At 36.0% G+C, this 72089-nt stretch overlaps 3 protein-coding genes across 4 annotated transcripts; all 3 read left to right on the forward strand.

The window, feature by feature from the left end:
- The first annotated feature begins 786 nt into the window (after positions 1 to 786).
- Positions 787 to 32437, forward strand: LOC118346042 (transcription factor IIIB 60 kDa subunit-like). Of its 2 annotated transcripts, XM_035687054.1 has the most exons (22): positions 787 to 882; positions 988 to 1111; positions 1392 to 1455; positions 4025 to 4122; positions 4244 to 4325; positions 5634 to 5709; positions 6532 to 6617; positions 6700 to 6776; positions 8637 to 8699; positions 8881 to 8993; positions 15005 to 15084; positions 15166 to 15252; positions 17723 to 17803; positions 18668 to 18817; positions 18898 to 19053; positions 19340 to 19403; positions 19514 to 19635; positions 20317 to 20397; positions 20517 to 20642; positions 30894 to 30974; positions 31297 to 31350; positions 31895 to 32437. In XM_035687054.1, exons 4-22 carry the CDS (start codon positions 4061 to 4063, stop codon positions 32138 to 32140), a joined length of 1887 nt encoding a protein of 628 aa, XP_035542947.1. In that variant the 5' UTR covers positions 787 to 882; positions 988 to 1111; positions 1392 to 1455; positions 4025 to 4060; the 3' UTR covers positions 32141 to 32437. The 2 variants fall into 2 exon arrangements, with proteins under 2 accessions (XP_035542947.1, XP_035542948.1); XM_035687055.1 differs by lacking the exon at positions 988 to 1111.
- A 4140-nt stretch (positions 32438 to 36577) lies between these two features.
- Positions 36578 to 38756, forward strand: LOC109018581 (probable protein phosphatase 2C 72). Its single transcript, XM_035687056.1, has 5 exons — positions 36578 to 36751; positions 36943 to 37275; positions 37382 to 37496; positions 37681 to 37904; positions 38042 to 38756. The coding sequence occupies exons 1-5, from the start codon at positions 36578 to 36580 to the stop codon at positions 38210 to 38212; spliced, it is 1017 nt and encodes a 338-aa protein (XP_035542949.1). The 3' UTR covers positions 38213 to 38756.
- Positions 38757 to 44195: 5439 nt separating this feature from the next.
- Positions 44196 to 47846, forward strand: LOC108991369 (sugar transport protein 10-like). The gene is made up of 4 exons (XM_018965596.2): positions 44196 to 44545; positions 45331 to 45656; positions 46199 to 46828; positions 47217 to 47846. The coding sequence occupies exons 1-4, from the start codon at positions 44407 to 44409 to the stop codon at positions 47664 to 47666; spliced, it is 1545 nt and encodes a 514-aa protein (XP_018821141.1). The 5' UTR covers positions 44196 to 44406; the 3' UTR covers positions 47667 to 47846.
- The last annotated feature ends 24243 nt before the right edge of the window (positions 47847 to 72089 follow it).

Below are 72089 nucleotides of genomic sequence, written 5' to 3' on the forward strand. Positions count from 1 at the left end.
AGAAGGTGGGAGCTCAGATTTAGCCCTTAGCAACTATCCCTCTAATGGATGCTCATGGTGAGATACAATCGGAGCCAGAGTCTATTGTTGATTGGCATATGAAATGTCATGGGGACAAGGCGGTGACAGAAGTTTTGGTGAAATGGACAAGTGCCACTGGCGAAGAAAACACATGGGAGATCCTGTGAAAACTTCAGCAATGATTTTAGCACCTTGCCCTATGGGCAAGGTGCTGTAAATGAAGGGAGATTTGTTGAGAACCCTAAGTTGAAATTGGGAGAGAGAAGGCAAAACTGAAGTAAGAAGTAATTTGGGAAGACAGTTTACGAAGTGAAGTGGAAGAATAGGCTCAGATCTCAAAACGACGCCATTGTAGGGTTCAATGGAGTGCAACGTTTGGGCCAGGGAGATCGAAGCATTTCATTAAGTCTGCTAGTATTGTCGTTTTTAAATAATAAATTAAGCAATGCCCTTTTTTGTTATGGGTCTATCATTTTTAGAAGGTCAGACGCAACGTGTTGTTGACATCAAGCGGTGCGTTTTTTAATTATTGTTATTTTAGCATTAGGTGATGTTAGCAAGGAGTTGTGCTACCCATAAGCCTCACATCCTGTATACTCATTTTAAAAATATGTCATTTTATATTTTTATTCTATTTTATTCACAAATATGTCCAAAATTATTGTTATTATGTGGGTAAAAAATAAAATGATATATTTTTAAGTGGATGTATAGAATATGAGGTTTATGTCTAGAATTTTTTTAAAAAGTCTAGAGTCTGTTACGCAAGGGGAACGTGGGGGGCGCACTGCGTATACGAGGAAGAACGGAACAAGGAATCTCACCTTGAGTTGTACTGAATTTCTGGGTTTGCATTCGGAGGTTAGGAACTTAGGGTTGCCTTGAACAATCCTTTATCCGTATTGAATGAGTATGAGCAGTTTTCCATTCCAGTAATATTCTGTGCTCTCTTGTATTCCTTCGTAGAAAGTTTCTTTACACACTATCCCTCCGATTTCCCTCCTCTCCCTTGTCGCCCTCTGCCTTCTTGTTGCTCTCTGCTCCACCGCGCCACGCTGCTCCTTGTCGTTCCGGCCACCATTCGCCGCAGGTAAGCGCCTCTCTCTTCTCCCGTCGGTCTCTCTCTCTCTCTCTCTCTCACGTTCTCTTCCTTTTACCCCTCTCTGTCTCCGCCGCCCCTCTGTCTCTCTCTCCGTTCTCTCCTCATGAGCGCAGACCCCTGTCCCGACGCCTCCGTGCCTCACTCTCTGTTCCTCTCATTTTCACTCTCTCTGTTCCTCTCGTTTTCACTCTCTCTCTCTGTCCGGTCTTTCCTCCGTGTGTCCCTCATCATTTCAACTTGGATCTAACTTCTCTTTTGGTTGTCACAGAGCACCTCGATCATCCCTTAACAGCGGCATCTTGCTCTCCAATCCAATCAACCACCGCACGGAGGTAAGTGACTCTCGGACTAACCTTGAAAATGATTGTTGATGGAATTGTGAAATTGTGCTCTGTGTGACCGTGTGCCGTGTGAAGTGATGGAATATTGTGCAGTTTGTGATGTGGCCGTGTGCTGTGTGAAGTGATGTAATTATTGTGTAGTTTGTGATGTGGCCGTGTGTTGTGTGAAGTGATGGGACATATGTGTAGTTGTGACGTGGTTGTGTGAAGTGTCGGGATGAACAATGTAGTTTTGTGACATGCCCTGTAAAGTGTTTATTTTGTTGTTCGAGTGCTGTGGTGTTTTGTATATATTAAATTCCATTGTTGTTATTCATAAGAGGGGAATTTTCCCTCAATCACACTATCGTTTAGTTGCACTGCGGAGTTGGAATTTCCCACTATTGCACGGGCTTACAGCTTGTGAATGTGTGCTGTAAATCCCCTCCCTTGCACTGAATTACAGCATGTGAATGCTTGCTGGAAAATTTCCCCACGTGCCCTGTCTTCATCATGTAATTATTTGTTGAATGTTTATCATTGGCCTGTTTCATATCTATAATTGTTTGTTGAATTTCTTAATATTGAATTGGGACTTATGCGTGGAAATTGATCTCTGTAAAATTGTTGGATTTTTGTATTCAAGGGCTTTTTGTGGGTGTGTGCGTTTCGCGACCCTAAGCCGAGCTAGGGCATTATCCCGGTGGAGGTCGTTTGGTTACTCGGGAGTGCATAAAACTGAGTGACATCCCTTGGGTTGTCGTTGGGCGACAACAGGCTCGGGCAAGACAGTAACGCTCACAAAACCCAGCCTTCAACCGCTCCTCAACAATGATAGTGAGAGAGAGAGAGAGAGGCCTAATTGTGTATGTGGCTGCAATGTTGGAGAAGCTGGCTGCAATGTTAGAAAAATACTTATATAGTGGTGTAGTAATTGACTGGCTTATGTGTAGAAAAACTCAAATTGACAAGAAGCAAAAAGGGAATGAATCTTGACTTAAGACAACATCTTATTTTTTTAATAAGAAACACCTCTTGACCAATGACTATTGCTTCCATCCCCTTCGTCCCTTCTCTTCCCCTCGTTTCCCTTCTTTGTCTCTAACATCTCTCGTGCTGGTGGCCCAAACCGCCATTCGCCGGTGTATCTGCCGCCGTTTCTATTTTCTAGAGCCTCCGATGAACTCACTTTTTTGAGTTCTTATGTAAGCACCGGTTATCTCCGACTTTTGTTGGGTGTATGATTCGGTTCTGTTGGATCGTGTATGTTTGCTTCTTATTTGTCCTCTTTATTTGAACTTCGGTTTTTTTTTCATCTTTGAATCGGCGTTTATGTCCTAACTACAAGCCTTCTCAGTTTTTCTGTTTTTTTCTTAAAATAAAAAATTCTAAATAAATCTGTTTGTTTGAACTTTGGTTTCATTTTGTCATCAATTACACGAATTGAGTACATATCAATCTTCATCCTCATACCCTTTACTTGCCTTCCAATTGCCTACTCATTCTCTCTTGGCTTCTTATATAGCGATTAAATTATGCTCATTCACACGTGTGATTTGCTCGCTAAGCTCCACATATTGCTTCTTTTGAAGTTTGGCCTAGGATGGTATGTAGCTGCTTCATCTCACACTACTCCAGCTCCTCAAGAAGCGGAGGTTATACAAGTATGTTTGGGACAATTTAAAAAAATCATGTATTTTGGTGTCTCTTATCTTGTTCATCATTATCATCTCAGTCTCTCTCGTCCCAGAATCCGGCCTTTGGTACATTATCTCTTCCATTTTTTCGCCTTCTTCTTTCCTTCTCGATTTTTTGTCATTCTCATTTTTTCCTATTGAGTTCTACATTATCACAACATCAATTCCCTCAATCCCAACCATCGTTTTGGAGGAAATTTATTTCTAATTGCCCTATCCACTTGCTTGTCGGCTCTCTTTGTACCTCTTCTCCTCACATTATCAACTTGTCTATTCTGGTTTGTTTCTTCGTAATTTCAAATTTTACATGCTGATGATAATTTATTCAACTTTTTGTGTACTTTATTTCTCTGTGGGTTTTTGCTTCAGATTTATTGAGAGAATGAATTCTTTTGTTTTGAAATTCTAGGCGGTTAGAGCCCCTGGGTTATACCTACTACAGTGGTTGTGCTTTTGGCCAGTTGGACAAATCTAAGCGGTATTCCACAAATTACAACTATGTGGAAGATGATACTATTTGTATTTTGTGGTGCATATGGCAAGAGCGACGTTTGAGAACAAGGAGCCCTCATTAGGGGAGCTTAGATTATTTTTTGTTAGAACTTTGTTTTTCCCTTGATTTCAAAGCTGTTGACTTCAATGCCCTCGATTTTCATGATTTTTTTTGTTTCCATTTCTTCCTCCTAGATAGGTGTTACTTCTTATATACCATCTTGTGTACTTGGGCTACACCTATTCTTATTAATACGGTCATTTTCTTATTAAACAAAAGTTTTGAGATTCTACAGTGAAAATCTGTCATTGCTTTTGGTGCTTCTATTTATTCTTATCACACTTTTTTTTTTTGTGTGTTTTTTGACGTCTGAACTCTTATATTCAATCAGATTGGCTACAGTTGGTACTTAGTACTTGCATGAATTATGGTTTTTATTACTAGCTGTGCTAGGCACAAGCCTACTGTACATTACGACAATGGCTGTGTGTAAGTAATTTATCTCACTATTCTCCACTTATTCATTGCTTTAATTTTAATGTGTTTTCATTGCATTATGACAATGGTTGTGTGTGTTACTGCTACATGCGTCTTTTTTTCCCTTCCCCAGATGTTGTGAGGTCTGTGGAAAAGTTCTCCATCAAGATGTGTTCACCGAAGAACCTACTTTTGTCAAGGGTGCAGGAGGAGAGGTATGTCATTGTTTTCTTGTTAATGTTCTTATTCAAACTCAATGAGTTGATGAGATGAGGTGTCACATTTCAAGGAGTTAGCAATATAGATACGTAGTTTGTATTGAGTCTGATATTGTTTCTATATTTTTGTGCACTTGCTTTTGGGCAGGTTTTGTTTGTTAGGACAATTTAGAGTTGCATAGGTACTTTTTGATGAGTAGCTGCCACAGTTTAGTTTTATATTATTTCAGTACTACCATCGCATGTTAGAAATATCACCTATTGGCATATATTTGGACCAACTAATAGAGTTGCTGGTGCTTTAAAATCATGAGTAATTCGTTGCATAAATTTAAGATTTGGAAATGGTAAGGAGGATGGTCCCTGAATAAGGCCCTTCTGCGCCAGATTCTCTAATGTAGCATTTTTTTTTTTTAATAAAATGTTGAGAGCTTTGAATTTTCACTGATTGGGATAGTCATATTTTGTTTGAGTTGAGCCCTTCATAATCAAAATGATTTTGTAGTTTCTTCATGGACCTGATCTCATTTGAGCATGGATTTCGGAAATTTTGGGCTGTTTTTGTTAGAAAACAGTTGATGTTCATTTTCCATTGTTTCGTATATTTGCATTTAACATTTTTAATTATATTTCTATTGTTTCAATTTTGTCTGACCTCCTTCCCAATGAACTATTTAAGTTCTCATATTGATTTTATATGCTGAAAATGTGCATAAATTACAATACCATCAAATTATAGAGGAATTGCTTTCCCTATCGAAAAAGAAGAGGAATTGCTTTCAGTAATTTATTATCTATTCATTTTTATATATATATATAAAGGAAAATGATAGTATGACTCCCAAATATGCCCACCAAATGTGCCTACTCATATATTTTATTATTATTATTATTATTATTTTTTTCTTAGTGGTTAAGGAAATGACTATTAGTGAATTTATATATATATATATATATATATATATATTACTTAATGGTTAAGGTTGTTTAAAAAATACTTAAAGAAAAACAAAAATACTCATTTGCACTAGTGTGCATATTTGGGGTGCACATTTGGTGTGCACCCTAGCATTGTCCATATTTAATACTAGACATGAGTAACTCGAGGAATCGTAATGTATATTCTGCTTGGCTTTTGATTTTTATACCATATTTTAGTGAAATATAGATCACTTGTGTGTTGGAGTTTATAAATTAGAGTTGCATTATTTTTTAAACGCTTATGATCAATTGAAAGTATGTTGTACTTCCATTTTGGTTTTTATTCCATATTTATTTTTTTGTCCTGGATATCTTTATCTGCAGAGTCGAGTGGCAGGTTCCTATGTAAGATCCATTCAAAGTGGTTATTCAGAATCATTTAGGAGGACCATAGATAAAGGTATCTTATTATGACTTGTAAATGTTTACTTCTACATATTTCTTGTTTTAGTTTATCATATTGTGAGCTTCAGTTTCAATTTCAGAGTGTCAACATTGTTGTAAAAGAAATATTGTTGTGTGCATAAACTTTTTTTTGATAAGTCGTCGTGTGCATAAACTTATAGTGCGTTTTGTACAATATCCTAGATAAAATTCAAAGCTTGAGGCAACTGAGCTTGGACTGGTAAGCCATATATGACACTAGTATCAAGCTATTTTCTGGAAGTAAAATATAGTTCATAACCTTTGCACTTTTGGTTTATGATTTTTTTAGTGTAAAAAATACACTTTTCACTCTCAAACTCTGGGAATTTGGTTCTTGAAGTTTTATTTAAGCAATGTTTAGATTATACTTGCAATAGCCCATGTTTAGTATAAGAGGGTGGTAAATAGACATTGCTTGGGAAAGATAGGTTCTTGCCCTAATGATTTCAAGGAGCTCCGATCATAATCTTGATTAGTCTTTTTGAAGAATAGGCCCATATGTGGTTTGGTTTTTCCTTGGATTGTTACAATTCAGACGCATGTCAATATTCTTTTGGTATACATTAACAGTTTAGTGGATATAATGATTTCTATAGAGAGAGCCTTTGAGGAAACATTGTGTGGGTTTACCATGCATGATATTCCTAGGGATTTTTGTAATATGATGACGCATGTGTTATATGCATATAAATCTCATTTATTTTGATATTTCTGTTACTGTCCAGGAAGGCCTATATTTTCTGGCTCACGAGATTGTTAATCTCTAATCAAACATATTTTTTTTATTATATGGCAGGGAGAGATGAGATAGATCGTATGGTTACAGCCTTTAATATAAGTGGTGGTGACTCTATAATTAATCCCGCCTGTTCATTTTATCAGGTATGTAATTTTTTCGGTTGCCATGGTGTCCTCAATGGAATATTATTTGTCAAACATTTAATTTGGGTGTAAGTTTTTGCAGATAGCAGTTGAACGGAATTTTACTAGGGGGCGTAGAACAGAGCAAGTTGCTGCTGCCTGCCTTTATATTGCATGTCGGTAAGCGACTCTATATGTAATTCCTTAAATTGTGAAATTATGGTTAGGCCATGCAAAACTAGGTTCTAAATTATTGTCTTTATATATTTAAAATTAGACGGCCCCGACATTATAGTCATGAAAGACTCAAACGGTCTTATACTACAACAATGTGGAAAGAGGACTAAAACATGCCCATTGAAAGACTCTACCGAGACAAAGGTGGGCTGTCAAGAATCTTGAAACATTTAATTGACATTTAAGAACTTGGATTGGAAGGAATGAATTAATAAATGCAGTATTGAATGTAAATAATCCTAAGAAACAAAGTACACTGCTTGAGTTCTATTTATCTGGCCAATGAGGGTGTTTTACTTTTACTTTTGGATGAGAGGCCCTAAGGGCAGAAAGGAGAGGGGAAAGGAGGAGATTCAAATCAGTGGCCTCTATTTTATGAGCTAAATCGTTTGAAGGATACCTCCTTTTTAAACATGAGTTATCTTGCCTAACATATGGAGGTGATTGATATATTTAGTGATCAGAATATATGAAATATTTGCGCCAAGTCTTCGTTCCGTTGTTGTGCTTTTATCTAAAAACATTGATGTGAACTTAAATGCCCCAACTTCTTGTCATGCTCTCATTGTAAGAAGTTGACATTATCATTTTATTTTGTGCTTGTGCACACATGCATCTTTCCTGTAGTTTATTGTGATTGGGTTTAAGTGGAATTATGGGAAATTATTTGGGTAAATCATCTTTGCCCTTGTTGGGCCATATAGCAGGAACCAAATCAGAGTTAGTTTCCAAAATTTATTTACGCTGTTTTTTTTAATCTTTTCACTAAGGGTGTGTTTGGATGTTGAAGTGAGTTGAGTTGAGATGATAAAATATTATTAGAATATTATTTTTTAATATTATTATTATTTTGGGATTTGAAAAAGTTGAATTGTTTATTATATTTTGTGTTGAGATTTGAAAAAATTGTAATGATGAGTTGAGATGAGTTTGTGATCCAAACTCACCCTAAAAGTCTTTCTATGATATAGTCAAATGAAATGAATCTGTGGCTTCTCAAACATGCTTTTTGAAATAATTTTTTCCAAGCATCAAACATATTGAAAAAACAGAAAAAGTTCGCTGGGGGTAGACATCATTGATCATTGTGTTACAATTTATAATTAAGATCAATAAGATCAACAAAAATGAAGAGCACCAGAACAGCCCAAAAAGTCATTTAATAATATGATTGCTCAACATTATTAAAGACAGGTGTTTTATTGTTCAATGAATGCTCAGCATTTTTAAAGATAGGATTATCCCATTCAAGCTGAAACTGAAACTTCAAGACATTGTTATCTGTTATTCGACCAGGCAAGAAATATTGCAGTAGAGGCATTGAGAAATGATTTTTGGTATTTTCCAGAAACTGAAATGGTAAAAGCGAATCCATGATATTAAGTAAATGCTGTAATTTTCCATTTGGTCTATTATCTAGATTATAGCCCAATCAATGTGAAAACTTAATGCCCATTGACTACAGTGGCAAATTGAGCAACCCCTCCCCCAAGGCAAGGAAAAAAAAGAAGAAAGAAAGAGAAGAAAAGAAAAAAAAAACATTGTTATGAATTATGAGCTCAATAGTTATCAAAATTCACGTTGCTACCATTTACTCAACTTGATAAACAGTGTCTGTACCTGCGAATACTATTGAATTAAATGTATGCTTTTAAATTTACCTCTCAATTGTTTCATAGCTTTTATTTCTTTTCGATGACAGTAGTTGGTGCTTTGATTTGCATGTAAAAATGATTGTATCATGTGTTACATTTCATGAATGGGGACTCAGTAAATAATGCTAACTTTTTATGTTTTTTGCAGTGTAGCTAGAGATCCAAAGCCATTTCTTCTTATTGATTTTTCAGAGTTTCTAGGGATAAATGTGTAAGAGAGAACCTACTTTAGTATCAACTTTTTGATTTTTTATGTGCAGTCAATATTAAGATTAAATAGTTTATTGATTATACAATCTTGAATTCATGTCGTTTGACTTGTACTATTTACTGCAGCTTTTGTTTTTTTTATCGGTAACCTCAGCTTTTGTTTTTTCAAAACAATTCTGCAGTTATGTGCTAGGCGCTGTATTTTTGCAGCTTTGCCAACTTCTAAGCCTTGGAGAGCATCCTACCATTGTAAAACCTGTTGATCCTTCACTTTATATTCCTCGATTTGCAGAAAGTAAGAACCTACTATTCCCTGTTGATAGTCACATTCCAAGAAAATTGTATTTCCAGCTCTTGTTTCCTTTACATTTATTTTTTTTATAAGTAAAAATATTATACATATCAATAAGAATAACCGACGTATACAAGAAAACACCTAACCCATACTAGAGAGCTCCTAATGACCCCAAGCCTGAATACAATGGAATACACCAAGTCCGAATTGGAATAGAACACACCTCCCTAGCCCCAACCCCTTGTTTCCCGTAAGACTAATACTCCACCCTAAACTCTCTCTACGAGGACGTCTTCATAATGCCCTCCCTTTAGTATTCCCTTGACTTGAGCTACCTCCCTTAGTGTCGTAGTTGATTGTCCAAGAAAGATGCTTTAACTTCCTACTTTTCTTAGAACTTGATTTGGTTTCAAGCGAGTGGCCTGCCTCAATCGCAGTGAGTAGTGCTTTAAATTGGTCTTCACATCCTCCATATGAAAGCGCTACAATATGCTGAATCTAGTTAACCTTATACAGAACCCAATCCTATGGTGAACCCGCCATATTGTTTTTCAAAGGAAGAGAAACCAGGGGAACAACATTATCCCCAGACACAGTTCCCAACTGCACTTCTGACCCTAGACATTCCTCCTCACAAGGCACCAACGACAAACTCATAATTTCCTCCCCGCCATGTCTTGCATTCAAATCCCGAACCTCCTCAACAGCTATATTGTTGTCGTCCATTGTTGTTGTCACCATAAGTTCGTGTTACACTCCTTCCCGTAGGTTAGGAATATTACGAAACATACATAACATAATGCCCGGTAAAGAGATTCATATCCTGAAATACCTCATTTATTGAAAAACATCAAAATATTAAGGCCTCGTTTGTTTTCAGGAAACTTCTCAATTCATCTTATCTCATATAATCATTATAACTTTCCCAAATTCTCATATAAAATAAAATAAACAATTCAACTTTTTCAAATGTCAAAACAAAAATAATATTAAAAAAATATATTCTAACAATATTTTATTCAACCTTTAACTTTTATCCTAACTCATCTCATTTTATCTCATCTGCGAAAACAAACGAGGCCGAAAACTGAATTGAACATAATTGTTTCGAAAACTGAACGTAAAGTAAAAGAGCATAAACTAATCCTATGAATGACATAAAAGAAATCTAATTCTTGTGTGAATATCACTTATTTCTTCCTAAGTCTTTGTACTAGATCTACTCCTGGCCATCTAGCTATGCGTCATCATAATTACCATCTGTGAGAATTAGACATAGAAGAAAACAGGAAGACAAACAAAAATGAGTCGAATGCTTAGTAAGTAGCACATCATACCGTAAAATATAATTTAGCCTAGCATAGACTTAATTTCTGAAGACTCTTCACAACATGCATACAACATCACAGATTCACAATCATACACGTAACCTAACTTTCTGAAAAACTTTGCATACATACATATATCGTTATAGATTCACATAGCATATCAATTCATCATTAACATGAGTGGAATCATACATAATCATGGCAAACATGTAACGTGAATGCATAATAACTTGTTTATCTTATCTTAACATGGAGTGAAACACGCTTGAGTCCATGTTTCACTTAACTTGCATATCGTGTCTTAATATGAAGTGAAACACGCTTGAGCCCGTGTTTCACCTAACTTGCATAACTTGTCATAACATGGAGTGAAACACACTTGAGTCCATATTTCACTTAACTTGCATAACATGGAGTGAAACACGCTTGAGTCCATGTTTCACCTAACTTGCATAACTTGTCATAACATGGATTGAAACACGCTTGAGTCCTCGTTTCACTTAACTTGCATTACATGGAGTGAAACACGCTTGAGTCCGTGTTTCACTTAACTTGTATTACATAGAGTGAAACACGTTTGAGTCCGTGTTTCACTTAACTTGTGGTTAACCAAGCTTGAGTTTGTAGCACTGTCTTAAAACTTCTTATCTTTCTTAATGCATGAGAATTTATTAGGCTTCATGAACTTTTCTAGCATGGCATATTCTTGTTCATGACATAACGTAACATGACATATTCTTGTACATGGCATAGTGTAACATGACATTTTCTTGTACATGGCATAGCATAACATGACATGACATAACATGATCTGAACATTTTATGACATTTCATGGCATACATGATTTAAGTACCACGTGAACATGGCATACATGATCTAGGTACTACATGAATATGGCATATATGATCAAAGTACTACATGAACATGGCATACATAATCTAAGTACTACATGAGCATGGCATACATAATCTGGCTATTCTATTACATGGCATACTTGACTTAAATTTCTACATGAACATCTCATAGCTCCCATGTGATTTTAGTAACATTCAATCCATAAAACAACAAATTCATTCATTGAAGCATAATCTCATATTTCATCAAAGATCGTGAAAGGAATGTAACCTTGACTTGTCTCTTAGCGTAGCGTAGATAACCATCATAAGCACATCATATTTTCATACATAACAATAATATTCATAGTACGCATGCATTTATATGATCATACTATTTACCTCTTAGCGCTGCTTCCTGATTTTCAACTTGTAGAGTGTACGAGATACTTGACGTTACTAATTTTCTAGATAAACGTGTCGTGCTTCTTTACGTGATTAAATACAAAATTAGAATTTAACATAGTATTTATCTAGTTTCCTTGCAAAATTAATGAATGCTTGTAATATATAATTAATCATGACTAAATAATTTAGTCGTATAATTGTGTTTAATAGAAATCTGCTAGATAAACTGCTGAAACTAAATTTATAAAGTAAGTTTAATAATCATAATTCAATACTTAGTAATATATACTAAAGCCCTTAAATATTTTCCGATAAAAATAAGGTTTTTGGCTAACTTTTATTGGAATAAGACCTAGACCATCGTAAGGCAAATATAAGGGTTTTCCTGTGCAATACAACGAGCCCAAAATAAACATCAGGCCCACATTGATTCAGCCCACTCAAAAAAGGAGGAGGCATTCGGCCGAATGGGCTTAAGGTCCAAGGGCCCATTTATAGATTAAGAGGTAGAAGCTTTCTTTGGAAGGCACAAGGCCAAGACACAGAGAGCTCCTGAATATGGGAGGGAGTCGTGCGATAACAGGGGACTCACCGAGAGAAGGAGGCTAAGGCGACGACGTCTCTTGGGTGGTTGGAAGTTACCGGCGACACGACAGGGTCCTTTGGTAATGGTGCGACACAAGAGAGAGAGTGAGAGAGTTATATCGAGAATTGAAAATCACGGGAAGAGAGAGAGATCCCGTCGGGGACTTATCGGAAAGGAGTGGGTTCAACCGGGTTGGGCTGGTCGGCGATTTCTAGGCATCCTGGGTAGTGCTTCGACATCCTCTGTGGTGGATTCCAATGAGGTGAGTGTCTCGGTTGGCTGTGAGAGTGGTTTTCTCGATTTGCAAAGGCTATTTACGTTCGGCTAGTGTGTATAATGTTTCTTGTGTTTATTTCTGAGGGTCTCGTGGGGTTCTTATTGACAATGGGATGGAATAATGCGAGTCTTCAGGAGATTGGCTATAGTTTGAAGTTGTCTAGACTTTAGGAATTTATTCATACAAGGATATAGATTTTGAAAGGATTTTGAAGAGTTGAATTGGAGTTAGTTTCAAACTAGGAACCTAATCTAATATGGGAACCTAATGGATGACTATACGAAGATTTTGATAGGGAAAGAATCACTGTTTTAATTTATCTGTTAGCATATTTCCTAAAATAATGATTAAAAATAAAAAAAATAATACTAATTTTAAGCCCTAAATTTGGACCCGTATGTTACATTTCAGCATAGGTGCCGTCGTTCCATCAATGAGGACATTGCTTGTAGGTGCTCCATCCCCTGGCAATCTGTTCTGTGCCACTTTTTCAGACCCTACTACTCCCTCAGGAGGCATAGAATAGGTAGGGGAAGCACTACCTTTTGTTACCCCATTTTCATCTTCTGAAAGAGGCTCGTTTGCTTCTTCCAAAGTACTCAAAACCTTGGAAGGACCCCCATCTACAACTAAAAGTGAACCCTGGAAAAATGTACCAACTCGAGATGCCTTGTGCCAGTGCACTTGAGGCCTTAAAACCCGTAACCCCCCCCCCCCCCCACCCCGACGGAGGCAACCATTCCACCCTGCAACACATGGTGCTTACTTTCCACTTCTCCCAATGTCACCTAACAGCCTTTGTCTCTTACAAGTGTCTTACCCTTTCCTTCCGCTTTGGATCTATTCTATGCCGGACTACCTGCTAGTGACCTCAACACCGAGGCGTACAAGGCACCTTTGACCGAGGGAGGGCTTCCCACTGTCTTTCCATCAACAAGCTCCCTCCTGTTTGCTTGCTTCAAAACAATGGCTTTGGACCCAGTGATGCTTCGAATAGAATGCAGAAAACCTTTCCATCTAATGCCATTTGCACCTTTTGGGATCACCAACAAACCTTTCCTCCCATTCTGAAAATTTGAGAGTTGCAGAAAACTACCCCTTGCGTTAATATGATGTTGAATGATGAGAATTCCATTACCCATCCTTAGCTCCCTGAAGAATCCCTCATGACATGTGAGTTCTAAACAATCCTCTATCCCCGTAGCTACCCATGAAGCTGTCGTCTCACATAGACACATGAACTTAGCCATCCTTTTACTTCGTTCAGAGATGTGAAAACTATTTCCTCCCCACTTTCGTAAAAATGAAAAGTTTTCTTATTCCACCTTGAACCACCTCTTACCATCCATCTGAGACGAATCCATGTCACGCGTTGTCATCCTCCGATCCCAAATCCCAGGATCATCTCCCAGGATCATCTCGCTTCGTCATCTCCTTGAAATGCAAATCTGAGATGTTATATGAGAAAAGAGTTATAGAGAACTACCCTAGATTTGCGTCGACGAACCAAAGGAGTGGAAAATCCCAGTCGCCGGAGGGAGGACCGGTGCCGGAGTGCCTTCAAAGGAGTCGCTAGAGCCCGTCAGTCTTGTCTGTGGTGGTGGCGGAGGCATAGGTTTGACGGTTGATGTCGCCTTCGAGAGATCTCCTTGTCACTGAGAATCTCATCGATTTAGCCCCAAAGAAACACTCCAGGTCGCCAAAGGGAGGACTGACTCCGGATTGCCCTCAGCGATGTCATTGGAGCTCGTCGATCTTGTCTGTGGCGGTTGTGGGGTGCCTTAGGTTTTGGGTGGAGGGTGACGGCAGGGATTGGGTACCTTAGGGTTTTCTCTCTCCGTTCAACTTATTTTGGCATATCCCTTTACATTTATTTTTCCCCTCATCTCTGATTTTGAAATTTTCCAGTGTTTGTGGCCTTTGTCCTTTTAACTTGCGTAATTGTTTGGCATTAGATTAGCAGACCTAAGTGTGGTTCTAGAGGATACAGGATAAAAAAGAGGAACTGCAGAGTCTCTGACTCTCATTCCAGTAAGAAATGAGGATATAGTATACTTGGTAACTTCAATCCCGTATTTGATTATTTTATGCTTTAAAACCTACTTCCTGAAGAAAGCCTGTTGCATCTTTTGGGTTCATCTGTTTTTTGCTTTTATCCTTGGAACAAACTCAATCCTTAAAATTTATAGTTTTGTATGTCAAAAGATCCTGAGAATGTAGAAGCAGTGTAAGACTACATGTTCTCGTAATGAGCTAAGATAAAGAAGAAAAGAAATGAAGACAAAAAAGAAGAAGAGATAAATATTTATAATGGATATTTATAATGGGTACATCTGAAAACTTTGAAGAAGACGTTACTTTTGTTTATTAGGCGATAGACATGGTATATTAGAATGAATGTAGAAAAAGGATTGTAATTAGAGGAGTTATATGATACAACACATAGTTCATTAGATACACTATTAGGGATTAGAGCTAGCAGATTCATTGAAAGTGGTATGACCTTTATATTTGTTTCAAATGTAAACAAAACATATTTGCCAACTATTTTGAAGAAGCAATTTTTATTTTTTTGCAGAACTATTAAAGGAAAGGAACATGAAGGTCTGTGGAACTGCATTACACATTATAGCAAGCATGAAAAGAGATTGGATTCAGGTAAAAGCACTTATATATGGCAGCTGATTGTTTCTATGTTTGATGACTGCGAAACTTACTGGGATCTTTTATCATTCACAGACAGGCAGAAAACCTAGTGGGCTGTGTGGTGCAGCATTATATATATCTGCCCTATCACATGGGTACAGATTTTCAAAGTCTGACATTGTAAGTCCAGCTAACCGCATTGGAATTCTCTGTGTGTGCAAATTGATGCATTGTACGTTAAGCATCTAGGATTGCTTACATAAAAAGTTGATGCATTGATCCATTAGTTAGTGTACCTTTACTATGAACTTTTTCCAGTACCAAGCAGATTGTTGAGAAGAAAAAAGTATATAGGGAGTACTCATGTATACTACCTGTGTACTGGGCTTTGCCTTTTTCTATTAATAAAATCTCTATGATTATCTATAAAAAAAAAAAAAGTATATAGGGAGTGAATGAAAGAATGATTTCTTGAAAATTCCAACATAGATCTGAAATCATGTTCTACAATCCTAGAAGCCTAAAAGAGTCCAAATCAACGCACAGATGTTTTAGATCTAAATCGTGGGAGTTTGATCCTTTTGTAGCCAACAGTTATGTTTTGTAGGGTCTTAATAAGGGTATTTTTTACCTGCCTAATATTCCATGGTATTCATGGTTATATTTTATTTTATTATTTCTTCTTGAATGGGAAATTATTTAAGATGAGTATGTTGGAATTCAGTAATGGAGTCACATGTTTAAATGTGAGATGATTGCTATTAGAGAAAAGATGAGGGGGGAGTCACTTAAACAGGGTTTGGACATGTGTAAAGGATAATGATTAACATGCTAATAAGAATGATTTAATTCAAGTTGGAATGAAAAGATGGAACGTGAGGGCCTAAAATGACATTGGTAGATGTAGAAATATATGATTATGGAGTCTAGAGAAGTGATAGAGGAAGGATAAGAGTGTATATGTCCCGTGTACTTGGCTTCGCCTTTCTTTAATAAAATTCGTATTTACCGATAAAAAAAAAAAGATAAGAGGAAGGATAAGAGATTTAATAATGATAAGATAACGTTGTACAAAAGGCTACATGTAGGCGATTCCACTGGTGGTTTAAAAAAGGATAAGTAAAGCTAATTTAACTAGAATCAAAGGTTACTTGAGTCGAATTGAGGGTCTTATAAAATTTTAATTCTTTTATAATCTATGGTTGGCGTTTTATCAGCCAAAAGAGAAAAGATGTGAGGGCCTTGCGTACATAAGGGTGAGGTAGTTGTTTTTGCATTGTGTTTTTCATCTTACTGAGATTTTATTATTGTTATAATCATTAGTTATAATAATTATGATGATGCTGATGAGGATGATAATAATGTAGGAATAAAAATAAAATGGCATTCTCATTATCATTGTTATTGTCATTTCATGTGTGAGTCAAAGGTTGAATCATGTAAAGTTGTTCTCAGTGTTGTGTAATCATTCTGCATTTTTCAAAATCTAGTCTCTAGATTTCTAGCTTGGGTCTTTTTTTGTATGCCTACTCCCCATTGATTTGTCTAACACATTTCCTATGTAGTAATTTGCATATAATTTGCTTGAGGACTTTCACTTTCTTTTAAACTTCTTTTAGACACTTATAACAATAATTTTCTCTCATTTAGGCGTGTATACTTAAGGGAAGCACTAGGCAGTGAAGAAATGTTGAAGGAGAACTAAAAAAAGTTGTGATAGAGATTGTTGTGTATGTTTGGGAGTGAAAACATCTTAAATGATGAAAAACATCTCAGATTTGAGATTTTTTTTTTTGTAATAAAAAAAAAATGAGATGTTTTTTTATTTCACAAACATGGCCTAAAGCTTCCGTGTGCAAGGACATACAATCAATCAACTAAGATTCTACCTTGTCCGTACATCTACATTTTTTGGGGATAGGCATTCCTGACCCCAATTTGTCTTGCTCTTGTGTCAAAGAATCCTAAACTATTCCCCTATGCTGTTATATTGCAAATTTGTTCTCTAACTTCGGCCACATTACCCAACGATTTGTTGTTCATGTGTTCTCATGTTATCTTTAGTTTTAGAGGCATTATGTTTAACAATGTTGCTTCAATATTGTGTAATTTTAGCAAACTGTTTTTTGTGTTTGTATCTTTCTTTTCTTAAAGTTACAAGGAATTTATAAATTGCTATCATCAAATAAGTTGATTATGATGAATTGTTGAATTACATCATCTCTCTAGTTCTGTGATACCCCCCATATGATGTGTAAGGGTAGGTGGCATATGGGATCCCACATTGCTTGGGAAGGAGAAGTTCTTGCTCTTTATAGTGTTCTAATAGAGCTCCAATTGTATCATTGACTAATCCTTTTAAAGTATAGGCCATGTGGTTTGGGCCTTCCATTGGGATGTTACGAGTTCCTGACTTGTAACTAAGTTTCTGCATTTTTATATTTCCTTACTTGGGTTATGCCTATTTACTTGTCTTAATATAACTCTCTTATCTATAATATATATATATATATATATATATATATTGAATTACATCATTATTCAAGCCTCTTCCACCTTTCTTTAATAGACGTGGTCAATAATCTGTCTCAAAAAGTTTCTTCAAGCATGATCCACTTTTGATAATCTCTTCTCATGCTCTTTTGAATAGGTAAAAATTGTACATATTTGTGAGGTAACGCTAACAAAACGATTGATGGAATTTGAGAATACAGATTCAGGGAGCTTAACGGTAAGTCTCACTCCTGTTAGAACATGATGCATCACGCTTTATTGAACACATTTTAAAATTTTTTATCTTTGTTACTTTCTTCAGTGATTACTTTTGAGACATGCTATAACGTGTCATGATATGCAAAGTCATAAGAAGATTTTGTCAATTGTAACCTCAAGTTAGTGTGTATTTGTCAATCTTAATGGGTTTCAATGGCTTTTATTCTGCTTACCAGAAATGGCTGGAGGAGGAAGTTTGGGCATTGCCTTTATTTGGCCTTTTCTATTTCTTCAATTTCTAGTAAGCAGAATAACAGCCATTAAGATTCAACCTTCAAGACTAAATAAATCTTTTAAATTATAAGCCTGATCCTTCACATTTTCTTTAACCTTCAGCCCGTGAAACCTTTCAAGAAAACGTCATAGAAGCTCTCTGGTGCTGCTTTCCTACATCAAAACATTAGCCTTTCATTTTTATTGATCGATAAAAACAATTTTATTGATCATGAAATAGACAAAAGCCTAAGTATATGGGACATATACAAGAGCTTCGCCTATGCGTGCTAGTTTAGCGATACAAGGAAGTCATGAAAAGACATGCCATTAGCATTGGCCTTTCATTGACCTTAACAGCGAATTATTAGTTACATTTTTTAACATGTAAACTTAATTCTGAGAAGTTTGTCTCTACCAGTTGTAAATGCTGCGTACTTGTTACAGTTGCCAGAGTGTATTCTTGATGATAATGCACCATTGTTCAGCTTCTTAGTTTTTACAAGTTGTTAACCAACATCATTGTTTAGATAAAATGTTGTGCTTGCAGGAACTTGATTCTGCTATAGTATGAGGTTGAAAGTTTTATTTGTATATTGCTTTCTAGTAGGTTGAGGAGTTGATTAAGAATGCTTCAGAGGTTAAGGCATGCGAGCTATCAGAGGATAGGTCCCTCAAGTCTGGGGAAGTGCTGTGTGAGCATAAAAATAGTGGGAAACCTCATTTTGCCCATGGACTTTGCAGAAGTTGTTACGAAGATGTAACTCCTCTCTTTTTTCATCTATCCATGCTCTTCATCAAGCTTTGCTTCTTCATGTTCATGCTTGTTTGTTGTTGTAGTTTGTTGAACTTTCTGGGGGACTGCATGGTGGGTCAGAACCTCCTGCATTTCAGCGGGCTGAAAAAGAGAGAATAGCCATGGAATCTGCTAATAAGCAGGGGGACGAATCAAGTGTTTTCTTAAAGCCTTGGCTAGGGTCAGAAAACATTGAACAGGTAACTGAAATGGTTGGTCATATCTTGCCATTTCTAACTTCTTTATTGTATTATTTGTTTTTTATGTTTATGTTAACGAGTTTGAAGTCAATAGGTAATTTATGTATTAGAAAGAAATGGAGGGTGAAGACTCATGTTTTATATTCCGATCTAGACTGAAAATAAACAATTTGGAGTACTAGTTTGGATCTATTCCATGTCTGTCTTCAAGCATATTACTGATTCTCAGAATTTATTTATTATTAATAACTTAATTTTTGCTTCTTTTATCTGATTTATTTTCTAGCTTGAAAGAAGCCAAAAGGCAACCAAGAATCAACAATTGGATTTGAGAGAGAATGATAGTAATTGTAAGTGTTACATGAAAATACTTTTAACAGAAGTTAAAAGTTGATCATAGTCCTGTACTTTTGTACAACACATCTGCAAGCAATTTATATCGAGTAATATTCAATTTCAGCTGCTGCCATTGAAGATCAGATTGAAATAGATGGTGTTTCTGATGCATGCCAGAAATCCATGGATACAAGTTTGGTCAGTGATGATGAATCAGATGGCCTTTCTGATATTGATGATGTTGAGGTAAGGAGCTTATTGTATTTACCTATAGATTTGTACCTCATTGTAGATTATGTTTTTCTCATGAGGGGTGTGTACATGCCGCACAAAGATTTTCAACTAGGTGCAAGAGTGGAACAATATATGCCCTTTATGTACTTTCAGTTGTCATATGAGTATCTTTATTCTTTATGAGGAAGCTTTGGGTCGACAATATCATCACAAAGGGGTGCAACCCAAGAACACAAGGTGATACAAGAGGAGTACCTATATAGAGTGGTGAAAGAAAACAAGATGACATAAAATCTAATAAGAATTACAACTAGAAGTATTATGAATTCTGAATTTTATAGCTATAAAATATGTATGTACTATTAAATATAAGAATGTCCAAGATATGGTATAAATACAAAAACATCCCATCAATAATAATATCACTTGTCAGGAATTTTAATTTTGGTTAGTTTGAACTGTGGGATAATAATAATATCCCTTGTCAGGAATTCTATTTTTTCGTGAGTCTGAACCGTAAGGGATTAACTCTCAAGGTCTGAAAATCTTTTAGATGGGCACCAGTCAAAAAAAAATTCTTTTGACAAGTAACCAAAGTCATTGTGTCGGTGATGTTGCGTTTTCTTTTACCCATAAAATTATGCATAGTAATATTTACTTATGGTAGGAATGTGTTAATGTATGTATTGCTAGGTGAGTGGCTACCTCAACAATGAGGAGGAGATGCGTTTTAAGAAGATTATCTGGGAGGAAATGAACAAAGAGTATCTTCAGGTTAAAGATTCATTGCCACTTTGAATATACCTTTTGATGAAAACAAAGCATAAATATTCTGACACTATATGTTGATCTTGCTTGATTATAAAATTTACTGTTGTCTCTATGGTTTCCAGGAACAAGCAGCAGCTGCTGCTGCGAAGATGGAAAGTCAGGCCAGCTTTCAGAACTCTTCTGGTGAATTGCGAGCTGCACATGAACTAGCTGCAGCAGCTGCGGCAGCTGTTGCAAAGTCAAGAAAGGTGCTCTTTTGCATGTCATATGTTGCACCGCATTTTCAATTCATAGAACTCCTCAATTTTGATCGCTCATATCAGTGAAAAGACATCTTGAAGTGTGGTTGATTTTGTTAGAATTTTACATGTGAATTTCATGCATTATGTGACTGAAGTTAGGTGAAGTTTTCATATCAAACACAATGAATGAGATCAAATAATGTCTGTTACAAGTTTTGGCTAATTTGTAGCCAATATTCTGGACTAAATACTTCTATTTGCTTCTTTGTCAAGTTTAGATAGGGCACTACCTTGTGTTGATCCTGCAGGCAGGGCCCTGGCATATGTGATCCGCTGATTCTAAACACTGCACTTTTTTTCCAACTAAAAAATGAAAAGAGCTTGACCCTGTGCAGTTTCTCTTGACAGCGGCTTATACCGTTGTTAAGATTCCTTCAAACATCTTGATGAGGACATCTCCTATTAATGCTTTATTTATTTTATTAATGTCTTGTCTATTTTATTTAGGGTTTGTATTACCCTACTATTTAAAGACATCTTCTATTTTTTGTTATTTTATTAAAGTGTTATTTATTTCATTTAGTGTTTGTATTGCCCTACTACTTAAAGACTTGTAAGGAACGTTAGAATGTAGGTTTTGAATTAAGAGTTGAGCGCCACAGCCGTCTCCTTCCAACCCTCTTTGCTTTCTTCTTCTTCCTCTCTTCTCTTCTGGTTCCTTTTCTTCTCTATTTCCTATTATTCTGCTTCTATCTCTTGTTCTCACTTCTATCTTACATCATATTGGTATCAAGAGCCGGTTCTATTGTTTTCTCAAACAATAGATTAATTTCGGTCCCCATTTTGTTCATTTTTCTGCAAGCCATTCCCACCGAAGAGTTCCCTTTGATCCAAGCCAAAACAAAACAATCGTTCACCTTCTGCAACCCATCTTTTCATCTTCTTCCTCCAAAACCCATTCACCTTCTTCTCAGATCAACCATACCAGACCATGCCGACAAGACACCCAGTGCTGAAAATCCATTCATCTTCCTCTCAAAAAATCGTTTCATCTTCTTCCTTCGAAACCCAGCGCCGAAAACCCATCAACTTACCTCTCTCCATCTGTTGCCGAAATACCCTGAGATTTTTGCTGTAATTTGAGACCTTGAGAAGTGCCGAAAATAACCTGAGAAGTGCCAAAATATTCAGTCGCTGTCTTCTACACGCTGCGGACGTTACAACTACCTCTCACCGAAGAGTTCCCTTCGATCCAAGCCAAAACAAAACAACTGTTCACCTTCTGCAACCCATCTTTTCATCTTCTTCCTCCGAAACCCATTCACCTTCTTCTCAGATCAACCATACCAGACCACGCTGACAAGACACCCAGTGCTGAAAATCCATTCATCTTCCTCTCAAAAAATCGTTTCATCTTCTTCCTCCGAAACCCAGTGCCGAAAACCCATCCACTTACCTCTCTCCATCTGTTGCCGAAATATTCTACCGAAATATTCTGCCGAAATACCCAGAGATTTTTGCTGTAATTTGAGACCTTGAGAAGTGCCGACAATAACCTGAGAAGTGCCGAAATATTCAGTCGCTGTCTTCTACACGCTGCGGACGTTACAGCTACCTCTGGGCAGCAACCCCGACGCCTTACTTTCCTCTCCTTCGATCTCTCGCCTCTCTATGTCCCAGAACTAGACCCGAAATATGCAGTGTTTGAGAGAGACCTTGCCGTGATTTGAGAGGTGCTGAAAGACGGTGCCGGAAACACGAAATCTCAGCTCCGATTCTTCTCCCTCTAGCAGACGTCTCTCTCTTTCGGTCTCTCCTCTCGTGCGCGAGTTTTTCCCCCAGTGCAGAAACACCTAGAGACAGCAGGTGCGAAAAAGAGAAAAAAAAATAGCAGCAGAAGAAGCTTCAAGAAAAGCGCAGACCTTGTGCTTGTGTAGACTGTTTTCAACCAAGCGTCCAGAAAGAAAGCTAACCTCGAATTCTCAGCAAACAAAAAGGGAGTCACCGTATCTATCTCTCTTTGGTTTTTATACTAACTGTTCATTTTAAATGGGTATCAATTTTTTTTCTGTGTTGCTGTTATCCATAATAGTTTTATTCTAAACCCATCTGAATGAACCCCCTGAACCCTTGGCTGAATTAGTCTCCATGGATAATTTTACCCCACATTTGCTACTGCCCAATTTATTCAACACTTAGATTTTATTTTGCTTCACATTTCTTGGGTTCCCATTCTCTCATTTTCATTAATTTTCCAAAACAAAAAAAAAAACAATCGTATGTGATTGGATTTTCTTGATTGGTATTTGACCCTTGCCTTGTTATTTTAAATATCAGCATTATTTGTTTGTCTCATTTGGATTTACTTAATCCCAAAAAAAAAAAAAAAAAAAAAAAAAAATTATTTTGCTCAGCTAATATTTTTCATGACTTGCACTTATTGTTCATTGATCTCTTCATTGCACTTCATTTAGCTGGTGTTGCGTGCATGCAATTGCGTAGTGGTCGTCTTGTCAACTCTAGTTCCAGTACCTTTACCATGAATCCTTCCCAATTTGATGCCCTCACTCGACAATTAGCTCAACTAGCTAGTAACCAGCAACATGTACAAACTCAATTAGCGGCTGTCCAAACTGAGATGGCTGCTACTCGTGAGGAGAACAGGGACCTAGCTGCTAGGTTGAACAATTTTGAGAAACCCCCTCATTCGTCTGATAACTCTGAAGTGTCCCATAATAGACACGATCGTCATCGATGAGGTAATCGACAACATGTCAGACATGATCGTGAGCGAGAACGAGACCATTACCGTCATGGTACTCAGTCTCCTACTCGCCATGAAGAGCGCTTATTCAAAAACATTAAGCTAGAGGCCCTACTTTTGATGGTTGCCTAGATCCTCGAGTTTTTACTCAATGGATTAGGGATATGGATTGTTTCTTTACTTGGTATAGAGTCCCTGAGGATCGGAGAGTTCAATTTGCTAGTCTGAAATTAAGTGGCACTGCCCAACTCTTTTGGGAAAGTGTAGAGGATCTCCTTGAGAGGCATCATGTGCCTCCTGTTGGAAGTTGGGAAGAAATGAAACGTCGTCTTCAAGACAAGTACTTGCCCCAATCTTATAGGGGTAATTTACTGGACCAATGGAATGCCCTTACACAGGGCAATCGGCTAGTGACTGAGTATGTCACTCAATTTGATGAATTCCGAATGAGATGTCATATTGTTGAGGATGAGGCCATGGCTTTGAGTAGGTTTAGACAAGGCCTAAAAGATGATCTTAGGCATGAGCTTGTCCTTCGGGGTGTCGCTACACTTTACCACGCTTACTCTTTAGTCCGAGACTATGAGTCGATTATGAGGACTCCCTATGGAAGGCGTGGTGACAACCGCCCTCCCATCACCCCAGCACCCACTCTTTCCCCTAAGTCTCTCTTAGGGTCTCCACCATCTAATGTTTCCCCTGCATGGGAAAATAAGGGTAAAGGTCCTGAAATTTCCAGGACTTGCTCCCGCTTGCAGTGCTTCAAATGTAAGGGTTTTGGCCACATTTCTTCCAATTGTCCTAGTCGAACCCTAGTCATTGAGGAACATGAGGGTATAGTTGATGAATCATCAGAAGATCAACCTAAGCTTGAGGAGTTTGATGATTTAGGTGATGATGAGGATACCTTCTTAGGTTGTATCCGAACCCTTCCTGTGGATCTAGGTTTTGTACCTGTTGCTCCCAACACACCTTGATTAAGTGTTGTACGTTGTATCTTTACTCAACCCAAAGGTGCTGATGATTGGTGTCGTCATTCCATCTTTTATACTTATATCAAAATCAATGATAAGGGTTGTAAAATCATTGTGGATAGTGGGAGTTGCATTAACGCGGTTTCTGTGTCTACTGTGTCCCGTTTTGGGTTGCAACCAGTGCCTCACCCTCATCCGTATAGGGTCTCTTGGGTTGATACTTCTTCCATAGCTGTGACAGAGCGTTGTCTAGTGCCTATCCAGTTCCTAGAATATAAAGATCATATATGATGTGACGTCATTCCTATGGATGTCGGTCATCTCATTCTTGGCAGGCCTTGGTTATTCGACTTAGATGTGACCATCCATGGTCGATCCAATTCATGTTCCTTTGTGTTTAATGGAAAGAAGATTTATCTTAACTTTTTACCCCCAAAACCTGTTCGCTCACAGCAAACAAAGAAAATTGTCGAACGAAAAGGGTTAAATATCATTAACCCTACAGAGTTTGAGCGTGCACTCGTGGGTGCTACTGTTGTGTTTGTTGTGGTTGTTATGGAGGTTCCGTTCGAGTCTCCAATAGTGGCCCCTGATGAGGCTCAGTCATTTTTTCAGGAGTTTCGGGATGTCTTCCCTAAAGACCTCCCTGACCACTTACCCCCTCTAAGAGATATTCAATATGCCATAGATCTTGTCCCAGGAGCGTCCCTTTTAAACTTGCCTCATTATAGGATGAATCCTACTGAGCATACTGAACTCCAAAGGCAAGTGGGTGAACTTCTTCAAAAAGGCTTTATCCATGAGAGTTTAAGTCCTTGTGCAGTTCCTGCTCTTTTGACTCCTAAGAAAGATGATTCTTGGAGGATGTGTATTGATAGTCGTGCCATTAATAGGATCACAGTGAAATATCGATTTCCCATCCCTAGGCTTGATGATATGTTGGATATGATGGTTGGTACCACAATATTTTCTAAGATTGATTTAAAGAGTGGGTATTACCAAATTAGGATTCACCAAGGTGATGAGTGGAAAATTGCCTTCAAGACAAAGGATGGCCTTTATGAGTGGTTGGTCATGTCTTTTGGACTAACCAATGCCCCAAGTACTTTTATGAGAGTGATGACACAAGCCCTTCGGCCTTTCATGGGCAAGTTCCTCGTCGTCTACTTTGATGACATTGTCGTTTACAGTAAGACTAAGGAACAACATCTAGATCATCTCACACAGGTTTGTTCTACCCTTCGTAAAACAAATCTGTATGCTAATGTGAAGAAATGCTCTTTCTTCACCGATCGAGTTGTCTTCCTAGGATTCATTGTGTCTTCTACTGGAGTATCTGCTGACCCCACAAGGCCATTATTGGTTGGCCTGAGCCCAAGACTATACATGACGTCAGGAGTTTTCATGGTCTGGCTACCTTTTATCGTCGTTTTATTAAGGGGTTTAGCACAATCATGGCTCCTATCATGGAGTGCATGAAGAGGGGAGAATTTTAGTGGACATCAGAAGCGGCTAAGGCTTTTAAGTTAGTCAAGAAGCGAATGACAAAAGCTCCTGTCATGCGACTTCTTGACTTCTCCAGAGTTTTTGAGGTCGAGTGTGATGCCTCAGGGGTAGGAATAGGTGGAGTTCTTAGCTAGGAACGCCGCCCTATTGCTTATTTAGTGAAGTTAAATGATGCCAAACAACGGTACTCTATCTATGATAAGGAACTGTACGCGGTTGTGCAAGCTTTGCGCTATTGGCGCCATTATTTGTTACCTCAGGAGTTTGTTCTTTATTCAGACCATGAGGCCCTCCACTACCTTAATTCCTAGAAAAGATTGAATTCTAGGCATGGCCGTTGGGTTGAATATTTGCAGGCTTATTCTTTTGCTTTAAAACATAGGAAGGGTGTTGAGAACCAAGCAGCTGATGCCTTAAGCCGCCGCATCTTCCTTTTGTCTATCATGAATGTCAAGGTCATAGGTTTTGAAAAACTTAAAGAAGAGTATGAGTTTTGTCCTGATTTTAGGGATACTTTTCTCGCTTTGCAAGCCCAGTCGGATACCACTGATGGTTTCCGTCTGGAGGCTGGTTATCTTTTTAAAACCAATAAGTTGTGCATCCCTCGGACTTCAGTTAGGGACTTTATAGTTTGGGAAGTTCATGCCGGAGGGTTGGCTGGACATTTTGGACGTGATAAGACCATAAAAGAGATTGAACGTCAATTCTATTGGCCCAGCTTGAAGAGAGATGTGGCTAAGATAGTTAGCACCTGTAACACTTATCAATTAGCCAAACAAAAGCGACAGAATACTGGTCTCTACACACCCCTTCCTGTCCCTAGTTGTCCTTGGCAAGACGTTAGTATGAATTTTGTGTTGGGACTTCAACGCACTCTAAAGAAGTATGATTCTATTTCTGTTGTGGTGGATTGTTTCTAAAAAATGGCTCACTTTATCCCTTGTAGCAAAACTTCAGATGCGTCTAAGGTCGCTAGGTTGTACTTTAATAAGTTTGTCAAGTTGTATGGTCTTCCTAAGACTATTGTTTCAGATAGAGATGTTCGTTTCACAAGTCATTTTTAGAGAACCCTATGGCATATGGTTGGCACTAAATTGAAATTCTCCACTGCTTACCACCCTCAGACAGATGGTCAAATTGAAGTTGTTAACCGTAGTTTTGGCAACTTATTAAGATGTCTGGTCCAGGAAAATCTTAGGAATTGGGATTTGATCCTCCGTATAGCTTAGATTGCATATAACAGTTCTGTGAATCGGTCTATAGGTATGAGTCCCTTTGAAGTTGTTCATGGCTACAAACCTAGGAAGCCTTTAGACCTTATTCCCATGTCTCCTCATGTAAGGAAAACACGGGAATCGAGACGCCGGGATGATGACAACACGGTCACACATCCCAACGAAAGTGCCAAGTGTGTGTACATGCAACGGTGTACCACAACAACAACGCAGCGGATTAGTCAACTAAGTACCAGAATTTAAATACAAGTAAACATCAGAAAAGTTTTAAAAGCAGTTATACAGTCATCCAAAATAAAGTTTAACACATGTCCCAAAAATACAAAGGGTAAAATAAAATAACAATAAACAGTGATCCCAGATCACTCCTCGGGCGGAGCCGTCTCCTCAGGCTCGCCCTCCTCCTCCTCATCTGCATCAAAATCTGCGTTACCACAAAATGGTACCGCAGGTAAGTATAACCCAAAAATAATCTCAGGAATAAAAATGCATTAATGCCACCAACATGCATGCATATGAAGAAATATGCATTTTTCCTCAAAATATCATTTTTCCCGAAAATGATTAATTTTCCAACACACGCCAAAATCCCATTTGGCCCAAAAATAATCCGTAAAACATTTTCCCAGAAAATGAATTACACAAAATCCAACACATGCTATTTTCCCAGAAAATAGTCCATTTAATCCGTCAATACCCTATGCACCATGGCCTCCCCTAGGGACCATCCGCATGTCCTGACTTCGTAGCGATGCCCAGTTCCGCGCCCAGCGCGTACATGGCCGAGCACTCACTACGCAACGAGCGATGCCCAGTTCCGCGCCCAGCGCGTACATGGCCAGACATCCTCTAGTCCCCGCCAGCAGAAGGACCACGGAGTCGGCACGAATCTCTCGTCCGATCCCATTGTCGCCCAGCGACAATCCAGGGGACGTTACTCAGTTTATTCCGCTCCCGAGTAACCAGAGGAGCTCCACCGAGATAATGCCCCATCTCGGCTTGGGGTCGTGATACGCACGCACCCAAATTCCATTCTCACATGAAAACCCAGTTTTCATAAACACATGAACATGAATGCAATACACGAAAACCCAGTTTTCCTTTACAAACATGATCATGCATGAAATAATGATATGCACATGTACCAACACAAATCCACATTCCTCAATAACCAATAACCAATCCAATCAAACCAACCCAAACAACTCCAATCACAAATCCATCCGACCCCCGTACTCCTCGGACTCAGTCCGGCATGCCAAAAAATACAGTGAAATGCATTAGTGAAAAAATACATAAAATTCATGAGAACTCTTTGGAGAAATACTTACAGTGCAATAAAGCAATTTCCGAAGGATCACGAAGTTGAAAAAGGCAACGTCTGAGCAACACCACAGTGTAAAATACACTGTGGCCGTGGGTCACAAATACCCAATTTTCAACGAAGACAAACGAAGACCCCAAAATGATAGGGTAGAGCCTAGAGAGGTCGGTGAAGCCAATGGTGGTGGTGGTGGTTTGCCGTGGATGACGGCGCAAATGGTGGTTTAAGGCCAAAAACGCCGAAATCGAAAATGTACTTAGTGTGGCTTCACCGGTGACGGATCGGAGCCGGGGTTGGGTCCAAAGGGTTGCCAAGAGGTCGGTGAAGATGTGGTAGGAAGATGGTGGCCTGAGGTGGAGCGACGGCGGCGCTGGAGCGAAAGTGGCGCCGCGGCTTTGTGGGCTTCGTGGGGGCTAACGGCGGCACGTACGTTGGTGATATTGGTGGGGTAGGACGGCCGGCAGCTGAGGAATGCAAGGGACCGGGCAGTGTCGACCACCGCCGACGGACGGCGGCGCTGGGTGGAAGAGAAAGAAATGGACGGAAGAGAGAGGGAGGGGGCTGGGCTTCGCGGCGCGCGGGAAAGGAAAATACTGGGAGAAGAAAAAGAAAAGAAAGAAAAGAAAAGGAGGAAAAGAAAAATAGGGGAAAAGAAATGAGGTCCAATCCTCATAACTTGGGTCACGAAAATGATCCAACGGAAACGATTTTAAAACCACAAATTAAATAAAATAATTTAAACGAAATGGTAAAGTCAAATTGAAATAATTAAATCTCACAGTAATTAATTTAAATATTAAAAGCAATTTAAATACACAACATTAAATAAATATTAAGAAAGCACATAAAAATAATTTTCACCAAATTAAAATCATAGAAATAAACTCACTAAAAATCCAACCAATTTTAAAATAAGAGGATAAATTTTTGAATAAATAATAAAAATCCTTCAGTAAAAATACACTAAAATACGGGATGTTACAGCTTAGATTGCATATAACAGTTCTGTGAATCGGTCTATAGGTATGAGTCCCTTTGAAGTTGTTCATGGCTACAAACCTAGGAAGCCTTTAGACCTTATTCCCATGTCTCCTCATGCTAATGTGTATGTGTCAGCTAATGCATTTGTTCAACATCTTCATGACTTGCATATTGAGATCAATAAACAACTTGAGGCCAGTAATGCATCATATAAACTTCGAGCTGATTTGCATAAACGACATGTTGAACTTAAGGTTAGGGATTATGTTATGATCCAAATTAGACCAGTACGGCGTCCACCTGGATCCACTTCCAAATTGCAGGCACGTAGTGCTGGTTTTTTTAAAATTTTAAAGCGTGTTGGTCCAAATGCATATATTATTGATCTTCCATCACATTATGGTTACCACTCTACTTTCAATGTTGAGGACTTAGTTGCTTACAAAGGCCATTTCAATCCCTCCAGTTATCCTTTTCTGCCTCCATCTGTGAACCCTAACCCTGAACCTTTTGTCACGCCTAATCCACTACCATCTATCACAACACACAAAGATAAAATTGATACTATTTTAGATGAACAGATTGTGTTGACCAATGATGGAGAGGTTCAGCGTTTCCTTGTTCGTTGGGTCGATCGACCAGATTATGACTGTACATGGATTCCCAGAGACAAACTCCAACAGCTTGATTCAAATTTATTGGAGCTTTATCGGAGCCAGCAGGATCTTCCTTCGCCCGGGTCACCAGCCACATGTTCTAGAGAAGTGCGTAGGGACACCAGACTCAAGCCTCCACTCACACGTGTTTATGGCCATCAGAAGAAGCGTGCTCAACCACTTAGCTTATGGTTGGGTGATTGATTGCAGCCTTAGTGTGACTCGTCAACTCGACAGAGTCGAGCTTTTCCACCCCAGGAGAGTTGATGATGACATCTCCTATTAATGCTTTATTTATTTTATCAATGTCTTGTCTATTTTATTTAGGGTTTGTATTACCCTACTATTTAAAGACATCTTCTATTTTTGTTATTTTATTAATGTGTTGTTTATTTCATTTAGGGTTTGTATTGCCCTACTACTGAAAAGACTTGTAAGGAACATTGGAATGTAGGTTTTGAATTAAGAGTTGAGCGCCACAGCCGCCTCCTTCCAACCCCTCTTTGCTTTCTTCTTCTTCCTCTCTTCTCTTCTGGTTCCTTTTCTTCTCTATTTCCTATTACTCTGCTTCTATCTCTTGTTCTCACTTCTATCCTACATCAGGTCTGCTTGTCAGTTAAACACAAAATGATTGTTTCTGCCTAAATAGTCTTTGAGCATGATGTACTCTCCTATCAACTGCCTGCACTTCATTTGTATATCCTCTCTATTTATTTATGATTGTGTTGAAATAATAGTTTTGTTTGTCTTGTAATTCTTATTACAAATTCTTTATATTCTAATGGTACCTTAACATGTTTGGTTTCCTGTAAAATAGGAGCGGAAACGAAAACAAGATATGAATGCCAATCCTGCTCAAACCGCTGCAGAAGCAGCTCATCAAATGCTGATCAAGAAGGTAAGTCATGTAAAGATCAGTGCTGGAAGCAACTGAGTACTCAATATGTAAAATAGCTATGGTGCCTGTGGTATTTTGATCACATGGTAGTCAACTCAATCAAATTAATCAGAGTTCTATCTTTACTGGTTCATCTATGGCTATTGTTTCCACTTAGCTTGATTTGGCGCCATATTTTCTTCTTTAATATTCATTTCAGTGGTGGTCTTGTATTCGGACATAAACTCTTTTATGGTTATTACTTTAGTTGTTTCTTTTTTTTTTTTTCAATTACTCGTGGTAATGCCTCTGTTCTGATTGCACTCATTGTTCATGTTAATAGAGACTCAGTTCAAAAATCAACTACGATGTATTGGAGACACTCTTTGCAGAAAAGGTATGCTTATTTTCTTTTATTTTTTATGGTAAAAAGTCTAAATTGTGATGTGATATATATCCTCATGCACACATAATTCCTTCTTGAACCTGGCTGTAGCAATAAAACAAGCTTTTGGAGAGGGTATGATATACATTACCACTTACTCTTACAATTCATGTATTGTATCCACCAGTTCACAATAACTGAATAATCCAAAAACAAAATCTGAATATCAGTCGTCGGTAGTTACAAACAAATCACAAATATATATTTTGTAGTTGTCGTGTGTGCATGCAGGTGCATGGATACATTCCATTCGTAATGGTTTTCTTCTTAAGTTTATAACATAGGAAAACTGTAAGCACAAGGATTTCTCTCCATTTTAATTTTTTTTATAAACAAAAGATACAGTTTGCAAGAGCAGAATCAATCCCAGCTGCTGGAATCATTAGTGTCGGGTGCGAGGGGGGATCGTTTAAGATTTGAATTTGAAGATTTTTTTGTTTCATTCTTAAATCTTTTTACTGTTTGTACTTATCATATCTTTATTTATTTCTGGCAGCCATCTTCTGATTCGAATAAAAAACTCAAAGCATCAAATGATGATGGCGATGCCAAAGGGCAAAGTAATGGTGAGAAAGAGCATGACGGGGATATCACAGACAATTATGATGAACCGGGACAAGGGTATGGAAACTTGGAACAGGAAGATGTCAACGGAACATATGGCAATGAATTGCATGTGGACTTTGAAAATGAAGAGGATGTTTATGGTTATAACTACGATAATGGTGAAGAGGAATATTGATGCAATGGGATGCAACTCTCCCAAGGCTGATTTGATTTCACAACATCAGTGGGTAAGGAATTAGGAAGGAAACATAAATTACATTTAAAGATTCTTCTATTTTTCCCCGTCTAAGGCATGGGTCATTATGTTGAGGGTATTTTAATAAAATGAGTAGTAGAATAGTTATACGAGATTTTATAGAAGTATCCTCAATTTAAAAGTATAGTTGCAGAAATGTCGTGTATGTATCATTACTCTTCTAAGAACGGTAACTCGTTCGGAACATTACAAACAAGATAGAGATGTTTGTCATCATTGATCAGTTGGATACATAATTAAGCTCCTCAAATGTGTATGTTTAGAGTATCCCTTCATGCAAAAGGATGGAATAAGAATTGAATGACTTATCACCCTAGGAGTAATATTATCTATCAGCAGTGTTAACTGAGACGAGTTTTAAAACAGAAATCAAGTTACAAGATGGGATTGTTGTTCTGTACCATTATGGAGTTTTGGCAGAATATATTATCAGCAGTCTTGATCATTCAAGGATTCAACTATGGATATTTTTTTTTTATTTTTTTATTTTATGAAAAAAGAAAAGAAAAGAAAGTGTTGCATACAGGATAAAAAGGTGGGATTGTTGTTCTGTACTATTAAGGAGTTATAACGCTTCCTTCGATTTCTTTGAAGCAGGTTTAGAGGGTACAACATCAAATGATGATGCCTTTTGCTCTTAGGTGGATTGGCCGTTCATAGCAAAGTTTTGAATATTGTATTGGACACTGTACCGGTCAAGGCATTGGAACAAAATATTTTGGTACCGCTATCGTTTCGTGTACCGTTTTAGGATAGTCGATATATGAATAAATTATATATAAATATATATATATATAAATTATAAATAGTCTAGTCTGAATTGAGGATTAAAAAATGAGCTAGTAGTTCGAAAAAATAAAAAAAAAGAACAAAAAATTTAAGGCCAAAATACAAGCCGGTACAAGCTGAAATATCGGCCGGTATTTGGGCAAGTATGAAATATATGTAATATCTGTACCGGACTAGTGGCCGCTACGGCATATGCCAACCGTACCGGCCGGTTTGGTACAGTATTTAAAACAACTTCATAGTCCCAAAAGTGGTATCATAGTAAAAAAAGAAAATGTTATTTATACTTATAATTTTTATTCACATAACTATACGTGCTGATGTATTAGTTATTAATATGTTGAAGATTGTGAAATTTGAAATTTGAATTTAAAAAGAAAATTGATAAAATTGGTATTGTACGTAAAATTATAAGTATATGTAACACTATTCTAATCAAAAGTCACCAATTCCTAGTTGTATCTTAGTGAGGGAGAGATAGTAGGAGTATGTCCACAATATCACTAAATGTAATCATTTCAAATGATATAAACGGCTCAAGTGTGTCTTTCTTAACATCAATTTTGTTTTAAGATGAACAGTACAGCTCAAAGTGCGACCGACATTTGTAATATTTGGAATTTGATATGTACAAAGCAAGTGATGTGAGGCATTATATAAAGAGTATAACAAATCAGGAGAGCTTCAACTATCTTTCAACAACACACATTGCCCTTTCACGTAAGGCTAAAGTTTTTCTACTACTAAAAGGAATTAAATTGACTTATTATAAAAAGGAAAAAATAATTAATTGAGTAGTTCTTTTTTCCCCCATGTTATAGAATGCTGTCTTTATCAAACTTGCATCAAACTTTTGATTATCCCCTTATTTTCCTTTTTTTTTTAATCTAGAATCATGCTTTAATCATGACACTTGCTTTGGCTCTGATTCTTTGCCTAGTGTGTGTGAGAAAGTAATGCCGCTCTTCATCCTAGATCTTATCATTTCTATTTTTGTTCGTTGATGTGACACATTTTAAGTGACTTCACATGCCAACCACTTAAATGAAATAGTTTGGAATGTGTCATATCAACGAGTGTAATTCCAAAAGACAAAATTTAAGATGAAGAGCAACATTTATATATATTTATATGTATGTAGAGTAATGTTACTCATCATCCCAATTTCTATCATCCTCCCATCATCTTATGATATGTCATTAGATAATTGGAAATTATTTATTATATTTCACTTATAAACTTATTATCTAATACCACATCATGGAATGATGGGAGGATAATAGAAGTTAAGATGATGAATAGATTTTTCATGTATGTATGTATGTATTTATATAATCTCATGCATGCAAATTTGAGAAAGTCAACTAAGACAAATGATATGATGATTTGTCCATGTGATGAGCCTTATCGTCTTAAAAGAGATCTACCGGCATGACGCATCAAAGGTCGGTCCCTATCCAATTGTAGATGCAAGCACACAATAATGTAGGATGATTATATCACTTCTAAGACTCTGAATATGAAAACTAATCGATCACTGTGTATTGTTTTTGTTGGTACAAAGGGGCTACATAAGAGACAATAGTGAGAGAAAGTTTGCTTCAAGGCGCGTTACAATGTCGTTTTCCTTAAGACAATATTCGCCCCCATCAATAATGGTATGCACACGAGTTACAAGCGAATTTACTTCCAAGATACAATGAAGCCCAGAACTAGTCTGTTTGTCTAACTGCATTATGCACACACGAAATTAGATCCCGAATACCCTCAGATTTTGCTATTCAACCAAAAGATTAGAAATCTGTTCTCTGCAGAATGAACAAATTCTAATAACAAGTTTTGAAGAAATGAAAACTTTTGGGAGAGAGAATTTCGAAATTGCCTTCTTGAACTCTAAGATTCTAAAAAGTTCCTTTGAATTCGTAGGCCAATGGATCTATTTATAGAGGGCTAATGGATGTCATTTTTTTGTAATCTGATCCGAACAGGTATATATATTATGCCTGTTACCAAATGACACAATTGTTGGACCTAGTCCAACGGTCATGTTGCTTCCACTTCAACTGGTTGGCACCAGTTCGTACCACCAGGTGCGTGGTTTTCCCGTTTTGCCAAGCATTGCAACACTTGGTTGCTTGTGGTCTGAGACTCTGATGAGTTGCAAGTTGCAACGCCTCTCATGCCTAGCGGCCCTTGATGCAATACCCATGCATTGCTTTGCTTCACGAATGCATGCTCCTTTATCCCAAGGGTTGCCTCTTCTTAAATCAACAAAACTCCATAATCTTGGAAGAGGTGTGATTCAAACCCATCCCATGGGTTAAATGGGAAGCTACAATACAACTAAGCGAATCAAAAGGCTGTGGTTAGAACATAGACCCAATATCTTATAACCATAAGCTATTGCTAATAAACTTTTCTTGATTTTTCTCTTTCTAAAATAATTCATAACTTCCAAAAATAAATCCTCAAAATATTATTAATAATAAATATAATATATTATTTTGAAAATATTCTAACAGTTTTTAGAGTTTGATCATCTGCATCTTTCATTAATTTGGCCAAACTTCTGTAGCTGATTCCAACTGCCATAGGGCTTAACAAGCAGAGAGAGAGAGAGAGAGAGATTCCAACTGGTATGGATCCAATTCCTCTTTCCTGTAATGTGGATGGAACTGGTCAATGGTCAACTGCTATCTTTTTCATCTATTGGTAGAGGTGATCCATTTTTTATTTGTAGCTGGAGCCACAAGTGGGTATAGTCTCACATAATCATGCTTTTATCATTGCTCGAAAATTGAATCTCCCTGTTAAACTAGTGTCAAGGTGAGGCGTGAGAACATTTTAGGCCCCGTTTAGATCCAAAAACACTCTCAACCCATCTCATTTCATCTCATCATTACAACTTCTTCAAATTTCCATACAAAATATAATAAATAATTCAAAATTTTCAAATCTCAAAACAATAATAATATTAAAAAATAATATTTTATTCAACTCATCTAAAACTATCCCATCTTATCTCATTTCACTATCCATGGCATATGTTTATGTTTATGGTCATAAACATAAGTTTATGTTTATGTTTCCTCAAAGCAAGGAAAAAGAAAAGGACGCTTTTACTCTTCCATGGCATGTCCAACCCATCTTTACAATGGGTAATTTTGTAAAATTTGAAATTCTAATAACAAAATCTTAGCATTTTTTATGAAATGCACTATCATTTTCGTTGGTTGTAAAATGGGATGTAAAATAATTGTACATCATTATTCATACTGTTCAGGTTGAGATGGATTGGAGCTGCAACTCACATCTGAGGAACCAGCCAATAAAAAAAATACACCTCACATCACATGCCCCTTCAAGTGAATCTTGGGGCAAGCTAAAATAATACCCCCAACAATTAAAAGCATGCTTTCAGAACCCTGGGAGCCACTTGTACAGTTCTAATCCTTTCTGTATGTATTTTGCTATAACATGCGCATTTTGTGGTCCTTAAACTCATGATTAAGGAAACTGCATCATTAATACTAAGTGCAGAATAGAATAAAATCATTTTCAGTTGCAATGGGAATCTGCGGATCAGTTATGTCTCGGGAGATTCATGATGCTGAGGATGGCAATGAAAATGTGTTATTCTTGCAAGGAAATAATGTTTCTAATGGAGCTCTGGCCCTTTGTTCTCTTTACTCTAAGCAAGGGAGCAAAGGATTAAACCAAGATGCTGCCATTCTTCACCAGGTTTGTTAATGGTTCACTCTCTCAAATTGTATCTATGATGATCCTTTTAACTTTACAGGCTGTTCTTAGATTAGAATCAAGCTGGTTTTCATTCCTATGAGAAAAGTTTCACTTCTCAATTTAGTGTCTTCTACTGAATTTATTAGTTAAAAGATCCTTTATTGAAACTGCATGTGTTTTTCTGTGGCAAGGGCTATGGAGTGGAAGATGGAGCTTTATGTGGAGTTTTTGATGGGCATGGGAAGAATGGTCATGTAGTGAGCAAGCTAGTATGCAACCACCTGCCTTCACTCTTATTAACCCCAAAGAGCTCTCTCTCAAAGATTAATGCAGCAGTAGCAGATGATGATAGTTTGCAAAATCATATGGATGGAATAGATGATGAATCAATGTCAAGCAAGAGCTTTCATATATGGAAAGAGGCTTGTATCAGTGCCTTTAAGGTGATGGACAAGGAGATAAAGCTGCAAGAGAATTTGGACTGCTCTTGTAGTGGAACCACTGCAGTAGTTGCTATAAGACAGGTAACAAGACCAAATAATTCTTCCATTTTGTTTCTTAATCTATTTGGAGAAGTTAACTGAATCTTTGTTTTGATTTTGACTTTCTCTTCTATGGAAAACTAAGCAGGGTGAAGATCTTGTTATAGCTAATCTTGGGGATTCAAGGGCAGTCTTAGGAATGATGACCAAGAATGGAGTCACGGCCTTTCAGTTAACCAGAGACTTAAAGCCAGGCTTACCTTGTAAGACCTCATTTCCTACTCAACTGCATCGAGAAACGAAAAAAATCTAAATGCAAGTCTAGTTATTGAGACACCCAACACATCATTGTTGTGTATATTATTATTATTCACCTTGTCTCTACCGAGTTATCTACTTTCAGATAAATTGCCACATTAGTGATTGATTAATTTCCAATTGACATAGGTGAAGCAGAAAGAATAAAGAACTGCAATGGCCGGGTGGCCGCACTGAAACAAGAACCACACATCCAACGAGTGTGGCAGCCCCATGATGACACTCCGGGCCTAGCCATGTCACGAGCCTTTGGAGATTTTGTACTCAAAGACCATGGCATCATTGCCATCCCTGAGGTCTACTATCACCGCCTAACTTCAGATGATCAATTCATCATCCTTGCAACTGATGGGGTAAGGGGTGCATTTGAATGCAGAACCAGTTTTTACATGTTAAAAGTGTTCATTCTCCTCTTCATTGAACTTCTAGGATGAAGAACCCCTAGATCAATAACATGTTTTTATTCCCTTTGAATGTATTGAAAATGTAGGTCTGGGATGTTCTCAATAATGACCAAGTTGCAGCCATTGTGTGGGCTGCAGAGAGTGAACAGGCAGCAGCAAAAGTTGTGGAGGCAGCTACCACAGCATGGAGGAAGAAGTACCCTACTGCAAAAGTAGATGACTGCAGTGTGGTTTGCCTCTTTTTGCAAAAGAAGTAACACTCGTGCCAGTGGACAAATCCTCTCTAATGCTTCCTGTATCTGCAATGACCTTTTGGCGATTTTTTTTTAAGTTTAACCCTTTCCGAGATTTCAAAGCCACCAATATGTGCAATCACTAGTTAAGAAAACAATATGAGTTGAAAAGGAATACCCATAACAATTGCTTTCGACAATAAAACTGCTGGTGCATCATCAGCTTATTGGTTAAGCACCAAAAAGTAATTGAATAATGCAAGAATTATCAACACTCTGCCGACCTCCATCAAACGGGAAAATTAATTGTTGCCTCCAAGGAACACCGCCCATCCCCACTGAAATGCATTGAACATTTTGTTCCAACAATCAAGCTGCATCATCCTTGGTATCTTGTCCTAGAAGGTCATCATCATATGAGACAGGTATCCTTCACCTATCATGAACAGGCACTTGTTTAATTCCAGTATTCGATTACTCATGTTGATTCTGCACATTGGATATGAGCTGCGAACCATCGGACAAACTGACTGCATTCCCATTCATAAATGCATTGGCAGCTCCTTGTGAACCACCATCTTTCTTTTGCTTTGTTCCTTGCCTAATATTTGGTTGTTTGAATTGCTTCTGCACAACAATAAGGTAACATTAGCTAGCACTTTCTATTCTCTAAAATTATCATGAATGATGCAATGATACCGCTGAAGGCTCAAGAGATTTATTGGACTCATAATTTCAGGTCCGCAACAATACAATGCTGCTAGTGCAAGGGAAAGATTCTTTACCACACTATCTACAATGAAGTAATGAGGTTAAAGTTCATGAATGACAGCAAGCAGGTGGTCCAGCAAGTAAACAAACCAAATTATACAAACATGAAAGGTAGTACACTTTAATTTCTAACAGAGAACTCCTAGATTCTTCAGTTTTAAAAGCTGATCACCCTCTTCAGTATGACCCTGGAAAGCATGTCAATGCAATTGCACATTTACACTAGTCAATAAACATTATCAAAAAATATATAAATAATGAGATGTAGACAACCATCACCAAAAGTGAGGGAGAGCTAGAAAGAGAGAATGCACCAAAGTGGCAACTAAAAGCATGATTGAATGGGAAAGGCACTTCAATTTACATTTTCAGATTGTCCAACATCATATTGTTCGAGGTTCTCATTTTTTTTATTATACCTATTGGAATTGAGGAATTTGCTTCAAGAAAAAACCTCTCAACCCACCACATGATACCAGGGATTATCAGTAAGTCTTTCCAGGGTCCATTATCTTAATTAAACACAGCCTAGAGATAGAGGCAAACATAAACGTGATACATATGCTCAGGTAACTAGGAAAGGGAAAAGATACAGTTAAGCTAAAGCATGGCAATTCATGTTACATAAAAATAAAAATAAATGAACTATAGTTGCACACCTCAAACTCCTTTTCCATATTCAATATCACTTTATAGGCTTTTGGTTCTCGTGGTTTAATGATGCACCATAATATGCCACCACCAGTTCAAGAGCGGCTGCCATCAGCAGTCATCTGACCTCCACAAGTTTGAATTGCATCCACCTGAAACTCTCACATTCGTTACAGATACCCCAACAGCAGAAGGTACCTACTGGGGGGAATGTAAAAGAGAACTAAAACAATATTAAAAGAGTCAAAAGACGCTCTTTCCAGGTATTAAATACGTTTCCCCTATGAGCAATCAGAATTTCAACTCCTGAACGCATAGAAAACACATACAATATTAAAGATTTAATGAAAGAAGATACTTCAACTGAGATATGTACTCTTCCTACAATGTAAACAAAGCCAAAAAAATTAACAACAGAAAATTTCTTGTCAGTTGTCCTTGCATAGAGCTCAATCATGGTTGCCAAATAGGCATTGTGCAACCAACTAGGCAATTGTTCTAAAAGGCGCACATGTTCACCTAAGCTTAGGCATCAGCCGAAGCAGAGATCAAGGTATAATGTGCATAATGTGTATTATACTCCTATTTAAATTTATATGCACCGCTAACCTTGAAAAAAGCACACAAACCCTGAATCTATAGGTTCTTAAATAACTTTTTGTCAAAGTTAATGGTCTGTTTTAGACCTCAAATCTTCTAACAGAACGAAGAATCGCATAGTAAAATAGGGTATTTAAAAATTAAAAATAAAAAAACCTTTGGCTACACTTGCAAAATTTCTTATTTATGCCTAATTTATTCCGGATAAAAAACATGATTGACACATTTTGTGATTAAAAAAACGATTGGAGCGTGTTAAGTAGTAATAGATGATGCATGTTTTCAACTCTAATGTAATTGATTTTTTAAATGCATACTGACTGATCAAACTAGAAACATACAAATGATATCAACATACACAAATAGCAAATCACGAGGTAGTTTAGCCAGAGGACATCATAGCTCAGAGCACATGATTGAAAGGAGCAAAACAGCTTCTGTAAGAGAAATCTGCAAGGGTAGGTAAACAATACTGAGTGTCAGAAACAATACCTCCAGGGGCGGCTCAATGCACACGGTGGCCTAAGGCAAGAATTTAAGATGAGATTATTTTTAAAAACTTTTAATATAATAATTCAATCAACTCTCCAATTAAGTATAATACAAATAAACAGACATTGTGATTCTACAAAATGCGATTTTTTTTTTTTTTTTGAAAATCATGACACTTTTCTTTTTCAGATCATCAATATTATTTAAAGTTAAAATTTTTTAAGTTTCCAAATTTTGTATTCTATTCTTATTTACTGTGTATCTCAAATAACTACGTTTTATGTTAGAAGAGGTCTATTGGACATATTGCTTTAAGTTATTTACAACTCATAGCAAAATGTTAAAAGAATATACGAAGTGTGTTCATTACAATACTAACCTTTTTTAATATCTCTTTTTCTATAAATTTTATTTTTTAAAAGAATATAAATGGATTGTGTCAATTTTTTTGAACAAACCAGGGGCTAGTTTCAATTTCAGTTTTTTTAATAAACCACATTAGGGGCTTTTTGGTGGGACTTAAGGAGTGGGGGCCTTAGGCAAGTGCATGCCTTAGTTGCCTTGCCTTTGAGACGCCCTTGAATACTTCTAATGCCTAAGTTAGTTTGGATTCTGAACCTCGCATTTGTGTGAGCCTTAATCAATGTATATATGTGTGTCTTGCCCCAGAGGGGGTGATATTTATACTTGGTATGGGCAATCCCTTGTAAGACACCTTGTCAGACTGCTCGTGGTGTGTTGCTTCATACCGAGGCCGTGTCCTTTTGCCAACTCCCATTCCATGTGACAGGCTAGCCATGCCTAATTGTGTCGACCGCTGATAGCCCTGGGCCCTTGTCATGGCGTGCCCGCCTCCGTCCTTCATTAAATGCGGCATGACCTCACTCAAGTGCTCCCACCTTCCAAGTCTTGTACAACCGTTGGTGCTCGAGGACCTCAGTGTCCCTGACTCTGTGAGTACGACTCGTCAACCGGTTGATGTGTTAGGCCTCCTGGCTTAATCCCATGCCCCATGCGTGCTAGTTTGTTGCGTCCTTGTGGGCTTCATGGGCTATTGTCTTTTTGGGCTTGGCCTGGGCCATCCCATTCTTATACAAACTTTGCTTTACCGGGCTGTCCTTAGGCCCACTTGTACCTCATGGGCTGGGCTTGTTTGGTTGGGCCCATCACTGGGGACCACCCCCCTTCTCACACTTTATTATATGCATCTTCTATATGATTGTGAATATGTCTTATGCATGTATTAGCTTTAGCTACAAATGATGCTAATAGTCCTATAGGGTGCAGTGCCTGTTGTGAATGTCGTACCATTGAAAAAATGGGCCCACGGTGTGCATGACCTTTTATGAGCCACTATCATGCAACCTAGTGCTGTTATATTTGATTTCTTTTCGACTCTCTCTTCATGTCTCTGAAGTCTAAACCCCCTTTGCTTTCCCTTCAGGGGTTGCCTTTATCGCATGTCCTCCAAATATATAGAATCCTGTTATTAATTCAAAATCATAAATTGTGGAAATCAATAATCCCAAAGTGTAAAATGTGGAAAACCTTGGTATGCCCAACTGAACATGGGAAACCAGAGTAGGCTAATTTTCAATGAAATGATCGATGCAGTTATGTTACTACGGGGATTGTTGATGTGCCATCATGCTCGACAATTACATGTTTGAGATTTTAGTAAAATCTGTACATTTTAGAGATCTGCTATGTTTTTGTATTATTTAGACATCAAAAGGTTCCATAGCCACATTCCCTTTCTCTAAAAATTTCTGTAACTGCAGACAAGAAGTGTTAAACATAATGTGTTGAATGTAATAATATCAACATTTTTGCTTTATTCTCTATACTTCTTTTGACAATCTTTGTGTTTGTGGTGGGAATGACAGGAATGCTGCATTTTCCTAGCCAAGTACAAGCACAAGGAAGAATTGAGGCAGTTGCCATGTTCCCATGTGTTCCACCTCAAGTGTCAATAGCTCCAAATTATATCTTATTGTCCTCTTTGTAAATTGTACTATGACTCGGATTGGCCCTACTTTGTGGCATTGTAATATTGGTTGTCGTTTCACCAAAGCATCAAACTTTTCAAACTAAATTCATGTGGATGTAATGAACATGCGATTATTGTGGATGTAATAATACTTTCTTTCATTGTGGATGTAAATTTGGTTCAAATGTTGTCTGGTTGAGTTGGGAGTTTGCCACACCTGATTAATGCTTCTAGCATGTGAATAGAGGGGCAATGACCTCGATTTTCTGTAAAAATATTGACAGTAACTTGTTACCATAGGTTTAATTAAGTAGATGCATGTTTTTTTTTTCCTCTAATCTTGAATCTCATTACTGAATTAAGAGCTTATACTAAATAATACGTAGGTGTTGAGAAAGGTTCTAAAGACCCAAAGATAGAGAAATTGGGCAAGATCACCATTGAACAAGTGCGCACAATTGCTGCTGATTGCTGAAAAGCTGCCAGACTTGAACTGCACCAGTTTTGAATCTGTGATGAGAATTATAGGCAGGCACTGCAGCTTATAATATGGGAATTGATATGAATCCTTCGGTTTTTGAACACAAAAACAAAAAGAACTTGTGTAGTCATCATGTAACGTCATATTCAGGATTAAAAATGTCCAAGAATATTTCAAAATACCATGCATTTTGATGGGTCCACGAGTGCACTTTGAGTCGACTTTGTAACATTCAGAAATTAGCAAGAATTGGTTAGAAGGATGTTTATTTTTTTGCATAGAATGGTAAAATTTTCTAGTATACTGATTTAAAAAAAAAAAAGAAAAAAGAAAAAAAAAAGGTCGGAAAACCGATATGATTTCAGATCGGTTAATCGGCCAAACGTTGATCGGAATTCAACTTAATCGGTCGGGTGAGCAATCCTATTAAAGAAAGAGCCAATTTCTCTTTCAAAGTTATCTTTCATTTATATGCGAAGGCATAAATATAATATATTTTAAATGGTTTCATAGGTAAATCATGATTCAAATAAAAAGTCACTTAAAATAATATGACATATTGACTCGTGTGATTGGAGATAATAAAATTTAAAATGAAAAAAAAAAAATTCTTAAATTTATGTTATAATTGTATATGTTATATATATATATATATATATATATATATATATATATATATCCGTGGCTGTTTTCAGTAGATCAAAACCATTTCCATGTATCCAAATATAGTAACTTCTATATAGGAAATCTCGCTTAGATTTGAATCCATGTTGGTCAAACTTCCCGAGTTTAGAGTTCTAAAAGAAAGACCAATAGCTCAGTCGATTCCTGGTCTCTAGACTTGTGCAAACTACAAACACCATAATCCCAACATAAAAAAGGCCTTACATTTCGCAAATACGTAAAAGACCACTTTTTGAGGCTTAACACCACTTGGATATAGCTTAACGTGGCAGAAGTACTTTCAAGCATACACGATTACAGCCATATATATATATATAACACTGAAAGCAAAGAGATGAATATAAGTAAGAAATCCCACCAAATGGCTCATCTGATCTCTTTTGTTCTTTAGTGAGTATCAACTGTCAAGCGTATGTAAGGAAGTAGTTAGGCAAATATAGTTTGAGAGATCAACAATCAATATTCAGATTAGAGATACACAAGGGTGGGAAAAAAACTCTGGGAAATCTTGATCTGATCCCAATAATTAGTGCTTAATTGGCTAGAAAGATGGCAGGAGGAGGTTTTGTAAGTGATCAAGGTGGAAGAACGGTCGACTATGCAGGCGGCATTACTGCCTTTGTGGTGGTCACTTGTGTGGTTGCTGCAATGGGCGGCCTCATCTTTGGCTATGACATTGGAATCTCAGGTTTATTATTTGGCTTTAATTTATATATAGGCAGAACACTTTGCAGCAATTTTGCCTTCTTTTCTATTTTAGCTTTTTATTTTTGGCTAATTGGGTTTTGTTTCATAGTGAGACAACTAATAATAATGCATGAAAAAAGCTACTATACCGACCATTTCTTACCGCTCTACTTGACTGCTTCGGAAAAAAAATTATTTTTTATTTTTTTCTTAATGAATAAAGAAGTAATTTTAAGTGTATTGGTGTATTTTTCTTATTCTTTAAAAATATTTAAATATACTAAAAAAATGTGAATAGAAAAATAAAAATAAAAAGTTACAAAAATAACTAGCGGTAACAATGAGCAGTGCTACTCAGGCTTGTCCAGTACTCAATGTTTTTAGTATCTAACTCTCAACAGATAATATATTTGGCTAATGCTTTTATCTTTCTTGCATGGATAATTGTATATAATATTTTAGAAATTTAATTTATTTTTAAAAAGAAACATTTTTTTTTGATACATTTGGGGAGGGGGATCGAACCCATGATCTACATTTTGGAGATGTGAGTCTTGTGTCATAAGGCCACAGGCCGTCGGGTTAAAAAAAAAAAAAATCCACTTATTTAGAAATAAAGGATTATAATTAAGCAAGCAAGCCAATAATACATGATATCAAACATTTAACAGTCACAAACATGTTTGAACAAATTAAATAGAACATGAATAATATCAAACAGCTATTTGCGTTTGAATTTGTTAATTTATTTATGAAAATTGATTGGCTTCTAAACTTTTTTGGCAGGAGGGGTAACTTCAATGGAACACTTTTTAAGAAAGTTCTTCCCTTCCGTCTACAGAAAAATGATAGACGAAACAGCTCGTGAAAGTGAATACTGCAAGTTTGATAGCGAGCTGCTCACATTGTTCACCTCTTCCCTTTACGTTGCAGCATTAATAGCTTCCTTCTTTGCTTCTGCTGTTACGAGAGCTTTCGGCCGAAAAATGTCCATGTTTTTTGGAGGCTTGGTTTTCTTGTTTGGTTCTATCCTAAACGGCGCAGCCATCAACATTGAAATGCTTATCATTGGTCGCTTATTACTTGGTGTCGGTGTTGGATTCGCTAATCAGGTACTGCAAATCATACCCGGCCGTGTGCATGTTATATATTCTCTCTAGTGCCATGACAAAACATAGAAGTTTTTTTTTTGGATTTGGGGAGGGGGGTCGAACCCATTCAAGACCTCCATTTTGGAGGTGTGGGTGTTATGCCATCAGGCCATTTGCCTTTGGCGACAAAACACAGAAGTTTAGACAAAGATCGATCTCTGCAAATTTATATCATATATGAATTTGAGGAGCTCAAGTAAAAGTGAGAGATCAAAGTTTTAAAGTGGGTCATATAATATTTATTGCCATTGGTATGGATTTTTTTAACAATATTAAATGTTCAATACATGTACGTGGTAAGACTCATTACTAGATTTTTCTTGCGTGCCGACTACTAAAAAGGGATGTGTTTGAATCTCTATATATGCTTGATGTTAATTAATATGATCATGGCTTTTTCAAGAACAACCTAAAGAAAAGGAGTAAATCTAGGAATATTTTAACCTATATATGTTTTGTTCTATCCGTACGTGCTTGATAACGCATTATACATGAAAACGCAGTCGGTCCCAGTTTATCTTTCAGAAATGGCGCCAGCGAAGATCAGAGGAGCACTCAACATTGGTTTCCAGATGGCCATTACAATTGGGATTCTGTTTGCCAATCTTGTCAATTATGGGACTGCCCAAATCAAGGGAGGATGGGGTTGGAGAGTTTCTTTAGGTCTTGCAGCTGTCCCTGCAATAATGATGACCGTAGGATCTGTGTTTCTTCCAGATACTCCTAATTCCATACTCGAGAGAGGCTACACCGACAAGGCAAAGCAGATGTTACGAAAAATTCGTGGCACCGACAACGTGGATGAAGAGTTCAAAGACCTAGTTGATGCGAGTGAGGCTGCAAAGAAAGTGGATCATCCATGGAAGAACATCTTGGAGCCCAGATATAGACCCCAACTCATTATTTGCATCCTCATACCCTTCTTCCAACAGCTTACCGGCATCAACGTCATCATGTTTTATGCGCCTGTTCTCTTTAAGACTCTAGGTTTCGGTGACAATGCTTCACTCATGTCTGCTGTTATTACCGGTGTTGTTAATGTCCTCGCTACTTTTGTTTCCATCTTCACTGTTGACAAGTTTGGGAGAAGGATTTTGTTCCTCGAAGGTGGCGCACAGATGTTTATATGCCAGGTACGAATAAATTTTAACACATAAAAAGATACTCTCAAGTACTATAAGAAAAACGGATATTTGTCATCAGTTTTTTGCAACGAAATGGATTATTTGCGATAAAAATATTCATTTTAATTAGAAATAATCATTTTGCTGAAAATAACTTGTTGCAAATAACTAAAAAATTTCTTGTAGTACGTTCGAATAATAATTGGAGGGAGATTGACATAAAAAATACTACCTAACGTCATGTCTATCTCCCTTCCACTTGATACTTTCAAGTTCGGTAATTAAGAACTACTTGAAGAAGATCCTGATCCATGCATATGTACTAACTCTCATCTACATATATTTTCTGGTTTACACCTATAACGTACATATATATGTTTGTTTCATTGTATTGTAGGTTGCAATAGGAGTTTTGATAAGTTTGACATTTGGGGTGAGTGGCGAAGGAACCATTACAAAAGGCCAAGCAGATTTGGTTTTGCTCTTAATATGCACTTATGTAGCAGCCTTTGCATGGTCTTGGGGGCCTTTGGGTTGGTTGGTACCGAGTGAGATCTGCCCTCTGGAGATCCGATCAGCAGGCCAAGCCATTAACGTATCAGTCAACATGCTATTCACTTTTTTTGTGGCTCAAGTTTTCCTTGCCATGCTTTGCCACCTCAAGTTTGGTCTCTTCTTTTTCTTCGCTGTCTTTGTGTTCATAATGACTATTTTTGCGTTCTTCTTCATACCCGAGACGAAGAACATGCCAATAGAAGAGATGAATAGAGTTTGGAAGGCACACTGGTTCTGGAAGAAGTACATCCCAGATGATGCTGTCAATATTAGCCACCGGGACAACTATTAATTTCACCTATGTACGTTCATCGGGCCAGCTAAACACGGATTTGGATATCTTAGAGTTCTTGACTGAACTCTGTGGCCTAGAGTAAGAAATAGATAGACACATGAAGTACGCTCTAAAGCATTTATAACTGCCCGAGTGAATTACTCTGGAAGCATTAAATGCAAAATAAATTTTATGAGACGGACTTTATATGTCTATCTTTCTTCCACTCTACACACAATAAATCCAAATATCCAAAACACAAGGCATAGGGTACCAGCTTTTAGCATAGAAGTGTTCTAGTATTTGCTAAACTTTTAATCTTCCATTAGTAAGTAAAATTTTATATTCATTTATTTTCATCTTTTTATGTATTGCTTTGGATTGTTGTAGTTATGATCTTATATGTATTTGAATGTTATTGTCTTTCGGACAGTTGGGAGTTTTCCATATATATTATGGGCATTCCATTTATAAGAGAGTTCGGGGTTAGGTCGTTATACCTTAGCTGAATGAATTTGAATCATGCCATTAAAGTTTTTTTTTTTTTTTGAGAATGCCATTAAAGTTATTAGTTATAAGTAAAACGATATTATTTCAGAGCATCTCCAAAGTGTTAAAAAGACATCAATGTTGTGCTAAAATTTCAAAACAAAAGTATGTGCTAAAAACCGTACTTACTAAAAATAAGACTTCTTTGTAAGTCCCCGGTCCTAGATGGGTTCGGAGAGTTACCTTCTATTACTTAAACTCACATCTCATGACAATGTAAATATAGACTCCAATTTCTCAATTAAACATAGATTTGACTGTTATAACTCAACTACTCCAAATAATTAACTAGGAACACAACAAATTCTTAATAAAAATGTCAACCTCTCAACATACCAGGTCATCAGAACACAACAAATTTGCCGAATAAAATTCTCCAATAACCATGGCATCCTTTTATGCTTACTCCTCTGTGCTTAACTAATCTCATCCATGTTCCCTAATCTTGATTCTCAATTGAAATATTCAAATTATCTGAAAAATAATGTGGTGTTAAGGGGTGAGTTATCAACAACTCAATAAGCAGAGAACATATACTACTATGTAAACATGAGCATTTATTAAGTTTAGAGTGTATAATAAAACATTTTTATTTTCAGAATGCATAACCAAAACATGTTATCAAAATATCATAGCGACAATTCAAAATACTGATATTCAAAAGTCATTTAGTATAACATAACTGAAACATCACATTAGAACATAATTCCATATTTAATCCCCATGATAGGATTGTGCAAACTCCGACGGTCAACCGAGTAGAAACAGAATGTGAAATCTTTCACTTATTATTCTCGAAGCCCTGACTGTGCACACAAAAAAGACCACGTAGAAAACCATTTTGCTTTCAAAGTGAGTGCACTTGAAACAGAAAAGTTCGTACCAACCCAAACAGAAGCCACAATTTTACACTCATAGCAAGGTCAGAACAGAACACAAACAAAATGTCATACCAAAGGTTTTTGGAGATCACATCATATCAGAGTATAGAACATATTCAGAACACAACAGAATCAGATCATCGTCATATAATTATGCACAAATGTTCATATTTTCTCTTGGGGACCTTTGGGTTGGTTGGTACCGAGTGAGATCTGCCCTCTGGAGATCCGATCAACAGGCCAAGCCATGAATGTATCTGTCAACATGCTATTCACTTTTTTTGGGGCTCAAATTTTCCTTGCCATGCTTTGCCACCTCAAGTTTGGTCTCTTCTTTTTCGTCGTTGTCTTTGTGTTCATAATGACTATTTTTGTGTTTTTCTTCATACCCGAGACGAAGAACATGCCAATAGAAGAGATGAATAGAGTTTGGAAGGCACACTAGTTCTGGAAGAAGTACATCCCGGATGATGCTGTCAATATTGGCCACTGGGCAACTTTTAATTTCACCTATGTACGGTACATCGGGCCAGCTTGTAACGCCCCGATCTCGGAGGTTTGGAGAATGAGCTCCTAATACTTAATATCAACTTCAATAACACAACTCAAATATCTATGTTCCTTCATGTGGACAATAAAGAAATTCTCAATAACATAAATTAAAAAACTCTCTAACAATTCGAAAATATCCTTAACTCATCAAATCAAAATAATCGAAAATAAATCAAATTATTAACTACGACTCTCAAATAGCACTTGTACCCTTAAACACTTATTCCACTACGATCATCACACATTGCTAAAACTTTCTACTTTTGTTCTCCAGCTCAACCATCAAAATTATCTGAAAAATATTAGGAGATAAGGGGTGAGTTATCAACAATTAAGTAAGAAGAGAACATATACTAGTATGTAAACATGAGCATTTACAGAATTTAGAATGCAGAACAATATATTTTCTTGCAGAATACAGAGTCAAAATATTTGTTTTCAAAATGTAGCGTCAGAACATGTTATCAAAAATATCAGAGCAAAAGTTTAAAAATATTCATAATCAAAATCCCTTTAGCATAGCATAAACTGAAACATCATATCTTATCTTATCATATCAGAACATATACCATGTTTAACCCTCGTGGTAGGGTTGTGCAAACCCCGGTAGCTAACCGAGCAGAAACAGAATATGAATCTTCCCCTTATTCATTCTCAGAGTCCCGAGTGTGCACATAGGAAAGACTACGCAGAAAATCACTTTCTTTCCAAAGTGGGTGTACCAGAAATAGAAAAGTTAGTACCAACCTGAACAGAGGCCACAGTTTTACACCCGTGGTAAGGTCAGAACGGAACAGAAACAGAAACAGAATGTTATGCCAGAGGTTTTCATAAATCATATCATATCATATCAGAGTACAGAAAATATTCAAAATAGAACAAAATAAGATCACAAAAACATATTTTATGCACAAAATTTCATATTCGCACTTTTTTTTCAAAGTTTAGAAACAAAATTTTAAAAATAAGCTCATATCTACACTAGTCATGACAGAAAATACCTATAAAATGCAGAACAAATAACTGAGGTAGTTCAAATTTCCTTTCATACCCAAATATGTATATTTTCCAAAAATCAACTTCAGCTCATTTTATTTTTTATTTTAATGCAAAGTCTAGCATATGAATCCCATTTACCTGGATTTCTTAGGTTTTTTGGAATTTTCCTAAAAAATGTCGAACAATAATTAATCTTCACCTATAAAATAATTTTCGATTAATCATGTATTTCGATATTTAACCCTAAACTTCTAAAATAACCTATTTAATTCCTCAAATCCTAAAATTTCATAACCTAAAATTATAAATCATCACTTTCTAAAATCATCAATATTGATTTAATAACTTTGACTAAAACATTTAAAAGTTTGACCTATTTATTATTGAAGACGAACTATAAAGTTTAATACTAGATAATATAATTATCCCAAAATATTTTAAAATAAACCATAACTATTTTTAAATAGACTAAATCATTTTTAAAGTGTAAAAAATAACATTACACCAATATTGTTTACTCTTAAAATAAATCTTTACTTAATAACATGTTAAAATACTTAAGATGTCTCTGTAAACATAAATAAAATGGAGTCTACTAGTATATATATTAAAAGTTTAAAACATACTAACACAGCTTACTCGAAGGGTAATAATATAATTAAAACACTTGTTTTTATTTTAACCTAAAGACTTGCATCACAACTTCCGCGCGTAAACCATCCTATTAACACTGTGAAAAGAAACAAAGACTAAAATACACACGGAGGCTCATCGAGAGAGAAGTGAAATGTGCGGTGTGGTAAAGGGCTGGGCGGTGGACAACAGTGGTCATGGCGATGGGGCACTGAGAGGGAGAGACCAACTAATGAGAGAGAGAGAGAGAGGGTGATAAGCGAGAGAGCACAGAGAGTGAGAGAGAGTAACCGTGAGGGAAACAAATATGGACGAGAGTCAATGGCCTCACCGATCGGCACGGGGTGACGAGGGTGTCACAGCCAATGATTGCTGCTGCTTTTACAGTGGTTTCTGGCGTGAAAGATGGTGGTTTGCAGTGGGTTACAGTGGAATAATTCTGAGAGAGAGTTGTATGCATCACGCGACATGCATGGGGCTTCGGACGGTGGCGTTGGACATCACTGGGCGGTGGAGGCTTAATCTCCAGCGTCATCTGGTGTTGTTGATTGTGGCGTCGCTGCCCAATTCTGGCAAGGCATGGCTCTCGGTTTGACGATGATGCACTGTCTCCATGGCTTCAAATAGGGCAACTACAGTTTCCGCTACCCACGAAAGTTGGTGATGGTGGCAACCGTTTTGGCTGTTTTCGAGGGTGGAGAGGAAGGCTACGGCTGCTTCCGGTATAGGCTTGCAGTGGTGCAGATCTGGGTAGAAGTTTACATGGGGTGGAGGCTGTGGCGCAGGCTTACCATGACATGGAGGTTTGGCCTGGAGGTGGGATTGGCTGAGTCGCCGTGCATGGGATTCCAATGGGGCTGCGGCTTGCTGAAGTTATAGGAGGGGCTGTTGTAACCCTAGAACTTGAAGGAGGCGACTGAGCAAGAATGTGTATTTATATAGGTGATGAGGAACAAATGAAAAAGGAAGGAAAAAAAAAGTGCACGTGCATAGGGGTAGACTCGTGCTGGGTGGGGAAAAAAAAATCATAAACCACTAAAAAAAATAATTAAATCCGTATTCTAATAAAAAAAATATACTCAAACACTCAATTGGATTTTTCATATGCATAAGCCCAAAATTATTAAAAAAAAAAAAAGGCTTGGTTGGGTCCAAGTGTTACACAGCTAAACATGGATTAGGATATCTTAGAGTTCTTGACTGAACTTTGTGGCCTAGAGTAAGAAATAGATAGACACATGAACTACGCTCTAAAGCATTTATAGCTGCCTGAGTGAATTACTCTGGAAGCATTAAATGCAAAATAAATTTTATGAGACCGACTTTATATGTCTATTTTTCTCCCACTCTACACACAATAATCCAAATATTCAAAACACAAAGCATAGGGTACCAACTTTTAGCATAGAAGTGTTCTAGTGTTTGCTAAACTTTTAATCTTCCATTAGTAAGTAAATTTATATTCATTTATTATCATCTTTTTTATCATGTCTTGCTTTGGGTTGTTGTAGTTATGATCTATAATTTTCATGATTCATTACTTGGCATGATAGAATCAAGCTTGTTCCAAGACCCAGTTTATTTTAATTGTTATCCTAATTATTCTCTTTTATTATTTGATACTAATATTCTAAATGCTTTAACATTAAATGTTAAAACAAATAGTTATCATATGATGAAAAGATCACATCATTTAATTGTAGTATATAGGACCATGAAAACAACATTAGAGCCACAAGCTCTTATTACCAGTCTAAAAGGATATACATTATTATTACAATCTAGTAGAAGAAATTCTAATATACAAATTCTTAAACAAATTAATTGGAATCAAATTACTCTCTCTAATGAATGACAGTTTCAATTTCTCGAAATAGATCTCAAAACTTTGAAACCAAAACCTAGAATCTGGACACTCTGATTCGGGGAGTTATTCTTGGAAAGATTATTGACACACCAATATATACTGTTAATCATCCTACTATAGCATCCACATCTCATCTCAAACAAGTAAAATAATATTCTTCTCCAACATATTCACAAATAGTTGGAGATGGTGCTCAAATATCAACCCTTAATAAAGAAAAATTTAAGATTAATAAAGAATATCTCAAATAAGATTATATGAAAATAATAATAATAAAAAAAGATTAGTATTCTTCTCAACCTTACAAAATTAGAAGGAGATTACATCCAAGAAAAATATTATGAGTACTTAAAAAGTATACAAATTAATATACATTTCTTTACATGGTTTGAAATCTATAAATCAAACCAATTATCAACCATAAGCAGGACTACTAATCAATAGATTAAGGAAGACAATAATCAAATCGTTTATAAAGAATACCCCCCTTTCGAAGCCTTTAAGTACAACCAGAGAATTACTCAAATATTAACTTCACCAATAAAAAAATATAATGCTACAACAGAAAGTAAAAACACTGTTTATATAATCCAACAAAACAATTATAACAATTTATATCTAAAAACCATGGGTAAACAATTAGAGATAATTGAAACTATCTCCTATTAATCCTAATATTAAAGAAGCAAAAGAAACCGCTTAATTTGTTCCGCATTAAATCCCATCTCATCTAAAAGCTATTTTTTCTAAAAACAAAAATGATTTATTAGAACAAATATGTAATAAATTAGAAAAATTAAACATTACTAATATCACATCTACTTCAATATATTAATGTATTAAGTAAGACGAACTTGCATGTATTATCTAATTATGAAATTAGTAATATTGAAAACCAATTTAAAAATTTAGATTTACAAATAAATAAGATTATAGAAGATCATGTTAATAGTTTTTTGACTAGGGATTCTAAACATCATGTTTCAATTACTCGTAATTGGTATCTGAGGCCTACCCCACTGGATATGCAATTCGAAAAAAGAGAACATATAGTAAGATCTGCTTTTTCACCAGATGTATGAAAGAATATTTCTATTCTTTATGATATTTAATAGCTTCTTTTGTTAATAATTGTAATTATTCATAATCATTATTTAAACTAATGGTTTTTTCTACTGTTTTAATAGTATAATAAATAAGAAATGATAATTTCGAAGAAAAAATGGATTGTTTGTATATTTGATTTTTTGGAACATTAGGAATTGTCCAATCTTGTAAATTTCTTTCTATATCTATTATACTATAATCTTCTTGGTTGATGTTATCAGGTTCTATGGGAATACTAGTGGTGAATTCATTGGATTTGAATAAATAATTCATTGAGACAGGTTTTAAGGCAAAGATTCCCTATATTAAAAGAGAAATAAATAGATTAAGATCTTGAGGGAACATCACCGGGTCCACTCTTAAAGCTGTCAAACATAAATGGGCTGACCAACGGGTTTTTCATGGCTTACCAACACAAGCCTCTAAATACACTTCATTTTCATTTTCTATAGGTTATCTTTGTTAAAAATCTATATCAATGATTTTTTTTTAAACAAGGATACTCAAATGGTATCTTATACTCAAGTGATTTTCCCATTCCTCTATTGCCACTTGTCTACTTTGAAATACATGATATTTAGTCATCATTAATGTATAATTTTGTTTCATTAATTGTTGTTTTCTCTTAAGATCTTTTATATTATCCATCATTACTTTTAATTCAAGTATTGTATTATAATTTATACATCTCAAATCATATAAATCTCGATAGCCAGCACTATGAGCAAAATAATATTTCTTAAAAAATAGATATTATAACAACAATAAAATAAATAAATACTAATATCAATGGCTCTGATACCAATAACGTAGAAAAAATCTTGAGAACATATAGTAAGATCTATTTTTTTCATCAGATGTATTATATGAATGAAATATAGATGGATTATCCGAGTATGAAATATTAAATCATTTCCAGGAAATGATTATGGTTGCTAATCATGTTTATAAAAGTAATAGAAAAACTTATCATCAAGTACCTCATATATCATTATAGGTTTTACTAGCCAATTAAAAGGCTGGTGGGGTCATTATCTTTCACATGAACAAAGAATAAAAATATTAACCCAATGTAAACATGATGAAAATATGCAAATCATTAAAACAGAAGATGGTCAACCATTAGAAGATGTTGTTAATACTTTAATATTTGTATTAACCAAGCATTTTGTTGGTGATCCTATTAAATTTAAAGAAAGAATTAGTGATTTGTTAATTAATTTAAGATGTCCTCAATTATTTGATTTTCGTTAGTATAAAGATGTATTTCTAACTAAAATTATGATCAGAAATGTTTGTCAACAACCATACTGGAAGGAAAAGTTCATAGCCAGACTTCCACATTACTTCGCTCAAAAGGTACGAGAATCATTAGTAAAACCAGATGGTACTATTAATTTTATTAATCTCACATATGCTGATATAATAACTACTATTAATATAACTAGTTTAATTATGTGTAATAATCTAAGATTAAAAAAGCAAATAGTTAAAGAAAAAGAAATTTGCCAAGAAAGAATTAGGTACATGTTGTGAGTAGTTTGGCTATACTCGATTATTAGCTCATTCAAGAAGGCACAAAAGGAAAAAAATGATTTATAAGAATTATTCTAACAAAAAATGAAAATAGAAAAGACCTTATAAAAAGATAAAAGATAAAAGATAAAAGATAAACGAATATATAATAAACGAATAAAAAATGCAAAAAAAATAATAATAATAAAAAGAAAAAAAAATTGTTTATTATAAATGTGAAAAAATTGGACATTACAAGTCAAATTGTAAGGTCAAACAACAGATTAATTAATTAGATATACCTGAAACATTAAAAGAAAAATTATTTAATATCTTTATAATACATTTAAGTGAAGAAGATGAAAGCTCTTCAGAAGGTGAATAAATCTATCAATTAAAAGGATCAAGTTTTTCATAGCAATCTTTTGATAGTGAATCAGAAGAAGATGATGTATAGGTTTGTAATTGCCTAGATAGGAATAATTGTATTTGTAATAAAACTATTAATGTACTCTCAAAATATGAAGATATTATATTAAAATTAATTGATAAAATTAATAACCCACAAGAAAGAAAATATTATTTGGTACAACTAAAAGATATTTTTTACTAATCAAACCACTTCAATAACCACTAAAGAAATTAATGAAGTTTCATTAACCAAATAAATTAATTTTTTAACAAAAAATAAAATTAAAAGAAAAGAAAAATAGATAAATTTCTTAAAACAAGAATTAAAATATAAAAGAGTTGAAAAACAATTGAAAGATCTGTAATTAATTCAAAAAATTAATAATTTTAAAATTATAATTGAAAAAGAAGTATGCTCTAACTTGCCTAATACTTTTTGAAATAAAAAACAACATATAGTTGAATTACCTTATGAAAAATAATTTTCTGAAAAGAATATTTATACTAAAGCTAGACCAATTTAGATGAACAATGAATTATTATAATTGTATAAAAAAATTAATGATTTATTAACAAAATGATTAATTAGGAAAAGCAAGTCACCATGGAGTTGTACTGCCTTTTACGTTAAAAAACATGCAGAATTAGAAGGGGGAGATCCTCAGCTAGCTATCAACTATAAACTATTAAATAAAGTATGACAATGGATTAGATATCCAATTCCCTATAAGAAAGATATTTATAATCTCGTCTTTATAATGCTATTGCATTTTCAAAATTTGACATGAATAGTGGATTTTGGCAAATCTAAATTGCTTAAAAAGACTGGTATAAAATAACATTCACAGTCCCATTTAGACATTATGAATGAAATATTATGCCATTAGGATTAAAAAATGCTTCTAATGAATTCTAAAATATTATGAATGAAATATTTACTCATTTCACTCACTTTTCAATAGTTTATATGGATAATGTATTAATATTTTACTCATTTATTTAACAACACTGAAAACATTTAAATATTTTTGTTCAAGTTATTAAACAAAATAGATTAGTTGTTTCATCACCAAAAATAAAATTAGGTTCTTTGGACATGATATCTATCCAGGAACTATTACATCAATTAGTAGAGCAATAGAATTTGCTAATAAATTTCTTGATGAAATAAAAGTTAAGTAACAATTATAAAGATTTTTTAGAAGTCTTAATTATGTTGCAGATTTTTATTAATCTCTCAGGCCATTATGTAAATCATTATTCAAAAGATTAAAAAAGAATCAACCTCCATGGACAGAAAAGCATACAAATATTATAAATAAATAAAGTCGTGTGTTAAGAAATTATCATACTTAGGACTCTCATCCAGTGTGTTAAATTTTGTACCGTACCGGCCGATACGGCCGAAATTTTTCGTTTCGGCCGTCCGGCCGGTACAGGTACTATATCTGTTCCGTACCGGTTAAAATACCGGTCGTACTGGCCAGTACTAGTCATGCCGGACTAAATTTCGGCCTGTACCGGCCTATATTTCGGCCGGTACCGGCCGATATTTTAGCCTGTGTTTTTTTTTTTTTCGTTTTTTCAAACTACAAACTTATTTTTTAACCCCTAATTCAGACTAGACTATTTATAATTTATATATATATGTTATATATAATTTATTTATATATAGACTATTATTTTGGAATATAATTTTTATATATATTTATATATATAATTTATTTATATATCGACTATCCTGAAACATTATCTCGAAACGCTATCCCGAAACAGTATCGGTACTGAAATATTTCATTCTAGTGCCTTGACCGGTATGACGTTCAGTACGGTATTCAAAACATTGCTCTCATCACCTCATATAACGCCCGTCTTTGTGGTGTGACTTTTTATAAAATGATTCTAGAAAAAGACGACGAGAATTACCTTTCGATTTAGAACTTTTTACTTCTATACCCAGGGTGCAAGACTCTACGTTATAAAATAAAATATTATTTGAGAATAAAAGAGGTTTACAGCGGAAAACATTAATTTTAAGATAAAAAGGCCTCTCATGCCTAGACTTCCATGCTCTTCCCCTTGGACAGTGTCCGTCCTGACGCGTACTGCTCATTAAGTTCCTGTGGGGGAGAGGGGCACACATAAAAACTAAAATGAGTCAAATACCCAGTAAGCCTTACTTCATACAGTTAAAATATAATAACATAGGCTTTCATTCATACATTCATCATTCTATACATACTATATGTACATGCATACATGCATTCATTTGAAAACATAACTGGATGGAGTTTTTCTTTAAAAATGATTTTCTTTCGTAAAACGTTTCTCCCGTTAGTGCCTTCATTAATTAAAGAATGCGATGCATTCATACATTTTTTCTTATCATTTTCTTTGGCCGGTACACACTGTTACGCCCCGTGTGTTGGGGTTAGCGGTCTTCCTTTGGACTTGGACTCTGCCCATGGCCACTGGTTGGCAATCCCTTTTCAGTCAGAGGAGGCACTGGATGCACTACCAGTACTACTTTCCCAGCATTACAATCTGCCCATTCCTTTGGTACCATTTTCATTCAATCATATGGCAGTTACATATTTTCATACATTAAACGTTTGGTCCTTTCTTTTAGTCCAGTCCTTTCCTTTCATTCATTTTCATTTAACAGTTCATTCATGGAAAAATATCACTTAAAAGTAAGAGTTTAAACATCATCTTTCATGGCATCCGTAAAGCATCAGTTCATAAAGACCTTTTAAAACACTTTCTTTACGTCGTAAGCCTCAACATTTCTTTCCGTAGAAAATACATACAATAGATACTGCGTATAGTCATCCATTCACATGCATACAATTAATACTTTGGTTGCATAAAAATGGGCTGCCAAGGAGGGTCGTACATACGTATACCTTTGAACACTTACACTTAGCATACTTTCGTAAAACATCTTTCGTGTCGTTTCGTAAAGCGTTGTAAATGAAAAGCATTTCGTTTTCATTTTTATATCCTTTAGAAAACTCTACAATAGTATGAACATAATACTTACCTGGACTGCATGATATGAACTTCTACTTTCATATCACGTAGTCCATTCATATGCATGTCAGATGGCAACCTACATGCATCTACATAACCTTGACGTCATTCTCTATCTAATGCATAAGCAACTTAAACTAGAAAAAGAGCTACACTTCACTTGAAACACTCTACTTTTATCCCGTACTCTTACGTGCCCTTTACTATGCTAAAACCTTTGGGATCCACTTACGGTCACTACATCTTCCAAACTCAAGGTCTTACCTCAAGTGCTCATCCACTAAAGTGAACCCACAATTCACTTTATGATTAAGACACTAAGACCTTCGTCTTACTCTTACTATTAACCACATTCCGACGCATAATTCGGACCAACGAAGTCATGTATCTCAATCTTAGACAATGCACCCGTTACTACCTTCATTCACCTTAGCTCATACTAAATCCTCATTCCCATCCATACACGCCACACGACTTTAAGCCAACTCTGATGCTTAAGCACCGTGTAACCATGCTTAGGATAGATTACCCATTATATATAGTGAATCTGTCCGGCACATGTGTCTAACCAGACTACACACGTGCCTTACCCCTTATCACATGAGACCAACATATAACACATTGATCACCTGCTTGTACAGACAAGCCCATACTCTGATACCAACCTTTTCTTAACCCGACTAGCATGACTCTTCATGCTACTCGTCTTTCTTGACTGTTCATCCTAACACTTGACACGACCAGACTCCATTTATAACTATGCCTTACGTTACGTCATAGCTCAAGACTACTCTCAAGCTACACTGTGACCTTGTCATGTCACCTGACATCCTGCTACATCACTCTTACGCTAACTCCTCACTCATCACAAGCACGACTTCTTGCTTAACTATGTCACTTCGTGACATGGCCCCATCATGTTTCCGCTGAGCACTCTTACTCTTGTTATGTCACTTTGCACATACTCCTAGCCATAAGTCAACTACACTGTGACACCTATCATCTCAGACTACAGGCCACATCATAGCCACTTCGGGATACATTTCCATAGTTCCTGACACTACTCATCACTTTACGCCCATCAACTACGCAACCATCATTATCTTTGCGACATGCCACATAGTGTATCGCTTTGCCTCATGGAGTACACTCCACGTGTATTCCCTTCACGTGCTATGCCACATCACTGCTACGGCATACACGTCATATGATGCATTATTCCACCATATGGAGTACACTCCACGTGTACTCCCTTCACATTATGCTACGCCACACAGAGTACACTCCATGTGTACTCTTCCCAATCCACACAACACCACATCACCCATACAGCACAGTCCACAACACTATATAGCACAGTTCCCAACTACGCCCAACATTTCACATACACAACACAACACATCACATTACCACACTACACAGCGAACTCCACAATACAACGAGCTTCACAATACTAACAGCATAGTCCACAACCTAGCCATCCAACTAACATCTAACATAAATAACGAGGGATAGAGGGTCATACCATCGTCGGGGTTGACCCATGTACTGTTCGCTGACTGTCACAGTTAATGATTTCAGAAGGGTCGTACGTGGCGGCTAACCCACGTACAGTGGCTGCCAGGCACGTGCATTGGCTATTTTGGCCACTTGAGGTGGCTAGAGGTGCAAGTCTAGAAGGGGCTGAGCATGGAGGGGCTTAGGGGGTTGTAGGTGGAGCTATGGTGGCGAGGTGGAGGTGGCACAGTGCCTTAGGGTGGCAGATCTAGGCCTTGCGTGAGGGAGAGTCCGTGAGAGAGAGTGGGGGAGCTAGGTGGCTCGGTTGGACATTGGGGTGGCTAGTGGAGGTCGCCGGTGGGAGGAAAATAGGGGTGGCAATATGTGACATGACCCGTTAACCCAATACGAACACGACAAGATAAAAGCGGGTTAGGGTTTAGCCTTAACGGATTCGGGTCAAAACGGGTTGACCCGTTAAGACACGATTGCTTAACGGGTCAACCCATTATGACCCGTTAAGAAAATTAAATTTACCTTTATACCCTTAGACCTATAGGGCAAGGAGGACGCTTCACTTCCTTCTTCAAGTTCTAAATTTGTTTAAATCTGTGTTTTTAATTTTTTATTATATTTGGGATTGTAACATTAATATATTTACATTGTATGTTTTGTTTATTATATTTGAAATGTAATTTTAATAATGAATATTATTATAAATTGTGTGGATCATATTTCTTTGGATTGTAATTTTAGACTTGTATTTAGTTTTTCATTTTTTATAGATATTATTTATATTTATATATTTATATAAAATCAATTAAGTCAAACAGGTCGTGTCGTGTTGTATCGTGTCTGTTCAACCCATTAACGTAAACGGGTTAAAACAGAACGGATCGTGTCGTGTCACGTCATGTCATGTCAATTTATTTCTTATTCATTAACAGGTCATAACGGGTTGTGTCGTGTCAACGCGTTATCTTACCGTGTCGTGTTCGGGTTTGGAATTTTGACACGAAATCCTTAACGGGTCATGTTCGTGTCGACCCATTAAGTGTAATGTACATACCTTGACACGACACAAACACGACCCGTTAACATGATTTGACACCCTTAGAGGAAAAGCCTCTAGTGGTGGTGTGGTTGCCTTGGGAGGTGGAGCTCGGTTGTGGGTATGGAGAACCCGTGCGTTGGAGGAGCTCCGTGTGGCTGAAGAAAGGGCTACTGGCTTTGGGTAAAAGGGAGGAGGAAGGGGGAGCTCATGGTGGTGCTCAGTGACCTGGGTGGCCGTGTACGGCAGCGCTTGGAGCTGCGCATGGTAAACCCGTGCATGAGGAGATACGTGCGTGCGATCTAGGGAGAGGGTGGCTGCGAGATGGAGGGTCGGTTCGGTGGTGGGAGCTTGCCAGCTTGAGAGGAGGCCGTTGGTGGTGGTGGTGAGGCTGGGCAAGGCACGACGGTGTCAGGTTGAGAGAGGGAGAATCGGGTGAGGGGGAGGAGAGCTTGCAGCTTACGTGTAAAGGAGAGGGAAGAGAGAGAGAGGGAAGGGAAAAGTGAGGGAGAAAGAGAGGGGGCTTGGGTATTTCATCCAGACCCTTCATCTTGGGATCTTCAAAGTGATCTAGCGGTGGACTTTAAATACTGATTTGAAAATACGTAAATATTAACTTAACTAAAAGCACTGAGAGGAATTAAGATATAATATTATTTAAATTAAATTTTAGTTTATAAAATAATATTATTTTATCATTAATAAAATGATGAAGTCTTATTTAATATCTTTAAAAGAATTAAACCATTTAATATATTAGAGTTTTCAACATAATTTAAATCTCATAATATTTTAAATAACTGAAATCATTTTAATAAAATGATATTAAAATAATTTCCAACAATTATAATATTTTTGGAGCTCTTCAAAAATATTATAATTGTCTTATTTAAAATAAGCTTGGTTCAATAACACTGAAAATACTTCATATAAATATTTTCAGGGCATTTAAAATATTCGAGGGCTTTAAAACACTGGACTTCCTTTAGAAATCACTTAAGATCTTTAAAAACAAGCCATTGGGATTCGGCACGCATAACGAGACTCACAATTGAATTTTTTTACGTCAGAAAGAAGGAGTAGGGTGTTACATCTCATATTCTTAAAATTGTTAAAACATATGCCTCTGATCTTGGTTATGAAGTAAAAATTATCAATTGATTCCGAACAGATTATCAAGCCTGAAATCAAGTAGAGAGAGAGAGAGAGAGAGGGCAAGTGAGGAAGCAGAGTGAGGCAGTCCAAGGATGATCTAGACTTAAATCAAGTAAATTTGGACAATGAATTATGATGAGATTAATTGAGATAAAAATAAAAAACTGAATAAAAAATTATTTTTTATATTAATATTATTTTAAAATTTTAAAAAATTGAATTATTTATTATATTTTATATAAAAAATTAAAAAAATATGATTATTAAATTACATAATTTTTTTATATCAAACCTAGCCTCAATAGCTCGACTTTAGTAGACAGAGTGAGGCGTCGAGGTCCTTTAGACCAATTAGCAATACCTTGATTTTTCACTAAGAGAACCAATGATCGAATCTTTCTTCTCGTATATCAAAAAGGTAGACAGAGTAAGGTGGTGGATGGCCACGTAGAACATAACTGTTCACTTTGTATCAACAGTAGATGAGTGGGCTTAACTTTTCCATCATTTGGATGTGCTTAGGTTTAAACCTTTTTTTTTAAATAACCTCAGTATTCATTCATTGATCTGAAACAGAATTACAAGTTTTTTGCTTGAACAAAATGCTCTCAATACAAGTTGGAGCCTCTTTTATCCAAACAACTTCAGAATGTAAAAATAAAGCTTCTTTGGGTAGAACATGTGCTGCTTCATTTGCTGTTCTATAAACAAACTTAACACTTCATTGGTTTCTTTCCCTTAACAGATTCTTTGCATCTTCAATAACACTACCATAGCTAGAGTAGTCTTCTTTTTCTTCATTTATTGCATTAACTATAACTTGAGCATCATCTTCAAACACAACTTTGCTAAAATTGAGGTCTGTACAAACTTCCAAAGCTTTCTATATGGCATAAGTTTCGGCTACTGCAGGATCTAATACAAACCTTCTCTGTTCACCAACAGCAACCATGATTTCCCCTTCCTCGTCTCTAATAACCACCCCAAGTCCCACCTTTCTTTCTTTTTTTATCAACAACTGCATCCCAAATTTTCTTTATCAAAACTCTCCCTTGGTCTGCTCCACAAAGGATCCCCACCTACTGCTCTTGTATCTACAGTTTGCCTTACATTCTACTAGACTAGATAGAAAGTTCTTAATTCTTCTCTAGCTAGATTCATCACTTGACTTGGACTCTTGAAGATGCCTTGAAAAATAAATTCATTTCTTCTCAGCTAGGTAATCTTCATAACCATAACTATCTCTTCTAATTCTCTGTACTAACCTTCTCCACCAACCTTTCCCACGGTGCTAACATATCAGCTTCATTTAAGCTCCATTTTTGTATCACAGTAATTGATTCTAATCAAACATCTGCTGTTGCTAGGTAGTACCATATTACGTGTATTGCTGTTTCAACACCACTCTTGCAAATTACACACTTGATCTTTTGTAATTCCCCTCATATATAAAGTGTCTCTTGTAGCTAACAATTCTTTTGCAACTTTCCACAAAAAGAATTCTACTTTCCCTGGAATGTTCAGATTCCATATGCCCCTCCACCTATTCTCCCCTTCTCTTCCATCTGAGCATTCACCCTTCGTTGCCTCTTTCCTACTCATTTCCAGCTGATAAGCACTGTTGACAGTAAACTGGCCTTTTCTAGTGTAGCCCCATATCAATTTATCCTCAGCATCCATTTTACTAATAGGTATACTGCATATCTATTCTACTTCTTCTTGATAGAAAATGTTCTTGATCAGTTATTCATTCCATTCCCCACTAGTGATCAACTCAGAGACTTTTGCTTCTTTGTCCAGAATTGTGCAATGAGATTGAATACAATAAGAAGGAGTTGATAACCACTTCTACCCCCAAGTTTTTGTACTTCTACCATTCTTAACCGTCCATCTTAATCCTTTTTTCAACAGATTCAAAACTCTCCATACACTTCTCCATATATATGAAGGTCTGTCCCAATTTTGCTTCTATCAAAGAAACTGTTCTGAACTATTTCTCATTAAACACCTTTGCTGCCATACTCCTCGGATTCCGTAAGAACCTCCGCCTTGCATAGGTTTAAACTTGGATTACTTTCAAAAACCATTTCATTTCATTTTAATAAATATTTTTTAATTTTTAATTTTTAAATTTTTAATTTTTTTGTGAAATTATTACATAATTATTATAATTTTTATAAACTTTCAAATAAAGTACAAAAAGCAATCCAATTTTTTCAAATGTCAAAATAAAAATAATACTAAAAAATATTCTAACAATATTTTAACTTTATAATATTTTTATTCAATTCTTATTTTCATCTATGTAACAAAACGAGACCTTAAAAGTCCATGTGAGTCTGCTTAAATTTTTGTACAATTGATAGTTTATCTTCCCTAACGCTTGTACTGTAATATTAATATTATTTGTAGTCAACATGAACGCATCAAGCTAGAACAACCAATATTTGTATTCAACTGATATTGCAGTCTGATGATGTTTGTTTTTTCTCTCCTAAAGTTGTTCAGAGATGAGCCTCTGATCCATACCCTCCATCATTTTTATTTTTTTTAAGAAAAAAGACATTACACAAGCTATTCCAATCCCCTAAATAGAAAACTTAAGCATTTCTTTGAGTTAGGCACTACAACACAATTGCTTTTTAGTGACGGTTGGGACATTCTGACAGTCCCAAGACCGTCACTAAAAGGTATTTTCTGTGACAGTTTCTGGAAACCGTCACTAAAGATAGAATGAGATTTTTTTACGTTCCAACGTATGGGAAATATACGTTCGAATGTTATGTCTGTTTACGTTTGAACGTAAAATGTTTTGGCGCAACCATTCGAATGTTATTAATTAACGTTCGAACGTAAAATGTTTGCGCCAATGTTTGAACATTAAGTAATAACATTCGAACGTTCATTGTAAATTTAAATTAAATGACTTTAATTTAAAAATTATGTGGTTTTTATTGTGCATAATTTGTGAACAAGTCTAAAAAATTGAATTGTATATATTTATATATACACAATTTGTAATATATAAATATATATTTATATTTATATATATTTGAAATGCAGTGATTTAGTATTAAAGTTGGAAAATATAACATCAAAGAAGATTAAAAATTGAAATAAAAAAACGATAGAAATATTCAATAATATTTTTCGTTACAAATATTAAAAATAAAATACAAAGTTTGATATAATGTAGTAAACAACAGTCAGATGATAACGTTATCCGCAAAAGTCGAACTCTGTACCTCCTCAGTCAAGGTATCAACCTTGTCGTTGAGGATAGTTACACGATGGGTGAGTTCGGCAACAGACGTCGATATAGCCTCGAGCGATCGATCGATCTTATGATCGATATACGCAGTCAGCTGTGAGATGACCGCATCAACCCAAGCAGGCCGCACATCTCCTGCAGATGTACTCGGCGTATGCTGACTACTACTCCAGACATGACCTGGCTCAGGCTGCGTCTGAGGAACTAGATCCTCTACAGGGGGTGGCCAACGTCCCCTCCCCTGTCCAATGCTACGTCGATGCGTGGTCATGTCGAGGGGGCTCATCTGATCTTTGACCGGCTCCTCTGGCTGGGTCGGCACTCCCCGTGCAAGTAATAGTCGGCTGATTAGGACACCGCATGGGAGATTATCCGTGGAGACAATGCACGCCTCGTAACGGATCCTCTCAAAGATGTGCAGTGGCAAATCTATAGGATCTCCACATGCCACTCGTATAAAAAATTGTGCCTGAAGCCGACTAAATGTAGTTTTATGAGCCACGGGATCGACATTTGTTGCAACAATAAGGTGCAACATGCGGAAGAAATGCAGCAGATGGTTCTGGTTGAAGGCGTTCTTCCGCTCGATCTGCATGCGATTCCTCCCGGTGAGGATGTAGAAATCCTCGTTTCGGTCATCATCCCGAGCCTCGACGCCAGTATCCTCAGCCTCTGACTGGCCTGCATCACTGGCTGATGCTAGCTCAAATGGGCGGCCAGTAGATGATGTAGAAGTGCCTACATCCTCACGGGGTGTTGAGTGTGCAGATATCTCAACTCCTCGACGAATCCCGAGGTGCTCACCGATGACATCTGGTGATACCTCAATGGAAACACCGCGTACAGTCACGGTGTGAGAGGATGCATCCTGAGGCATGTCACACATCCTCATATAGAATTCTTGAACCATTGAGGGGTATACCTTCCCCCTCGATGTGCAGATAATTCCCCAGCCTCTATTGATGAAAACATCTCTCAGGTTCGTCTGCTGCCAACAGAGTTCGTCGAACTCATTAATCAGGACCTCTCGCTCTACCATAAAAGTACGAACTCCGATACAGGCAGTGTCCGACGTGGCTCCTTCCCTCCCTCGTTTCCTAGTATGCAGTGGAAGAGCCATATCCTGAAAATAGAAAAGGAAAAAAAAATTATTTACATTAATGCATTTTTTTGTATTAATTTTAAGCTGCTCTGCATTAACGTTCGAACATTTTACCTTTAACGTTCGAACGTTAAAGATAAAACGTTCAGACGTTTATTTATACGTTCACATATAAAATAATGTAAATAAATTTACGTTCGAACGTAAAACAAATACATTCAAATGTAAAACATAGACGTTCGAACATAAGCAGTAAATAAATATTGGCTGACGTACGTTCGGACTTTTATGTTATACGTTCGAACGTATTTGTTTTACGTGTAAACGTAAATACGAACTTCCGAACATCGAAGCATGAATAATGTAGAAAATGACTACGTTCGGACGTTATAATTAAACGTCCGACCGTATGTGATTTACGTGCGAAAGTAAAATATTTACGTTCGAACGTATGTCGTTTAATAATATTTAAAAAGTAGTACGTCCAGACGTATACATTAAACGTTTAGACCGAAAATTGATGAATATGACGTCCGAATGTAAGACAATGATTGTTCGAACGTAGAAGCTGTAACGGCTCTGTAATTTAAACGTCGTACGTTCAAACGTCTTGATGAAACGTTCAAACATTACGACGCAGAATGGCTGAGTGACTCAGCCATTATTGAAATCTCAAAAATTTCTCTACGCGGTTCTAAATGCCGAAATGTCATCATAGAAATGAAGTATACACTTCAAGAAATATTTCTACGGTAACTATTTGGACAATGGTTGGCCGTGGTGGCCGGAAAATGGAATTGAAAATCCGGCCACCACTTATCCGATTTTAAACAAAACTCAATCCAAATCTCAATAAAATGCATGTTATTTGAAGAAAAGATGAATGCCTACCTTTTAGTGACGGTTATGGCGGAGTTGACGGCGGCGGTGACGGAGGCGTGGCGGCGTGCAACGGAGTAGACGATGGTATAATTTTGGAAATGTCGTTTCGACGTTTGGTTTTGGCCTTATATATAGATAACATTCGAACGTAATAATAATTACGTTCGAACGTTTGTCAATTTAATTTCCAAAATATTATCTATAATATTTTATATTATAAATGTTTATGTTATATATTAGGATGTTATATAATATTATTGACAATTAGATTAATTGGTTTTTTTGTGAATGCTTGTTATATTTCTAAAATTTAGCAATATGTTTATACATGTTGTTGTGATTTTATGCTTACTCTTGAAATAATTGTGATTATTGTTTATGAATTTTGTGAATAGTTTATGAGTTTATGGTGTTTATTGATGAATTAATATGTGTATAAATATTGTTGTGAGAATATTGTGAATATTGTGTGATATGGATTTAAAATATTGTGATTATTATTTTTGAATTTTTATTGAATATGTTTAACAAGAAAGTTATAAGTTTATAATCTTAATTTTAAGTAAAGATTAAAAACATTTAATATATAGATAATATGAAGTTTAATATAAAACATGGAGTAAGTATATATAATATATTCATACTAATTTAGTTAGAATATGATTATTATTCAAATTATAAGTATAATATAAATTATGTCTTAAAAAAAATAAAAAATACAGGACCGACTAGCTAGCTAGCTTGGTGATCACGTTGTAGTTGCGTACCTTCATTTGTTGCGTTTGTGGCTATGAAGTTGGCCGTACGTATCTTCAGACATCAATGTAGTATATAATATGTAGTATATATATTATATAATTTGTAGTATATATATTTAATAAGTAACAATTTAATATATATTATTGATTTATATATATGGTATAGTTTATATATTATATACATTTATGTTCTCATTTAAAGTATTATGCTATCATACTATACAATGTAGTATATAGTTATAGATATATAAAATGTAGTATATATATTATAATATTATAAGTTAGTATAGTACGGATCGTACGTTCGAACTTTTCAAGTTAACGTTCAAACGTTAAACTAAGAGGCGAGAAATTTTCCGCTCGATTAAGGTATCTGTGTGATTATTCAGATGTTCGGATGTTTATACTATACGTTCGAACGTTATTTGCTGAAAATCACTAGAAAATTATGTACATCCGAACGCCAAATCTGCTAACGTCCGAACGTTAGTTAAATTAGTGCGGGAAATTTCCCGCTCAAATATGGTAACACTTTGATGAAATATACGTTCGGACGTTTAAGTTAAATGTTCGAACGTTCATCTGTAAATCTACGAACGTTCGAACGAAAAATTGTGATACATTCGAACATATATAAGGAAAATGCGGGAACTTTCCCCCTAGATTTTATGTTATATCATAAGAAGGGTACGTTCGAACATGTACTGTAAACGTCTGAACGTTCTGGGCGGGAATAATTTTAGAATATAACGTTCGGACGTATAACTTAAATGTTCGAACGTTTAAACTAATAATTTTAGAACTTAATCAGTACGCGCACGGGAGGAAGCAGATCATTTCTTCTTCTCCCGTGCGCGCAACACAGAGAGAGAGAGAGACTTGAAAGTTGTTTCGCCCGAAGCTCCTGCAGAGGATAGAGAGAGAGAGAGAGAGAGAGAGAGAGAGAGAGAGAGAGAGAGAGAGAGAGAGAGAGAGAGAGAGAGAGAGAGGGTTAGAGTCAGAGAGAGTTGAGTCTTGGTAAGAAAAAATTTTGATTTATTGTCTTTTTATGAATTTTATGATATTTATATTGTGTTTTTGTTATAGAATATTTCTAATAAATTAGTGTTGTATTTTTTTGAAGGATTGGTTGTTTTGGGAAGTTGGAAGATTTTGATTTGTAAGAGGATATTGTGAGTGCTAGGTATATTTCTAAACTTTATCAATATGTTGTTGTGATTTTATGCTTACTCTTGAAATATTGTGATTATTGTTTGTATAGTTTGTAAATAGTTTGTGAGTTATTGTAAATATGTTGTGATATGAATTTGAAATATTGTGTTTATTATTTTTGAATGACGTTTTGAAAGAAACATTATTAGAAATATATTGTCATTAGGCTTTGTTAATACATGTTTATTGCTTACTCAAGTTTAGAATATGTTAATACATGTGGCATATTATTTTGTGAATATATTGTAAGTTATTGTGAATATATTGTGATATGGACTTGAAATATTGCTATCATATTATTTGTGAATGACGTTTGAATATGTTTACATTGTTATAAATATATTGTCCTTAAGTTTTGTTAATACATGTTTATTGCTTACTCAAGTTATAGAATATGTTAATACATGTGGCATGTTATTTTATGCTTACAATTGAAATATTGTGATTATTATTTGTATAGTTTGTAAATAGTTTGTGAGTTATTGTGAATATGTTGTGATATGGATTTGAAATATTGTGATAATAATATTTCAAATTAAGTAATAACAAATAAAAGTAACTCTTTAAGAATTATAATAATTCAAATTATATTATAACCTTTGAAATTTAAGTATGATAATTAAAATAGGAAACTTTAAGAATAGTAATAATTAAATATTTATAATAATATTTGAAATTAAGTAATAACAAATAAAAGTAACTCTTTAAGAATTATAATATTTAAAATTATATTATAACATTTGAAATTTAAGTATAACAATTAAAATTATACTTTAAGAATGATAATAAGTAAAATTATAATATAACCTTTAAAATACTCTTCAATAAAAAAGTCTTCAACCTACTAAATAAGTAGAGTTGGAATATGTAAATATACTTATTTATTATAAATTAAAGAGAAAGAAAATAAGGATCAAATAGATGCTTATATAAAAATTAAAATTTAAAATTCAACTTTACGAATAGTAATAATTAAAATGTGATAATAATATTTGAAATTAAGTATAACAATTAAAATAACTCTTTACGAATTATAATAATTAAAATTATAGTATAACCTTTGAAATTAAGTATAACAATTAAAATTATACTTTAAGAATGATGATCTTGTACACAACGAGAGAATATTATCTTGAAGAAATGTTGGAATTTCAATTTAATTGCTTGACTGTCATAGTCTCTTCGGCCTTGAGAGTTGTCAAGGTCGGATAGTTTGTGACGGTTAAGTAATTAGACTAAAATTTAAACATTTCTTCAAGATAATTCTCCCTCATTGTGTACAAGACACGAAACTTAGGTTCACTTAATCTTCCATCTCTCTTTAGTTTAACAATATAACACTACTTGAAGGTGACATTGTTAATTTAAACAACATGGAGATATTGTTTGTATGATTTTTTTATAGATGTGTATGATATTGCATAAATACCCTTAGACCCGTTTGGAAATCAGTGTACATTTATGTGTCCATTGATTCCTGAATTGTCCAGTGTGGACAGTTTGAGATTATATTATCTGTATTGCACATTTTTGTTACTCGCTACTTTCCACGTTTAATATGAAGTTTCGGTGTCTTCTTCTACTGTTCTTCGGGTATACTGTTCGTAGGGTCACAATCCTGATATTTGAACATGTATACTTGGAGAACTATGGGGAGGTGCTGCCGAAATTTCTACTAACGTGGAAATTAGTAGAGTGATGAGATTTGTGCAATATGGAGAATATAATCTCGAATGGGATAGGATCAACTACCTTATCAAAAAAGTAATGAGAATTGGAGCATGACATGCATGTGAATTTTTAATGTACGTGTTATTAATATATAGATGTTTTTAGAAATGGACAAAGATTGGATGCGTCTGGACGATAGACTTGGAAATGATTACGTACCCTATGTACGTGGAGTAAGAACCTTCATTGATTTTGCACGAGCCTCTGCTGATAGTCGTGGTTACATTAAGTGTCC

The sequence above is a fragment of the Juglans regia genome, unplaced genomic scaffold (assembly GCF_001411555.2).
Source record: "Juglans regia cultivar Chandler unplaced genomic scaffold, Walnut 2.0 Scaffold_637, whole genome shotgun sequence".
Classification (NCBI taxonomy): domain Eukaryota; kingdom Viridiplantae; phylum Streptophyta; class Magnoliopsida; order Fagales; family Juglandaceae; genus Juglans; species Juglans regia.

What these genes read in the sequence shown, in the direction of transcription:
- LOC118346042 (XM_035687054.1), top strand. Translation starts at nt 4,061, where the DNA reads ATGGTTTTTATTACTAGCTGTGCTAGGCACAAGCCTACTGTACATTAC. An exon ending in TAGGAGGACCATAGATAAAG is followed by an intron (nt 5,710 to 6,531) that starts GTATCTTATTAT and finishes ATTATATGGCAG; the next exon opens with GGAGAGATGAGATAGATCGT. An exon ending in AGACACTCTTTGCAGAAAAG is followed by an intron (nt 31,351 to 31,894) that starts GTATGCTTATTT and finishes TATTTCTGGCAG; the next exon opens with CCATCTTCTGATTCGAATAA.
- LOC109018581 (XM_035687056.1), top strand. Translation starts at nt 36,578, where the DNA reads ATGGGAATCTGCGGATCAGTTATGTCTCGGGAGATTCATGATGCTGAG. An exon ending in CAGTAGTTGCTATAAGACAG is followed by an intron (nt 37,276 to 37,381) that starts GTAACAAGACCA and finishes AAAACTAAGCAG; the next exon opens with GGTGAAGATCTTGTTATAGC. An exon ending in CTTAAAGCCAGGCTTACCTT is followed by an intron (nt 37,497 to 37,680) that starts GTAAGACCTCAT and finishes CAATTGACATAG; the next exon opens with GTGAAGCAGAAAGAATAAAG.
- LOC108991369 (XM_018965596.2), top strand. Translation starts at nt 44,407, where the DNA reads ATGGCAGGAGGAGGTTTTGTAAGTGATCAAGGTGGAAGAACGGTCGAC. An exon ending in CTATGACATTGGAATCTCAG is followed by an intron (nt 44,546 to 45,330) that starts GTTTATTATTTG and finishes CTTTTTTGGCAG; the next exon opens with GAGGGGTAACTTCAATGGAA. An exon ending in CACAGATGTTTATATGCCAG is followed by an intron (nt 46,829 to 47,216) that starts GTACGAATAAAT and finishes ATTGTATTGTAG; the next exon opens with GTTGCAATAGGAGTTTTGAT.